General features: G+C 54.3%; 1 protein-coding gene across 1 annotated transcript; it reads right to left on the bottom strand.

Moving 5' to 3' along the window:
* Positions 1-330: 330 nt before the first annotated feature.
* On the bottom strand, positions 331-38,008 carry ARHGAP8 (Rho GTPase activating protein 8). Its single transcript, XM_068971559.1, has 12 exons — positions 37,906-38,008; positions 36,497-36,652; positions 32,332-32,419; positions 26,873-27,004; positions 22,709-22,795; positions 17,836-17,934; positions 16,439-16,549; positions 8,280-8,353; positions 5,443-5,520; positions 4,690-4,818; positions 1,300-1,403; positions 331-654 (listed from the first exon to the last, which is right to left on the bottom strand). Exons 1-12 carry the CDS (start codon positions 38,006-38,008, stop codon positions 331-333), a joined length of 1,485 nt encoding a protein of 494 aa, XP_068827660.1.
* Between the last annotated feature and the right edge of the window lie 22,940 nt (positions 38,009-60,948).

The raw sequence follows: 60,948 nt of genomic DNA, 5'->3' as shown, positions 1-60,948 counted from the left end.
CGACCAGAGCTGCCCGCTGACCCACCGACTCGCAGGCAGTGACCAGAGGCCGCTGCTCTAAGGCACTGGGTCTGCACAGTTTGTCACGTGGCATCGCGGCAGCAGGAGATGCCTGGTACCAGGCCCAGCCACCACATTCCCATATTCAGGGGGCCCAGCCGAGTCCTGATCCTAACAGATCCATCATCTTGCCTGCCATTACCCAACAAGAGGGGCTGACGAATCAGAACCACGGAATTTTCACTGGAGGGAGGGTCGGTTCCCTAGAAGATCGTTTAATGGCAAGTTTACAAAACACAGATGCAGAGACCACCACTGACATTTCCAGCCCTAGAGGGGTCTCCAGGCCGTGGTCAGGGGACGCGGAGGGAGCGGGGGTCTGGCGAGGCCGGAGGCGGGTCTGTCTCCTGCAGCGCCCCTAGCGGGGACGGAGCCTCTGGCGCGGGGACCGCCCTGCTCGCCCGCCTGGGCCCCGCGCTCCTCTCGGCCGCTGAAGACCTTATCGTAGTACTCAATCAGCAGCTCGGTGAACAGGTTCAGAGGCACGAGGGCACTCAGCGAGGAGGCCCCCTGGGACGGCCAGATCAGATTCAGCCCGAAGACGCAGGCCAGGTTGGAGCTGTTCATTTTGTTCGAGATGCTCTCCCGGGACACCTGGGGTGAGAACACGGCGGAGACGAGAAGAGGTGTGACCGGGCGTTCTGTGCGCCCGGAGGAGGGCTGGAGTCGCCCGTCCGTAAAACAGAAGGGATGGGCCTTGACGCCCCGGAGGCCCACTGGCTCTGGCCTCTTAATCTCCTTCCAGAATGTCCGCAGTATCCCCGCCACACTCCATCCCAGCCTCCTCCTCTATTCCCAGGACTCAGGGGGCGGGGCCCTGGCACCGTGGGTACAGAGTGGGGCCCTGGCATGCAGGTGCTCTTGGAGGGTTAACGAGAGAGTGTAGGGAATTTGCCTCCCCAAAGGGGCTGCCCCCTCATCTCGGCCAACACGTAGAGCAACCCCAGGGTGGGGAGAGGAGACATTTCTACTGTCTTAGGGCCCTCGGTGTGCGGCTCACGGTGCAGCAGGCCCAGGACACGTCCTGCTCAGGCCTCACACCGGCTGCAGACTCCAAGCCTCCTTGGTCTGGGCACACAACCCCCCTACCCCGTCCGCACCCCACCCCGTGACCTGCTGGGCAGAGGTGTGGCCCGGTCAGGCCTTGTAGGAGGCCCTTCGGGCCCAGACTGGGCTCCAGGGTCGAGGGAGGTGAGAACCCAGGCCTGGTCTGCCTGGGCACTGGCTCGGCCCCCTCACCTCGTGCAGGAAGCCCATGAGGTAGCTGAGGACGGCGTAGTTGTGTTCTGGAAGGTTCTGCAGGATTTGGCGGCAGCAGGTCACCCGCAGGCTGCTCTCCACACCTGCCATGGCCCAAGGATCCTTCCTGAGCGTCCCCTTCCTGCATCCCATCCCTCTGAGGACGGGCAGGGGTGCAGGGAGGTGGGTGCAGGGAGGAGGGGACAGGCTGCCCCACGCCTGGGCCTTGGGTCCCACTTCCCAAGGAAGCTCTGCTCCGAGCTCTGCCCACTTCTTCACCTCGGGCACCGCGACTGCTCCCCGCCATGACCCCTGGGAGCCAGATCACCTTATGGATGGGATGGTCGATACCGAGGGCCAGGAAAGCTTTATTGGCGCAGACCCACATCCGTTCATTCGCCCATGGCTGCTTTTGCACGGTGGCTGAGTCTGGTACACACAGCCTAAAATAGTTACTATCTGACTCTACAGAAGCACACGGACCCTGCTCTGGACTAACTCAACCTGTTTCCCATCCACAGCTCAGGGCCCCACACCCAGCGGGGTCTGGAAGCAGCCAAGCAACCAAGCGCCCCCAGTGGCCCCCCACCACATACCCCACTGAGCTCCATAAACTGCGAGTGCAGACGTGCTACTCAACACGCCTTCGCCCAGCTCCTGCTGCTGACACACACGTGCACACACGGACACACCTTGAGCTCCCAGCACCCTAAACCTCCTCCCACTAAGCCTTGGGCACGGTGACTGTGGACTAACACAGCCTCTGCTGAAAGACACAGAGTTCCCTGCTGTGAACGTTCTTGTTGGTTTTTCAGCAGAAGTCATTCTTCCATGAACTCAAGCGGTTGCCGGGTAATTTGAGCAGACTAGGAATTCCCTTAGAGTTATTATTTCCGAGGAACCAACAAATCTCGTTGCCCTGGATCTCTGCTTTCCAGACTCGACACCTTTCTAAGAGCTGTGGTCCCAGAACAGATACGGAGCACCGTCCACCCCTGGCCTTTACTATGGTTCCTTGAAGAAAGAAGGAAGCGAGCGGGAAGGGCAGCTCGCTGTCACAAAGCCAGCATGGACCGAGCGCTTACCGTGTGCCAGGAATCATGCCAAGCAGTGTGCGACCTCTCACTCTCAAAGCAACCCCGACTTTATGCAGACGAGGCAAGTGAGCTCAGAGAGGTTCAGTGACCTGCCCAAGGTCACACAGTTAATGTGTGCTGAAGCCCAGACTTGAGTCCCATGCTGTTCAGCTATGAGCTGGTGCTCTAAGCCTTGCTATACCTTGGCGACTATCCCTATGGCAGTTGGCTTTTTTTCCTGGACACCACAGGCCACCTGGGCAGTCCATTTCCTCCAGAGCATTCTCTGCAAGGACTACTTGCCTCACTCCAAGAAGACACACACCCCACCTGGGCAGGGTTGCCGATACAATAGAGGATATCCAGTTCAATGTGAATTGAAGATAAACAGCAAATTCTTTTTTAGTGCAGGTATATCCTGTTCAATATTTGGAACATACGTATTCTAAAGAGTTTAGTATACTTACTTACACATAGATACATGCTTATACTAAGAGTTCATTATTTACCTGAAATTCATATTTGACTGGACGTCCTGTGTTTTTTAAAAGCTGAATCTGGCAACCCTATGCCTGAGTCACAATTCAGTCAAGCTGAGTTGTTGAATGACAGCCGACAGGGTGCATAGCCTTCAGAATAGCTAAGCTGATAGAAAGATAGGCAGCTGTTAAAAAGAATGAGTAGAGGTGCAAAGGAAGAGGAAAGGAGTAGCTCATAATGGCGAACTTTCCACAATAACTGCTCTAAGATGGGGCCAGGCAGCTCTGTCTATCACCAGGTTTTGGCTGGAATGAGAAGTACTTTCTCGGGCAGGATTTTGTTTGGGTTGGAGTCACTGTCCTAGGGGTACAGCCTCGAGCCGCTAACTCTCATTGTTAGAAACGATCAGAGTGCCTGTTCAAATCTCTTCGTGTGTGTGTGTGTGGGGGGGGGTGGGGGTGGGGAGGGCGGGGCAGGGAGGAAGTTGGGGCTTGGCTGTGTCTATGGCTTGACACCCACCAGGAGCCGAATCCAGTTTTGGAGAACACTGGGGGCAGAGGTCATCCCACTGCAAGCATTGAAAGCAACAATGTTTGATTATGCTGCTTTCCCAGCATCCTCCAGCATCTCTGACATGCCCTCGTTGTTGTTTAGTTGCTAAGTTGTGTCTGAGTCTTTACGACCCCATGGACTGTAGCCCACCAGGCTCCTCTGTCCATGAGATTCTCCAGGCAAGAATACTGGGGTGGGTTGCCAATTCCTTCTCCAGGGGGAAGATCCTCCTAGCCTAGGGAAAGAACCACGTCTCCCGCATTTGCAGGAGGATTCTTTACCACTGAGCCACATAGGAAGCCCTGACGTGCCCTCACTGGCTGTTAGGAGTGATCAGCGCCACGGCCCTCAGTGCACCTGGTCCATTCCAGAATGCCGGCATCACCACGCCCGAGAGCTGCCGCTCACATCACGTCTCCCCAGCATTCTCCACCGATCTGGGGAGACTCTCTCCTCAAACTCTAGTCAGGCTTTGTTGAGTTCTTTTACTAACAAAGCCTCTGGTTTCAGGCTTCTTTTTGTCTCTGCACTGTCCAGCTTTACGAAGAGCCGTAAGTTAGTGTAACGGGAACCTTGATCACCCTTGCCATCTGATGGGTCCTCATCCGCCCCGTCCCCCACCCCCTAGGGGATGTTGGGCCACCTGGTCTGCTGGTAGCAAGAGTCCTGTTGGATCAGTGTAGTCAGAATCCGCCCCCCGCCTACCCCCATGCCTGTTTCCTCTGAGTAACCTTCCATCCACAGACCACCCGCCCGCCAGCTCCTCGGCTGTAAAGCTCCTCCTCCTGCTTGCAGTATTTGGGGTTGAGCCCAGTCTGTCTCCCCGCTGCAGTGGTCCCTACACCTCTCATAGTGCCCCCCTGCCCCACGACGGGTGCCTCACTGTGCTCTCTCAAGGGCCATGCATAGCTTTTTCTGTAACGGCAGGCGGGGGTGGCTACCCTCCTTTCTAGACGAGGAAGTTGAGGTGCTAGAAGTAGAGATCCTGTGGAACAGTGCAGGGGGGTGCACGCTGACCGGGGCGACGCACCCCAGATCTAGAGATGCCCTCCGAGACCGCGCCTCTGGGCCCAGGGGCATCTGATAACCCCTGACCCCGTGTCCCCCAACCATGGGCAGGGCTGGCCTGGCTGAGGCTGGCGGGGGTCCGGGAGGGACAGCCCCTCTCCTGGCCCGCAGCGCCGGAGGGAAACAGCAGGAGGCCGAGCAGCCCCGCCCCCACCCACCTGGCCTTCGGCTGGCACCCTGGGCACCCCTGGCCAACACCCCGGCGCGTACATACTGGTGATCTCGAGGATCTGCTCGTAGGCCTCGAAGGTCAGCAGCGGCTGGGGCAGCTCCCGCAGGAAGGTCTTCAGGATCACGGCTGGAAGGTGGATGTCCCCGTAGTCATCGAAGTTCACGGGCTTCCCTGGACACACAAGGGCGTGCGTCTGAGTTCTGACGCTGGGCTGGGGACTCCAGCTGCAGAGCGGGCTCGGGCTTGAAATGGCTTGAAACCTCCTGAGGGGAGGAGCCCGACGCCAGGACACAGCACTGTCCCGCCCTGCCCTCCCCTGCCTCTCACGGCACCCGGCGGAGGCTGGGGACACTGGGCTTTTAATGAATTAATTTGGCACCACCGGGTCTTCGTTGCAGCATGCAGGGTCTTTGATCTTAGTTGCAGCACGTGGGATCTCGCTCCCTGACCAGGGATTGAACCCAGGCCCCCATATGAGGAGTGCGGAGTCTTCGCCACTGGACCACCATGGAAATTTCAGGGGTACACTATTGATTCTCTGCCATATGACCCAGTCCCGCCTGGACAAGAGCATCCTGAGGTCAGGCCTGGCTTCCACTGTCCCCAGGCTTGAGAGGGGAGGCTTGGGGTACAGGCACAGACTCACCAGGGCAGCTGTCCCCCCAGTCTGGGCTATTCTGGAGTCAGGGGTGGGGGGAGCTCTGCTGGCTCGAGTGTGGGCTCTGTGGCCTCAGAGGCCCCTGTGAGGCTGGCCGGGCAGGAGACTGACAGGGAGGGTCTTGGGGAGCCACTCACCTTGGTTGTAGAGCCGCTGGATCTCGCGGACCGTCTGGACACTGGCTGATCTCCGGAACAGGCCCTCGGTGTGGAGTCCTGTGGGGAGAGTCTCCAGGCATTTCACAGGGCCCAGCATCTGAGGTTTCTGGAACGTTCCGTGACTCCCCCTTCCCACACATCCCCCCACCGCGGCTGGCAGGGAACACTCTCCAGCTTGACTCGTCTTCTCCCCGCTAGCCCCACACCCACCTTTGTTTATTCCTCTTAAATCAAACCTTTTCCGTACTCCCCAGTCCCCCCCAGTCCCCCCCAATTCCCCACCTCTGTGGACCCCAGAAAGGGAGAGTGGAAGAGGCTGATGCTTCAGGCAAACAGCTGGGGTCTGCCCAACAACGCTGCCTCGGGCCAGCTGTGTGACCTCAGAGAAAGCGCTCAGCCTCTCTGAGCCTCAGCTGCCTCCTCTGCCAAGTAAGCCAGGAGCGCCTGCCTCCAAGGGCTGTGGGAAGGATGAACGGGGGTAACGCATGGCCCCAGCGCAGCCCAGCCCCCAGGACACCCCCAAACATGCTGCTCCCCTTTCTTCCCAGTGTCTAGAGCCGACCTGGCCTATATGTCAGCCACTAGCTGCCCATGGTAGTTTACATTTGTGAAATTAAAATTAAATCAAGTAAAAAATCAAGTTACCCAGGCTCGGCACACGAGCCACACATGCAGTGCTCTGTTGGACGACGGCCACATATGGCCAGTGGCTACCGTCCTGGACAGTGCAGACAAAGAGCATGTCCACATTCACCAGGACAACACCGGGCCCCAGACCCCCATGCTCGCCGCTCACCCCCTCCCCAGTCTCTTTCCATGCTGAAGTTGGGTGAGCTATTTGACACCTACATCCACACCTCATCGGCTCTGGCACAGAGGTCTTCTGTCTCCATCAGTGATGGGAGAGCTGCCTGCGAACCCATACCACAGACCTACGGGTCTGCCTACTGCTGCCCAGCTCTCCTGCCCAGCGCCCCCCGCCCGCCCCTCTAAGCCCTCTGTCCAGCCCCCACTGGCTCCACGCTCCTTCCTACCTTCACCCTCTGTACCCGCTGTTCCCCTTGCCTAGGGGCCCCTGCTCTCTTCCTTGCTGAGTGACTATAATAGGCAGAATTCTGACATGGCCCCCAGGCTGCTGGGCCCTGGGGTCCCACGTACTCATTCAAACACTAATCCAGATGCTGGAGTGGAGGGGCTCTGCAGAGGGAATTCAGGTCCAACGTAGCTGAGCTGAAGGTACGGAAATTATCTAGGGTGGGTCTGGCCTAATCAGGTGAGCCTCATAAGAGGGACCCAGGTTCCTCTTGGCAACACAGACTCAAAGCATGTGGGGCAAGGATTTGAGGTGTGGGGGTTTCTCCAGGGGGAGGTCACACAGCAAAGAAAGCAGGCTGCCTCTAGGAACAGAAAGAGACCCCTGGCTGACAGCCAGCAAAGATGCAGGCAACTTGGATCTACAACCGCAAGAACTGAACTTGACTGACGTGCTGGATGAGCACGGACGTGGAGTCTTGCCCAGAGCCTCCAGAAAAGAGCACAGCCTGGCCGGCACCTTGAGTTGAGCCTGGTGAGACCCTGAGCAGAAAACCCACCCCCTGTGGCCAGACTTCTGACCTCAGACATTATAATACATTTTAAGCTCCTAAATTTGTGGCTATTTGCTACACAGCCGCCCGCGTGTCGGAGCTCAGGTTCCCCTGACCTCTATGACCGGCTCACCCCTGTCATGTCAGTCTGTAGATGTCATAGCTACAGCCCCTGGAAGGGACACAGGCTGTGTGTTGCGGTCACCACGACAACCTGAGAGCCTAGACCAGGGCTGACTGCAGCCGAGTGTTCAACAAATACACGTTTAATCCACATATTCTTCATCAAACGCAGAGTGAGTTCCTACTATGGGCTGTTTGTGTTGTTAAGTGTTTTTTTTTTTTTTTAATAAGGGAATTAATACATTTTTTAAAAAAGGAAAACTCCCTTCCAAAGTTTCTATGAAACTTTTTTATCCACAAGTTTTTTGTCCATTCCTGAAATACATAACGGAAAGGGCAGTATTGCTAATGACAGAGCAGAAGAAATGTCGAAGGAGACAGAGCGCCAAGTGGCCAACCACAGGCCCTCCAGCCCGAGAGCCGCGGTCTCAGAGAGCTTTGGGCGCCTTGAGCGGGCAGTTCCTGGGGCGTGCTGGGAGCCACCCCAGGGACCCCACTTCCCCTGTGATGCACGGACCCCCACAGCTGCTGCATCTGAGTCTGCTGGGGACCACCCCGTGCTGGCAGCCCTTTCTCTCGAGAATGGTCTTCCTCCCTTTAGGGTAAAAGACACCTCCATGCACCTTTCCTGTGGATCTGAGCTCTAGCCTCTGGAGTCTAGGAGGAGCCAAAAGGCTCACCCCCAAGTCACTGAGCACACCCACCCCACTGGCAATGTGTCTACAAACCAAGCGTGTCTCTCGTGATAAAGGACCAGAGGTGTGTGAAGCACCGCGCACGTCACCTCACTTAGGCTCCACGGCAACCCCGTGCACCAGGCACTGTTATTACCCCACCGGACAGATGAGGAAACAGAGGCCCAGAGAAGGAAGGTGACTCGCCTGAGGCCACACAGCTAGCATGCAGCGGAGCCAGGGTTCAAACCAGAGAGGCCAGGAGGCTGGAGCCACCGTGCCCTGGCCTGCCCATCCCGGTCACCCGCCCGGGCCCAGGTTCCAGCTCCTCCCATCCTCTGGCCTGTGCGGCGCTCAGGATCCCAGAGAGGCCTCCAGGAGAGGAGTCCCTGGCACCCCTCACCTCCCCTGGCTGGAGCCAGCTCTTACTCACCTTTCTCTCTCAGGTATGTCACTGTGTATCTCAGCACCGGGGGGATGAGTTCACCTTGATTTTTGTCTTTTAGGCTGAGGGGAGAGAAAGGAGGGCAACAGTTTTCACCTGGGTGTGGTAGGTGATCGTGATAAGCACAGGGTCCTCACCACACCTGAGAAAACATGGGCCCAAAGTGCCGTACAGGGAGAGAAAGAGGCAGCCTGGGCCCCAAGGAGGCAAGTGGTCTGGTGGCCAAGAGAGGCAGAAATAATAAAAATGACAGTGCATTATCCGAGTGCTCCCCCAGAAGGGTGCACGTTACGGAGGAGATCTGCGGTTGGTGAGGGCTCCACATGGGGCAACTTCTGCGCTGGGTTTTGAGGGACGAGTAGGAGCTTGCAGAGGACAAAAGAGGAAAGGGCATTCCAGGCAGAAGGAAACACACAGAAGAAGGCCCAGAGGTGTGAGAAGATCTGGCCGTGAAAGCAGGACCAGGAGACCGAATCAATTAAAAGAGATGCTTTGTGAAAACCAAGTATGTTGCCTCGGACAGGGTGTTAACAGTCTCTCAAGTAGTAATTTGATACAGAGATTCAGGAAACTTTAAATGCTTTAAAGACAGGGAAACTTTAAAACACAGGTACAATCATACGAATGGCCCTTCCAGCCCCATCTCCCCACACCCCTACTCAAGTGGCAGTCAGAAATTTGAAGCCAGAGCTACCTACACTGACCCATTCTACAGACCCCTGGGCTCCCTCTAAACATGTTTGTTTCTCTCTTTTCTCATCTGCTGGATTTTCTTGCTCAAAAGGCAGCATATTTGAGAGACTGGGCTACATTGGGCCAGGCTCCTCTGTCCATGGGTTCTCCAGGCAAGAAGACTGCAGTGGGTTGCCATTTCCTCCTCCAGGGGATCTTCCCAACCCAGGGATCAAACCCAGCCTCCTGCACTGCAGGCGGTTTCTTTACCATCTGAGCCACCAGGAAGCCCCAGCTAGACTGAGGGGCCAGGGCTCTTAAGTCAGACATTCCTGGCTGGAATCCTGCCCTGACACTTTTTAACAGAGCAGAATATGTTTTGCTGTTCCTAGGATGCCTGTTCTTTACATTTCAGTGGGATTAGTTGACTGATGTGCTGCTCAAGCTTGCTGTGGGCTTGTTCCATCACCTGTACAGAGCAGGGTACTGGGGTCTCCCACCAGGATTGTGTATCTGCTTCTTTGGTGCCCCCAGATTTTGTTGCGTGTATTTTAAAGCTGTTACTAGTGAATAAACTCTTGAGGTTAACTTCTTTATTATTACAAAACGTTCCTTGTTACCCCACAGAAATCAGGATACACCACAAAACGGTTGTTGTTTGAAGCTAGGTTCTGGGGGAACTTATGACGCAGCCACAGATTAGGGGAAAACATGGTCACAAGCGGACAGAGCCGGGACTCAGACCCACGAGTCTGAGCCTAGAGCCCTCGCTCTGAAATATTATCTACTTAGTTTCCATTGTACTTTTGTTGGCCCCAATCAGATGGGAGATGGACACTGGGAAAGTCCAGGTGACCAGCTCGAGGTCCCAAAGCCAAGAGATGGCAGAGCTGGAGGCAAGGCGGCCACGACCCAGACCCATGCTCCTTCAGTAGCAATTCACTGGGCAGATATGATATCCGTCCTGCTTTCCATTTCCCTCTGCGATTTACAGAGGACCGAAACATGAACACGTGGACTTTCCAGGTGGTGCTGGTGGTAAGGAATCCATCTGCCAATGTAGGAGATGCAACAGACGCGGGTTCAATCCCGGGTCGGGAAGATCCCCTGGAGGAGGAAATGGCACCCTACTCCAGTATTCTTGCCTGGAGAATTCCATGGGCAGAGGAGCCTCGTGGGCTACAGTCCATGCGGCTGCGAAGAGCTGGACACGACAGTGGCGGAGCACACTCACGGGCACAAGGAGGACCGTGTCACCAGCAGCGACAGGCCTCTGCAGGCCCTGATCGCCGCAGAAAGCTGGGTTTACTGCTGATTTCGCTTCTACTGAAGCTTGTCCCACCAGGACTCCAAACAATAGTCCAGTTGGCAAACGGGCCCGGGGGATGGTCTCTGCTTTCAAGAGGTCATGCTACCGCAGGAATGCAAGCTGGATACTCCCCACCCCTTCCCTAACTTGATTCCCTGTGTGTCCCCTGAGTGGGAGGACGAGGCTTGAGGCCCAAGTAGCGTCCAGGAGGTGTCCCCGCTGCACCCTGAGGAGGAGTGTGGTGGATGGGTCCTTTTCTCCCAGGACATTCCAAAGCTGCAGGCGCTCTTCCTCCTCCATTTACTTTGGGAACCACACAGATCTGCAGAAGTCCTAGGAAATGGGTCTGTCTCTGAGCCTCCCCAGCCTCCCCACATGAGAGAGACTTGCCGGCAACCTCCCTCCAGGGAGGGCTGCAAGTCATAAACAGTGAACGACGGGAAAGCTGTAAGCTATAAGTCAAAGACACTGATAATTAAAATCACTGCAATGCTGAGAGCTGGGTGACATCCCTGGCCAGACACAGAGGGCCCATTTCACAGATGGAGACCTGGATCCAGTGTGCTTATGAATAGACACAGAATCCTCAACAAAATATCCGCCATGCAAATTCAGCAACATATGAAAAGATTATACACCATGAACACCTGTGATCTATCCTCAGACTACAAGGTTTGTTCAACACACGCAAATCAATCAGTGTAACATCACATTAACAGAATAAAGGGCAGAAGTCATGCGATGCTCTCAACAGAGCAAAAAAAAAGGTCTGACAAAATCTAACACCCTTTCATGAAAGAAACAAAAAAAAACCAACATTCAACAGAGTAGCCACAGAAGGGATTTTCCTCAACCTGATTGAGGGAATCTATGAAAAACTAGCTTCCTACTTAATGATAAAGAGACTGAAAGCTCCCCTCTAAGATCAGGAACAAAACAGGGGTGACCGTGCTCGTCACTTCTATTCAACACTGTACTGGAGGCATAGCCAGTGCAATCAGGCAAGACAGGGAAATAGAAGGCACCCAAGTTGGAAAAGGATAAGTATAACTATCTCTATTTGCAGATGGTGTGATCTTAGACGTGGAAAATACTAAGAAAAAAATTCACCAAAAAAATCTATTAGAATAAATGAGTTCAACTAGATTGCAGGAGATAGAATCAGCATACAAAAATCAGTTGTATTTCTATACACTAGCAATGAACAATTAAAAATGAAATTAAGAAGCAATTTGATTTGCAATAGCATCACAAAGAATAAAAACTAAATAAATTTAATAAAAAAGTACAGAACTGCTGCATGGAAAACTATAAAACATTTTTGAAAGAAATTTAAAGATTCAAATAAATGGTAAGACATCCTTGCTTCTGAATTGGAAAGAACCTGCCTGTCAATGCAGGGGACATAAGAGATTCAGGTTGGATCCTTGGGTTGGGAAGATCCCCTGAAAGAGGGTGTGGCAACTCGCTCCAGTATTCTTACCTGGAGAATCCCATGGACAGAGGAGCCTGGTGGGCTACAGTCCATGCGGTCACATAGAGTTGGACACGACTGAAGCAACTTAGCATGTAGCACATTATTAAAATGGCAATAGCCCCCAAATTGGCCTACTGACACAGCACAGTCCCTATTGAAATTCCAATTGCTTTTTTTTTTTGCAGAAATTGACAAGCTGATTCTAAAATTAGTAAAGAAATTCAAGGGACTCAGAAGAGCTGAAATAATCTTGAAAAAGAAAAGCAAAACTGGAAGAATTACACTTCCCAACTGCAAAACTTACTATAAATCTACAATAAAGATCATGTAACACCAGCTTACAAATCAATGGAATAGAATCAAGAGTCCAGAAATATACCCTCATCTGTTCAGTTCAGTTCAGTCATTCAGTCGTGTCCAACTCTTTGCAACCCCATGAATCGCAGCACGCCAGGCCTCCCTGTCCATCACCAACTCCCAGAGTTCACCCAAACTCAGGTCCATTGAGTCGGTGATGCCATCCAGCCATCTCATCCTCGGTCGTCCCTTTTCCCTCCTGCCCCCAATCCCTCCCAGCATCAGGGTCTTTTCCAATGAGTCAGCTCTTTGCATGAGGCGGCCAAAGTACTGGAGTTTCAGCTTCAGCATCAGTCCTTCCAAAGAACACCCAGGAGTGATCTCCTTCAGAATGGACTGGTTGCATCTCCTTGCATTCCAAGGGACTCTCAAGAGTCTTCTCCAACATCACAGTTCAAAAGCATCAATTCTTCGGCGCTCAGCTTTCTTCGCAATCCAACTCTCACATCCATACATGACCACTGGAAAAACCATAGCCTTGACTAGGTGGACCTTTGCTGGCAAAGTGATGTCTCTGCTTTTCAATATGTAGTCTAGGTTGGTCACAACTTTCATGCTCAATTAGTTCCTTACAAGGGTGTCAAGGCAATTCCATGGGGGCAAGAATAGTCTTCTCAACAGATGCTTCTTGCCTGTGTGGAGTATCAGGGCAGGATTTCTGGAGGAGGGGATCAGAAGACGGAATAAGAGCAGGCGATGAACTGGGCAGCAGGAACTGCTCACATTGCCTGCATCCTATTAGGGCCCCATGGCCCCGGAGGGTACAGAGAGCAGGGTTTCACCTACGGTTAGAGGGGAAGAGGCGAGGGTGAGAAGTTACATCACGAGCTTGCCTTCCCAGAGCTGGAAAAGGCTAGAGCTGGGATGCGACCTGCCTCCCTCCCCCACCGCCCCAGAGGCCCCTCCCCTTTTCCATTGCTTCACAACTGCCCAGTTCAGGGCTGTTTCCATTGTCCCTCTTCAGGCATGGCAGGCAGGCAAAGACTTCTTGAATCTCTGACTTCCCCTTAATATATTAACTTAATTAGCTCGTGCTAAGGTGATAGCGTTCTGTTGTGTGTTTTTGAACGTAACTCAGCAAATTAACACTTGTGAATAGGATCTGCTTATGAATTTTAATGACTTTCATTCATTCACAGTCCAAACAAATTACATATTTGGTGCTTTATTTAATATGTTTATTGCCATTTTATTACAGTCATTTGCAATGAAACAGCATAAAATATTAATTTAAAGAGGCAATCGCATGGATTAGCTCTCAAAGTGGCACGTGCAGAATGGTTTTCAGAGGTTGCCCAATGATAGTCACCATTCCCTAAAGATGTAACGAACTGACAGGAAGAGCAACAACTGGTTCTGGAGCGGGGCTGGACCACAGCCTTTACACCAGGTATCCCCAGCATCTGCTGGCAGCTCCAGGCTGAAATGCTGCATCAGCACCTTCCAAAAGGCGCCTGCTCGAAACACAAGGCCAAGGTGCCCTGGTGAACTTCATAGGCTGAGCGGTACCCAAATCACAAAGACCTCACACACACACACACACACACACACACACACACACACACACTGTACTCAAGCAGGTGGCTTCAGAAGTCCACAAGTTGGGTGAGTTTTGCTTTTTGTTTTTCATTTTTAAAGCTTTGTTAGATGATAAGGAGACTTCCCTGGTAGCTCAGACAGTATAAAGAATCCGCGTGCAATGCAGGAGACCTGGGTTCAATCCCTGGGTCAGGAAGATCCCCTGAAGGAGGGCATGTACGACTCAGCTGTGTGTGACTCTTTATGATCTGATGGACTGTAGCCTGCCAGGCTCCTCCATCCGTGGAATTTTCCAGGCAAGAATACTGGAGTGGGTTGCCATTTCCATCTTCAGGGATCTTCCCAACCCAAGGATGAAACCCCGGTCTCCTGCATTGCAGGCAGACACTTTATCCTCTGAGCCACAAGGGAAGCCCAGATGATAAGGATACTTCCCTGGTAGCTTAGATGGTATAAAGAATCGGCCTGCAATGCAGGAGACCGGGGTTCAGTCCTGGGGTCAGGAAGATCCCCTGATGAAGGGCACGGCAACCCACTCCAGTATTCTTGCCTGGAGAATCCCATGGACAGAGGAGCCTGGTGGGCTACAGTCTGTGGGGTTGCAAAGAGTCGGACACGACTGAGTGATTGAGACTTTGACACTTGCACTTTTCAAGGAGTGATTCTGAACAACAAAACGGGCAACCCAGAAGGTGCTCCTGCTCCTCAGGCTAAGGCGCTGACGATGCCAAAGCCAGCAGCCCCGCACGCCCACCCTGGACCCCGGGTATCAGCTCACACCCAGCCAGGACTGGGCCAGCAAACTCAGGGTTGGGCTGAAAGCACAGAGCCCACAGCAGAAGCCTCGGTAAAGCAGTCACTAGGCTCTGCTCTGAGAGCCAAGTTCTCACCAGCGCTCCCCCAGAGCGGCCGGAGTCACAGCAGGCGTGTTCCAGGTCTTGCCTTCCTGAGGGCAGTTAGGGGGTGGTGGGGGCCACACCAGCACATCTTTACAATGTTTAAAAGCGGAAAAGGAAGTGCTGTTCGCTGAACTTTGCTCCAGATGTATTTATGGAGGTCATATATGAACATACGGTATATTCACTTCTGTTGTCTAGTTGCTGAGTCGTGTCCAGCACTTCGCGACCCACGGACTGCAGCACGCCAGGCTTCCCTGTGCTCCACTGTCTCCCGAATTGGCTCAGACTCACGTGCACTGAGTCGGTGACGCCACCTAACCGTCTCATTCTCTGCCGCCCTCTTCTCCTCTTGCCTTCAACCTTTCCTGGTCACTAAGTGCTCACAAAAACCTGAGTCAAGGGAGCGCTGCTGGGTGTGTGTCTGACTGAGGGGGCGCTGACACCCCGCCGTCTGGGGCCACCCTGTCCACCAGGCAGCGAGCGGCCGCCTGAGCTGAAAGCAGTTCAAGGCAAATGAGATGATAAATCCGGTGCCTCACCTGCCCTGCTCAACCGCCAGTGGACAGTACGGACCATGGCTGCGACTGTAGAAAGTTCTGGAAAACAACAGTCCCTTTCGGCTGCTGGGTCACACCGAAGGCGCCACTTCCGCCTCCTTACCCGGCCTGGGCCCTGCCCAGAGCCTCCTCAGCTCCTGACCTTTCAGTGTCTTAACATCCAGCACGGCTCTTAAAGATCACGGGATCTTTATACACAGACAGATCACACGGCATGTTTCTAACAAGAAACAACTAACAAATGAAACCAGGCAGACTGCTCCCCGGATCCACCACCCTCCAGGCCCTGGTTTTCCTACACGCCATGCGGCTCAGACCCAACTGCCCCACGGGGCTCAAACAGTTTAAACAGCCCGTTCATCTTCCATCATGTCAGCTGCCTCACATCTGGCCAGGTGCCGGAGACAGAGGCTAGGAGGAGAACAGAGAGCTCGCCTCTGAGCAGGGCAAAGAGCCTGAGGGGCTCCTCCCGGCGCCTGCTCAGATCGGGGCTGCAACGGAGGGAGGCCTTACACGCAGTCTAGAGCATCAGGGAGGGTTTCCTGCAAGAGGTACCACTATGATGAGTCTCAGAATGGACGAAGCTGGCCTGGGTGGGGGCCCAGAATCTTTTCCAAGGAGTGAAGATTGACGATTACATCATGCAAAAGCTCGCTGATTTTAGAGACAAGGAACCAAGCTGAGAGGGGCGTGAGCTCAAGGTTCACGCGGCCAACAAGGGTGAGACGAGGCAGGACGGGAAGGACACACCGCGGGAACAACAGTCCTTACAGCCAGATGGCTGAGCCCCACGGGGGTTCACTCCCCACTCGGGCAGCCCCACGCCCTGGGCGTCAGTGGCAGGGGCTCTGTGGTCACCCAAGAACGCGGGCCAGCCAGATGCCGTCTCCACCCCGCCTCTGTCACCACAAGAGACCAGCTATGAACCAGCCACTAAGGTTCCCTCCAGGACGTGACCTGCCCCATGGCCGCTCCTGTCTCCTTGGCCAGAGCAAAGCACGTGGCCAAGCCTCACGTGGAAAGTGATGGGAGGCGTCTGGGCCATGGTCTGGGGATACAGAACCAGAATTGCCCACTGAGCAGTGATGAGGAAAACTGAGGCGAGGACCCCACCACCCCCACCCCCAGCTCCCCCCTGGCTCATGGCTGGGTGCTCTGCACACAAGCACACAGACACACACAGTGGCGGGCACTCTGGCCTCGTGACAAGCTCACAGGTCAGTTTCCCTGAAGGCTTAAGCTCGGCTGCAGAGGCCGAGGACTGGGGAAAACCCCACCACCACTGGCACACGGATGCATCCCAGGAAACAAGGCAGACCCCATCCCCGCTCACTTACTATTGCAGACTGACGCCGAATTGCTGGGTGGGCAGAGGGGGCCGTGGCGGGGGCGTCTTGGTGGGAGGGGGCAGCCTGCCGGCGTGCAGGTTCCGAAGTTCCTCGTCGTATCTGTGGCCACAACAGAAGCTCAGCTGTCAGCTGGCAGGGGTGCAGCCTTAGGCCCCAAGGCACTGTCGGGTCACACATCCCACAAGCATCTTCATCCCTTTTAAGACTCATCATAGCGGTACCTCCTCCAGGAAGCCTTCCCTAATGCTCTAGGGAGCATCTCGGGTCACACGCCCCTCAAGCATCTGCAAGATGGGACCCTGGGCGTCCCATCCTTCCAGGCCCATATCTCAGTCTTGCACACTCATACACACACACACGCACTCTCACAAGCCCCTGTAGCCATGGGCATTCACACAAAAGCCAGCAAGAGAAATCTAACCTCTGGCAAACAGCCATCCTCTCCTGCCAACCCCTAGCCAACACTTTACCCACGTGTCTAACCGAGAGCTTCCCTCTGCTGGAAAGGACTCTTCCCTGGGCTCTCGATCTAGACAATGGTCCCTTTAAAACTCACTTTAGGAGTCACCTCCTCCTGGAAGCCTCCTCTGATATTCCCTCCTCACAAGTCTCCCCAGCTTGGTTCAGCACCTCTTTCGGGGACTCATGGCCTCGTTACCTGAGAGTGTCCTGAGGGTGGACACACTCTCCACGGAGCTCTATATCCCCAGCGCCTGCCACGGGACTTGGGGCCCAGAGGGAGGGAGCTACCTCCACTCCCCCTGCAGGGCTTCCTCAAAGGAGCCCCCCCAGAGAGCGGGATGCAAAGGGAAGAAGGGCGTGGGGCAGGGCTCAGAGACTGGGCTCCATCTGAGCTGACAGAGGGGCCCGGGGCTGACCACGCACCTTCCTGGGCTCCCTCCCGCAACCAGAGCCCCTGTCGGAGGAGGGGACCGCTGCCTAGAAAACAAAGCAGCAGACCCATCAGCTAGGCTTCCAGCCAGAAGCACCGGGCCGGCAGTTCTGAGGACACCTGCTCCAGGCCTGGGAGTGTTTCACGCCACACACGTGTCATCCACACACCCCAAAAGTCCCCCTCATCCTCCGCTCCAAAGCGAAACTGGCCGACACCACGGCAGCAAACAGCAGTTACCAGCGCAGCTTATTTGTTTAATCAGTTTTGGAGCGGCGGGTGAGAGAAACATCTCTTCTGCGTGTGTACACAGTCATCCCCGCCTCGCCTCTCTGAGTCAGCAGTCAGCATCTTTTACCGCGTGCATCCTTGTGGAGGCAGCGGATTCAGGAACCGGATGTGGCCGAGCACACGAATGGAAATGGAAATGAAGCTTTCAACGTGAGGGGAGGCTGGGGCGGGCGGATGTGGAGGGCATAGCGGTCTCACTCACCGCAGAACCTCCCGGGGGATGCTCAGCTGGTCGTATTTGAGGTGTTCACGGAGCTCGCTCAGATAGTTGAAATAGGTGACTTTTTTCCCAAACTTGTGACTAAAAAAGAAAAAAGACAGAAGAAAATTAAAAAAAAAAAAAAAAAAAAGATTAGGAGGCAGGAAAGAGGCCGGGCGGCCTGCAAGAGCGGGGTGGCGCCGGGAGCCCTGGAGCAAACAGCGTTGGCGTGTTTCATGTTGAAGAAGCGTAAACGCTGACACCACCTAAACGCAGAGCAGAGCGGAAGCAGCGCACATCCGGCAGATGCTCTGCTTTCATCAGACCTCAGATGCACCCGGCCCGCTGGAGAGCCTCAGCAGCATAAAGACCAGCATCTGCCTCCAGGGTGAGTGGCCGGGAACCTGCGGGCTACACGCAGAGGGGGTCCCAGCGCCTGGCTTCTGGGGTCGGCGGTGGCTTCGGCTTCGAACATCCCACCGGGCTTCTCTCTATGAAGCGGGAGTCATATCCCCGCGACTGTGGGACCAAAGCGGGAGTCACATCCCTGAGACTGTGGAACCAAGCAAGACACCCTCCGATTTCCGTTCAGGACGGTCACTCTTGGGGCGCACGATAGCCTGAGCACGATGACGCAGACAAGCCCTGACCGGAGCCACTCGCCTCCCCTCGAAGTGGGGTTCCCTGCTGCGAAGAGTGGGGATGTCTACATGAACCAGCCCACTGTCTGATGCCTAGTGGACGTCGCGGCCTGGGACCATTACTAATAACAAGATTCAGGACTTCCCTGGGCGGTTCAGGGTTAAGACGTTGAGCTTCCACTGCAGGGGGCCCCGGTTCGATCCCTGGGTCAGGAACTAAGATCCCACACACCTCGTGGCTTGGGGGGAAAAAAAGTTTTAAAATTAAAAAAAATATATATTGGACTTCTCTGGTGGCTCTGTGGTAAAGAATCCACCTGCTGATGCGGGAGACATGGGTTCAGTCCCTAATCTGGGAGGAACCCACATGCCTTAGAGCGACTAGGCCCGGCACCACAACTATTGAGTCTGTGCCCTAAAGCCCGGGAGCTGCAACTACTACTGAAGCCCACGCACCCTACAGCCTGCGCAGCAAGAGGAGCCGCAGCAACGAGAAACCGAACATCGCAACAGAGAGCAGCTCCCCGGGCCACAGCTAGAGAGCCAGAGCAGGAGGGAGGCCCGGCACGGCCGAAAACACGTAGCGGATTGAGAAAAGCGAGCCTGTTTCCCCAGCCGCGAAGTGAGGAGAAGCACAGGGGGCTGGGCTGGGTGAGAAGGTCACTGCTGGGCCCAGCCGACCCCCTGTGCGACCACCCGCCTGCTCCGCTGTTTACAGCCTCACTGCCGTGTCACCGACGCCTGCACGGCTGGCCGGATTCCACGTGCACGAGTCGATGAGCCTGGACACGCCGTGCACGGCAAAACCCTCCCACAATCAGCGAACAAGGTGACCATCGCCCCGGAGGTGCGCCCCTTGGCTGCGTGTGCACGTGCGCGTGCGTGTGCTCGCCCCGAGGTGTGCCCTCTCCAGGACTTCTCCAGTAGATGACACCACGCCATCAGCCCAGAATATCACCTCCGATAACCCAGGCAGCTGTCTTATCCCAGACCCGCTGGAGCCCGGAGCCCACAGGAGGCTGAGCCGCGGGCACCGCGCGCCCCCTAGTGGAGGAGGACGAGGAGGCCGGCCAGGTGCCAGGCCCTCAGCCGTACCCATGGACAGGGCCTCTCGGGAATGGCCTGCAGGACAAAGGTGTTGGCCTCACGGCTGCAGGGAGTCCCCCTCGTGCTAACTTCAGCCCACCCAGGAGCCCCCTCGGCTTTCTCCCAGTGTTTCTGCCTGTCCCCCTCCGGCCGCCAGGTACTGGCTGGACACCAGGCTCCACCGATGCAAGCAGGACTCCTTCCTGCCTCTCATTCCCAGGAAAGGCCTCTCAGGGGCCCATCCAGGGGACCCCAAAGCAGGGGTGCAGTGGAATTGCCAGGCCCTGCCTCTAGAAGGTCTGAGTCAGGCAGTGCGTGGGCCCTGGAGAGCCACTGGGCTTGTCCACTTTGTCCATTGGCAGCTGAGGACTCCAGGGCTCAGATGGCTCCCCAGCCCTGACCCCTGCAGTCCGCTCAAGACACCCGCTTACGTCCATGCCTGAGGCAGGACCGGGACAGAACCACACAGGCTTGAGCTGGAATCCCAGCCAAGCCCTGACATGCTGTGTGACCTTAGACAAACTCTATAACCTCTCTGAGCACCAAACTCCTCCTCTTTGGAATAGAAGAGAGACAGCTGACTTCATAGGATTGTTCTGAGGAGCCTGGCACATAAGGTACATAACATATTACAATTAAGTAATCAAAAAAGGATAATAGAAAGTTTTTTAAATCGCACTAGCAGCTAACAGTTGGTACTGACTAGTGCCAGCAGGCCCTGCTCTAAACACTCCACACGTATTACGTCGCTGATTCGTTACGGCAACAGGGTGACTTAAGGGGCATCGTCAGCCTCAAGGGAAACCGAGGCAGAGACAGGTGGCGTCCACTGCCCAGGGTGACGATGGTCAAGGGGAAGCCCGGGAGGCCTGGCTCGTACCCACATCACCTAGGCTGCCCCACTGCAACACAGCAAGAGCAGGTGGGCTTTTTCCAAGAACTTTAGAGGCTTCTGGAACTCTGAGAGCTTTTCTAAGGTGAAGGACAGCACCAGGAAGCAAGGCATCTGACCGGTCTTCTTGGGCAGGAGGGTAACTAGGACTGGTTTCTTCGCTTTGAAGCACCTACAGCACCAGTCGGCTGGCGGGAAACTTCAGTGAAATGAAAGGAGCTCTCTGGCCACAAAAATCGCTCCCCTGCTTTTTAAATGGGTGCTGCCTTGAGTCCACTGTTTCAGGAATTGTCCCAAGCGGAGCTGTAGGTCCGAAAATGCGTGACCCTCTCTTGGGGTTTCCCTGGTGGCTCAGATGGTAAAGAATCTGCCTGCAACGGAGGAGGCCCATGTTCGATCCCTGAGTCAGGAAGATCCTCTGGAGAAGGGAATGGCAACCCACTCCAGTATTCTTGCCAAGAGAATTCCATGGGCAGAGGAGCCTGCCGGAGGGGGCAACATTCCATGGGGGATCACAAAGAGTTGGACACAACTCGGCGATTAACACTACTCCTCTCCGGGCCAGGCTCTCTGGGGTGAGGTTGGCAGCTAATGGGAAGGAAGGGCTCAGACCCATGGCAGGGCAGCCCCCAGACCTCGACTGCACCACCTCCTAAGAAGCTTCAGTTCCAAAGGAGATCAGACTCAAACCTTTCACGGCTTCTCGATCTGGTCTGAGGGGTGGCACAGTTTATTACCAGGAAGAGGATCTCAGAGCTCCCCAGAAGCCCCTCCTCCAGGTGGTGATTCTGCACAGCCTGGAAAACACACAGCTGCTCGCCTGGGAGGGCCCAGGACTCTGCATGCTGAGGGTGAGGGTTGTGTGGTGGGGGCCAGGCACAGAGTTCCCCTCAGAGCAGCCTCTCACCACCAGTCGCACTGGGAAGTCCTCGTTCAAGTCCCAGAGCTGACTGGAAAGTGGAGGGGGCCTCAGACAGCGACCTGGGGTCACAGAAGGGTTTGTGCACACAGGTGAGCACTTGTGCACGTGTATTCACTCGCCAAGTGAGAAGCGAGCGGGCTGGAGGGACCCTGAGAGGTGCCACAGTACAAATGCTGTGAGAGCGACTCACCGCGAGGCCAGGCGGCCGCTGTGTAACAAACGATCACAGAACTAAGGGCTTAAAACGACATTAGCTTATCCTGCAGGTCTGGGGTTCAGAAGTCCAACACAGGTCTCACCCGAGGGTCCCAATCTCCCTCGTCCCACCCAGGGCCCCTTGCACTGGGAGCCCCTCTGTCCGGCAGGCATGGGGCTGGGGCTGCTGCATGAAACCCATGTCTAGGGGCCTTCGCCCTGTCCACCCCGTCACGTGGCCCTGTGCACACAGTGTGTGCTGAGTGCTTGCAGTCCACATGGGGGCAAAGCAGAGGGGCCGTGTGGCCCTGGCAGAGCCCCTCCACCCTCGCCACCCCTGGCCTCTGCTTCCCAGCACTGAGGCAGAAATCATCCCACAGGGAGAGCCTGGATGCGGAGGAGGAGGGCTGAAGTCACGGCTCTTTTGTTGAAGAGTCAGGCCTTTGGCTGGACATGCCAGGCCAGGAAGGGCTCACCAGGCACGGGCTGCCCAAACCCGCTGGTCCCAAAGAGAGGACGACCCCTGACCGGCTCCTGGGAGGTGACCTCCATGGCTTGGGCGGTCCCGCTGATGACAGCATCTTTGCACCGGGGCCAACGATGTGATTTACAGCGAGGTCTTGCACCATACTGGGTCTGTCTAAGTGGACACCAAGCTCAGGTGAGCTCCTGGGGTGAGTGACACTCATCTTGAGCGGCACTCCGAGGCCAGGGGACCGAGCTGATCTGCACAAACCCTCCCTGCCCTGAAGAAGGCAGCAGGGAGCTGGGCTTGGGCTGCCGGCACGCCTCTGCCTTTTCCAGATCCTATCCACATCCTTCCCCTGTAAAGACTGGAACCATGAGTATAGCAGCTTTCCCGAGTTCTGGGAGTCCTCCTGGGGAGTCCCTGACCTGAGGCGGTCTCAGGACCCCGACACGTGTGTGTATACACAATGTGGGTGCTCAGGAAAAGGGGGCTATAAAACGCTGGAGCCGACCTCACTGGGGGCGCGAGCCAAGGCTCCTGTTCATGACTGTCAGCCCTGTGATCCGACAGAGCCGGGGGGCGGGCAGGTACCCCAGAGCAGGACTGCCTGGGTTTCCAGACGGGCCGGGCTGTCTGACCCCAGCAAGGCCCTCGTGGAGAACGGCTCATACCTGACAAGGGGCTTCAGGACGGTCCACAGGATTCTGATGAAGTTGGTGGGGTGCACGACATACAGGGCCTTCAGGTTCTTCTTGTACCTGAGGAGGGAGACGGAGGGGGTCTCAGAGCATGCACACAGAGACAGCCTGGGCTGGAAAGAGCTGCAGCGTGGTGGCCTCGATGGTGAGCCTCAGAGTCCTCCGTTCCTGTTCTTTTCTTTTTAATATTTTATTTATCTACTTATTTGGCTGCCTTGGGTCTTCACGGCAGCGTGCAGGCTGGGTTGCTCCATGGCACGTGGGATCTTAGTTCCCCAACCAGGAATCACACCCGAGACCTTCAGCTTGGAAGGCAGACTCTTAAACCCTGGACCACCAGGATAGTCCCGACCTTCTGTTTCTGGACAGTCGATTTAAGGACATAGAAGGAGAGGATGAGGTCCCCAGGCTCATCACTGGCAGTGTGCCCACAGCACTTTACAGTTTGCAAGATCAGAGCCCCCACTTAGAGGCGCTCACACTGGGGCTGGGGGCGGGGACACACTGGCAACTTGGCAGCAACCCCCGCTCTGCAGGGAACTGACCTGGGCGAGGGTGGAGCTGTGACCCCTCCAATCCACACCATACGACAGCTCTAGGCACCCCCTTCAACGAGATGTTTCTTAGCCGACTTCCCTTCCTCTTTCGTGATTAATTCAGTCCAGAGCCATCGGGCTGAGCCAAGAAGGCTGGCGTCCACCCAGGGCTGGAGGAAGGGGGTGGGCCCGCTGGGGTCTGTGACGCCAGCAAGGGGCTGGCAGCCTGGTGGGGAGGGGGTGTCCCAGAGAGAGAAGGGCATCCATACTCAGGTCAGCCAGGGACACCCTCAAGCCAGCTCTTTGCCCTTCAAAGAGCCGACTGCCAGAATTTCAGCCATTCAGGGAGTCAGCTGTGAAAAACAGCCATTATTCAACAGTATCAACTCACAATGAAGTAAATCATATTAAACACAAAGGCCATGAATGGTCTGACCTCACCGACTCCTGATCACCCCATGACTTGCACTATTTGCTGCACCCCTGGGCTCCTTCGCCTGTTACATCCCAGGGTGGGAGAACCCACAAGAAGGGATGGCCATCATTTCCTCCCAGGTCCGTGCCCAGTGGGGCCACGTGGGCCACTTGGAACTGGCCACAGTTGCAGGGCCGACAGCACAGGAATCTGCAAACATTTCCCATCAGCCTCCCCAGGCCTGCGAGCCGATTAGCAAGGCAGACACGGCAGGGGGGTGGACAGGAAGTCCAGCATGAGGTGTCTGGGACCAGGCAGGCAGAGGACGGTGGGGGCTGAGAAGGGACCCGACATTTGCAACCAACTGTGGGAGCAAGAAGGGGGCAGCCATGGCAGCCTGGTGCGGGCATCAGCCCAGGGGACACTGGCAGGGGCTCTGTGGGGGTGGGGCAGCCTCATGGTAACAGCGCCTCAGCGAGTGAGAGGTGGCCACGCGATTAGTCAGAGGCAGGCCAAGTAACAGCGGTGGATTCCCAGGTGGCTCAGTGGCAAAGAATCTTCCTGCCAATGCATAAGACACAAGAGACGTGGGTTTGATCCCTGGGTCGGGAAGATCCCCTGGAGGAGGAAATGGCAACACACTCCAGTATTCTTTCTGGGAAATCCCATGGACAGAGGAGCCTGGCGGGCTATAGTCCATGGGGTCACAAAGAGTCAGATCGCACTGAGCGCCTGAGCATGTACAAAGGCAGTGGGAGCCAGGCTCTTACTGTTGGAGGAGAGATGTCACGAATGCAGAAAGGGAGAAAGCCAGAATGAGCCCTGGTGGGGAAGGACGGGACCTAGCATAGATGTCGGTGTGAACACACAGGTACCAGGAGCAACAGGCAAGTGCAAGCACGAAGACCCACGTCGACGTGTGTGTGTACGTGTGTCTACATATATGTACACACACACCCCGCAACAGTCATACACACATACACACCGCAACAGTCCGCTGACTCACCTGCGAGCCGTAACAGCCCCGCAGCAACTAACACGCTGCTTCCAGGCCCGGGTTCCCAGGAGCATCCTCCCTTAAGAGGAACCAGGGGCCAGAGAAACGGCGGATTCCTGGGCTGGGCGTGCGTGCGTGTGTGCTAAGCTGCTGTTAGCCGTGTCCGACTCTTTGCGACCCCATGGACTGTAGCCCGCCAGGCTCCTCTGTCCACGGGATTCTCCAGGCAAGAACACTGGAGTGGGTTGCCATGCCCTCCTCCAGCAAATCTCCCCGACCCAGAGATCAAACCTGCATCTCTGACATCCCCTGCAGTGGCAAGCGGGTTCTTTACCGCTAGTGCCACCTGGGATGTGCCCGGAGCATCTCATTGTCCTAGAAAGTAAAGGAAGCGCTCGGAGGGAAAGGGACGTGTCTGTGGGACATAGGAGCCAGGCTGAAGCTCACCTGGCCAAATTTCAACAATTTGAGCATTAGGATAAATATTTTCATGGATTATAAACTATTGAATAAAATGGGAGATCCCAAGCCCGTACGAATACAAATAAACTGAAAAAGGAAGCTCTTCGGCATAGTAAAATGCCAACTAAGAGCCCCAATCACCATTTGTCATCCATCTTAATAATAATTAACCAAGAAATGGCAAGGGAGGCAAAAGCTAGCACATGAAACTGATATTTATACAGTCTCAGAGTATCTCCCGAAGGAATATTAATCAATTACCAGAAAAAAACAAACAAACAGTCTTGCGATTCGAAAAGAGGATGTTGCAGTGACTTTCAGGTGGTCCAAGGACCCAGAACACAGCTGTTACTGTAAGGCGGGACCCCGGGGGCCATGATGGGCCGCCCGTCCTCTCCCTCCCGCAGGCGGGAGAAGTTCTAACGGAAGGAGCCTCCCAGATCCCGGGGACCAATGACAGCACACTTCACCAGCTAAAGCCGCCCCACCCCAGCCACGTAGAAGGACCTGTCAGCGCTCGACGCCTCGGCCTGGCGACCTATCCAAACCCCCGTCCATCTAGCCTGACCATCCCTTGCAATAAACGTACAAAAACCACCCCCAACACGGTCCCCAACGTGGACTTCCTCGACCTGCCTCGTTCGGGTCTGGGAACCCCGCCCGGGAGCGCTTCACCATTAAAAAGCCTATTAGACACTCTTTTGGCGTCCTGGTCGTCTTTACCTAACAGTTACAGAGTCCATCGCTATAGGAAGGTGGATTCTCCATGGCAGGAGCACCGGCGCTCCTAGAAGGGGGTCAGGTACATTCCTGGGTGGATGGTTCTTGCTTAAGGGAGAAACCTGGCAGAACAGTTTGGAAGATGAGAAGTAAAAGCAGAGGGAACAGAAAAAGACGCAGGAAACCCACTGCACCTTTGTAGTGGTGTTGGTAACGGTGGACGGAAAAGTCTTTGCTGTATAAGTTGCATCCAATTCGACTTGGAGCTCTGCTTACATACCTCCACCGACAGAGGACTCACTGCCTCTAGCAGGCACTCCACTATCAGGTGGCTTTGAGGCCTAGAATGTCCCTCCTTTTGGCTTCCATCAAGCCAAGATCTATAATCTTACTCTTGCCCCCAGTCCACCTTTGAGAGAAGTGGGAGAAACAAAAGAAGTTCACTACCTTCCATTTGAAAATGTATCTGTTTTAGCTCAAGACAGGCATACATACATATCCTTCCACTGTCAGCCTGAGCTTCTGGAAAAGATCGCTTTGAACATGTCATTTGCTTCTTCTCAAGAATCATGGGGCTTCCCAGGTGGCGCTAGTCATAAAGACCCTACCTGCCAATGCAGGAGATGCAAGAGACATGGGTTTGACCCCTGGGTTAGGAAGATCCCCTGGAGAAGGAAAATGGCTACCCGCTCCAGTGTTCCTGCCTGGGAAATTCCATGGACCGAAGAGTCTGGCCAGCTCCAGGCCATGGGGTCACAAAGAGTCGGACACGGCTAAGCAGGCATGCACCAACAGTCTTGCATGGCTGTGCACCCAGCCCTAAATGACAGTGCTGGACAGAGGCCCCCGGCCCTGAGGGGTGCTCACCCTAATGCCCCACCTGGCCCTCGGGGTCCCGCCCTCGCCTACTGCACAGCCGGGACCCCCCCCGTCACCCGAGCTTCCCCCTCACTCAGCCGGGAACCTGAGGTTCCCCTTCACCCCACCCAAGGCTGGAGGGCACCCACCTCCTGTCAAACTCCTTGTAGGCGCTCTGGAGCCAGCGTAGGGACGGCTTGTTCTGGCTGTTCAGCCCATAGTGGAAGTAGACGATGGTGTAGTCACTCTCCACGTACTGGTCCAGCGTGTACTTCAAATACCTGGGCACAGAGCGCAGGACACAGTTATGAGCATCTCACGTTGATCAAAACCAAATATGCCTTCCCCGTAACGGAGCTGTGGTCACCCAGCGGGTGCCAATACCGGGCCACGGGGGACACTTCCAGGTCACCGCTGAGAATCCAGCTGCAGGCGGCCTGGTCCTCATTCCTTCCTCTTTCTTGTCTGGCTGTGCTGTGCAGCTTGCGGGCTCTTGTGTGACATATGGGAGCGTAGTTCCCTAACCAGGGATCGAACACAAGCCCCCTGCATTGGGAGCACGGAGTTTTAACCACTGGACTGCCTGGGAAGTCCCCTATTCTCATTTCTTAGATGATAACTGAGGCTTAGAGACATTAACTAACTTACCTAACTTCTCCCTCCCTCCACAGCCAGGAAGTGGATATGATGGCTTGAAAGTGGCCCCCAGAAGCTGTCCAGGGTCAAATCCCCAGAACCCACGAACGTGGCCTTACTTGGAAAAGGCTCTTAGTAGACGTGATTAAGGAAAGGCTCTTCAGAGCAGTTAATCCTGGATTATCCAGTTCAGTTCACTTCAGTTCAGTCGCTCAGTCATGTCCGACACTTTGCGAACCTATGGACTTCAGCACGCCAGGCCTCCCTGTCCGTCACCAACTCCAGGAGCTTGCTCAAACTCATGTGCATTGAGTCGGTGATGCCATCCAACCATCTCATCCTCTGTTGTCCCTTTCTTTTCCTGCCCTCAATCTTTCCCAGCATCAGGGTCTTTTCCAATGAGTCTGCTCTTCGCATCAGGTAGCCAAAGTACTGGAGTTTCAGCTTCAACATCAGTCCTTCCAATGTACATTCAGGACTGATTTCCTTTAGGATGGACTGGTTGGATCTCCTTGCAGTCCAAGGGACTCTCAAGAGTCTTCTCCAACACCACAGTTTAAAAGCATCAAATTTTTGGTGCTCAGCTTTCTTTATAGTCCAACTCTCACATCCATACATGACCACTGGAAAAACCACAGCCTTAACAAGTCAGACCTTTGTTGGCAAAGTAATGTCTCTGCTTTTTAATATATTGTCTAGGTTGGTCATAACTTTCCTTCCAAGGAGTAAGTGTCTTTTAATTTCATGGCTGCAGTTACCATCTGCAGTGATTTTGGAGCCCCCCAAAATAAAGTCTGACACTGCTTCCACTGTTTCCCTGTCTATTTGCCATGAAATGATGGGACCAGATGCCATGATCTTACCTTTCTAAATGTTGAGCTTTAAGCTAACTTTTTTGCTCTCCTCTTTCACTTTCATCAAGAGGATTTTTAGCTCCTCTTCACTTTCTGCCATAATCTGCATATCTGAGGTTATTGATATTTCTCCCAACAATCTTGATTCCAGCTTGTACTTCGTCCAGCCCGGCATTTCTCATGATGTACTCTGCATATTAGTTAAATAAGCAGGGTGCCTTGATGTACTCCTTTTCCTATTTGGAACCAGTCTGTTGTTCCATGTCCAGTTCTAACTGTTGTTTCCTGACCTCCATACAGATTTCTCAAGAGGCAGGTCAGGTGGTCTGGTATTCCCATCTCTTTCAGAATTTTCCACAGTTTATTGTGTTCCACACAATCAAAGCAAGAATCCCTTAGAAGAAATGGAGTAGCCATCATGGTCAACAAAAGAGTCTGAAATGCAATACTTGGATGCAGTCTCAAAAACGACAGAATGATCTGTTTGTCTCCAAGACAAAACATTCAATATCACGGTAATCCAAGTCTATGCCCCAACCAGTAATGCTGAAGAAGCTGAAGTTGAATGGTTCTATGAAGACCTACAAGACTTTCTAGAATTAACACCCAGAAAAGATGTCCTTTTCATTATAGGGGACTGGAATGCAAAAGTAGGAAGTCAAGAAACACCTGGAGCAACAGCAAATGTGGCCTTGGAATGTGGAATGAAGCAGGGCAAAGGATAACAGAGTTCTGCCAAGAGAATGCACTGGTCATAGCAAACACCCTGTTCCAACAACACAAGAGAAGACTCTACACATGGACATCACCAGATGGTCAACACCGAAATCAGATTGATTATATTCTTTGCAGCCAAAATGGAGAAGCTCTATACAGTCAGCAAAAAAAAAAAAAAAAAAAGACCAGAAGCTGACTGTGGCTTAGGTCATGAACTCTTTATTGCCAAATTCAGACTTAAATTGAAGAAAGTGGGGAAAACCACCAGACCATTCACGTATGACCTAAATCAAATCCCTAATGATTATCCAGTAGAAGTGAGAAATAGATTTAAGGGACTAGATGTGATAGACAGAGTTCCTGGTGAACTATGGACAGAGGTTCGTGACACTGTACAGGAGACAGGGATCAAGACCATCCCATGGAAAAGAAATGCAAAAAAGCAAAATGGCTGTCTGGGGAGACCTTACAAATAGCTGTGGAAAGAAGAGAAGCAAAAAGCAAGGAGAAAAGGAAAGATATAAGCATCTGAATGCAGAGTTCCAAAGAATAGCAAGAAGAGATAAGAAAGCCTTCCTCAGTGATCAGTGCAAAGCAATAGAGGAAAAGAACAGAATGGGAAAGATTAGAGATCTCTTCAAGAAAATTAGAGATACCAAGGGAACATTTCATGCAAAGATGGGCTCCATAAAGGACAGAAATGGTATGGACCTAACAGAAGCAGAAGATATTAAGAAGAGGTGGCAAGAATACACAGAAGAACTGTACAAAAAAGATCTTCATGACCCAGATAATCACGATGGTGTGATCACTCACCTAGAGCCAGACATCCTAGAATGTGAAGTCTAGTGGGCCTTAGAAAGCATCACTACAAACAAAGCTAGTGGAGGTGATGGAATTCCAGTTGAGCTGTTTCAAATCCTGAGAGATGATGCTGTGAAAGTGCTGCACTCCATATGCCAGCAAATTTGGAAAACTCAGCAGTGGCCACAGGACTGGAAAATGTCAGTTTTCATTCCAATCCCGAAGAAAAGAATGCCAAAGAATGCTCAAACTACCGCACAATTGCACTCATCTCACACGCTAGTCAAGTAATGCTCAAAATTCTCCAAGCCAGGCTTCAACAATACGTGAATTGTGAACTTCCAGATGTTCAAGCTGGTTTTTGAAAAGGCAGAGGAACCAGAGATCAACTTGCCAAGATCCGCTGGATCATGGAAAAAGCAAGAGAGTTCCAGGAAAACATTTCTTTCTGCTTTATTGGCGATGCCAAAGCCTTTGACTGTGTGGAATATCTGGGGTGAGGGGGGACACTAAATGCAGCCTCTCACATCCTGGTAAGAAGGCTCGAAAGAGGAAAGTCACAGAGCGGAGTTGGCCTCATGAAGACAGAGGCAGAGCAGAGAGCAATGCGGCCACCAGGCCAGGAGGGTGTGAAATCGCCGACAGCCACCCCACCAGAAGCTGCAAGAGGCAAGAAATGTTCCTCTGCTGGAGGCGAAGCTTCCTCTGGGGGGACTGTGGCCCCACTGACACGACTCCGGGCCCCCCACGCCTGGGGGAGAATCAGTGTGCTGCTTTACACCACTCAGAGTTTGGTGATTCAGTGATTTGTTGCAATGTTGCCACAGGAAACTGACACCGAGGATGGACTGGGATTCAAACCCGGGACTAACTCAGCCCCTCCACTTCAGACGCCTTGCTGTCCGGCTGTCTGTCTAGAAGCAAGCGATTCCTCCTTTTCAGATCTGCTCCTAACGTGCTTTCTCTTGGGCTTCCCAGGTGGTGCTAGAGGTAAAGAATCCACTTGCCAGTGCAAGAGACGTGGGTTCGATCCCCTGGGTCGGGAACGTCCCTTGGAGGAGGAAGTGGCCACCCACTCCAGTGTTCTTGCCTGGAGAATCCCATGGACAGAGGAGCCTGGCGCACTACAGTCCTTGGGACCAGAGTTGGACACTACTGAGCGTGCACTTGCATGTCTTCGTCTTCCTGGAAAGTAGACCCGCTTCTGTCATGTGCCCACACTCCATGGGACAAACTACAAATCCCGTGGTCAGTCTCGGGCTGCAGCGCGTGCTCCTTCCTGGCCACGTGCACGTGACCTGCCTGAGAGGCCCTTGTCCAGCCACCTGCGCTTGAGCTGCAGCTGGAGCTCTCCTGATCCCGTCAGCAATCTGGCTCCCGACGTACAGCTGGTTCGGCCAGGTTCTTGCACCTCAGGTGGGCTGAGCCATTCGTCATCTAGAAAGCGCAGCTCGTGATTAATCCGGCCCGGCGCTCCAGGAATGCAGGCACGGCTTCTCTGAGTTGGTGGTGGGACCGCAGCCGCCTTCCCTGGGAGCCTGGCAAACACAGCCCACCAGAGCCCAGGGGCTGTTCTGTCTTCAGCAGCTGGTGGAGGACCCAGCAAACTAGTCGGATGCCTGGGGTCCCAGGAATTCTCACAAAGCAAGCAGCACGAAGGCTTCCGGATGCTTCTACGATCCACCTGTGCCTTCGTCCACTTGGCAGTGTGGGGCTCCAGGCCACAGTCGCGGCATCGAGCTGTGGCTGGGCTTTTGTAGTCGAGGGAAAAGCGGTGGGTCTAGAAGCAGTGACAGCAGAGCTCAGGCCCCCGAGCCGTCCCAGCAGCGGGTGAGTCTGCCCTGGGCCAGGCTTCGCTCCTCTGTCCCTCACAAGGGGACACAGACATTCCCAGGGACGCCCAGCACTGGGCTGGGGCTTGACCAAGTGAGTGAAGAGCAGAATCCAATGGCTGAGCAGGAAATGCCCGGGACATGGTGTCCAGGTAAGTCACACGGGCCCGGCAGGCAACCTGGGCAGGGACAGTCCAGCAGGACCTGCTGGGTGGGACGGCACTTCACTTGATTTCAAGCAGCCTCGGTGGCCTCGGCACGCAGCTTTCTCCTCCCCGGGCCGAGCCTCTCACCAGACCCGAGGCCGCCTACTCACCGGGGTGACGCCGGGCGGGAGCTTTGCAATGGGGACCGTGCCAGCTCTCCTGATGCTCTCAGGGTCTGGCCGGGGAGGGGGGCCTGGGGTCAGCTCGGCCACACAGAGCAAACGGACAGCCCCCAGGGACAGGGCGGAGGACGAGGCCACTGAGGGTCAGGGGCAGTGGGGAGGGCTGCCTCCTGAGCAGACGCAGAGGGCGGCCTGCGTGGCTTGGAGGGGCGCAGGCATCGGTCCTGCGGTGGGACTGTCACCTGGCACTGATGACACTCCCTCGGGGACCCGAGCATCCATCAGTGTCTGTTAACCTTTGACCCCGAACATCCTCTCTGTGCTGAGAGTGATGGAGAGGCACCTGCCAGGGAGAGGGACACACATGGGTGGGGGGGTGCCTACGGAGGAAGGACGGTGGGGCGGGGGGGCATGGAGGGGGCACAGGACAGACTTACTCCAGCAGCCGCCTGTGGTTGAGCTCGTGGGAGGGGGGCATCCGGCAGCAGCAGAACGTGATGACGCGTCTTCCAAAGCGGTCCTCCCCTGCGGGGCAGACGGGTGTGAGCCCCAGTCCCGGCCTGACACCGGAGGTGGCCGTCTCCCCCCACACCCTCCGGCCATCACCAAAGACGGCCTCTGTCCAGCCCACCTGAGCCAAGAGGCGCAGGCAGCCGGGGTGAGCACCTGCCAGATGGGTGCTGCTACCTGAGGCTCTGGGTGCCTCGGCCAAGGTCGCCGTCACCACCCCCTGCGCCCCAGAGCCCACTGCGGAGCGCGGGGCTCAGACGAGGTCCCACAGTCACTTCCTGACTGGTTACAGGAAGGCTGTGCATGTGCGCTCAGCCGTGTCCGACTCCGTGGACTGTAGCCCGCCTGGCTCCTCTGTCCACTGGATCCTCCAGGCAAGAGTACGGGGGGTGGAGTGCCATTTCCTCCTCCAGGGGATCTTCCCAACTTGGGGATCGAACCCACATCTCCTGCACAGACAGGTGGATTCTTTACCACTGAGCCCCCGGGAAGCCCGACAGGAAGTGTATCAGGAAACAGAAAGGCGCCCTTGCAGAAGTGCTCGTGACTCGGAACTCACCGTAACTCACCATAAACAAGCATTTACAGCTGTTGTCAGATGCTTACTTAGAATAAGAAGAAACGACAGCAGAGCACCTTCATTCCTCCACCCACCCCACCCCAGCTCTGAAAGGCAAGGCGTCAAGCTCTCACGCCCGGCCAGGACGGCTGTTTGTTACTTAAGGCACATCCGCTTCTCCCGGGAGCCGCGAGCCACGCCGACCTTCAGAATGCGAGAGTCATTTTGGTTTCCAAAGACAGCGGCCTTTTCAAAGGTTCCTTGAGAATTCTGGTCATGGTTTCTGTTTGTTTAGAAGGCGCTTGTTGAAAGGACTGCCGGGGGCCCAGGCGTTTATCTGCTTCCCTTGCCAGCTGGGCATTTCCGTCTGGGCACAAAACCTTCGATGGCTGTGCCTCCAGGCACAAAGTGTTTATCCTGAACGATGTTTCTAGCATTGAGGCGGCCAGGCTCCACGGCTCACCTGAGCCTATGCCCGCCTGCGAGAGGGAGGGAAAGGGACGACTTTGCTTCTGAAGGTGTGAACTGTTTTGTGCGGCGACTGGAGGAATAGGGAATTAAATGCCCCTGGCACTGAAAGAGAAGGTCGACCTCCACACTGAGATGTCAGCATAGGAACCAGACCAAGTGGAGAGTCTTGGGGATGTGCTGAGTGGTTGGTCAACGGAAGGCCAGGCCAACACACACTCATTGTGGGCTCACCGTGCACCCAGCTCTGGAGAGAAAAGGCCAGACATGGTCCCCACTGACCCACGGTCCACGGTCGAGGGGAAAGGACAGTGATAGGGTGCTGGGGGTCTTGGCTCAGCTCTGCAATCCCCTCTCTGAAAACCTTCAAGGGCTCCAGCAGCCACGTCCACCTCCGCAGGGACTTCCCAGATCCGGGGGTGCTATCCTCCACAGGCCGGCCCTCACTTCAGACACCAGCTATGCGTCAAGGGTCTCCAGGCCTCCCTATTTTTGTCCAGCTGCCTATAGATTCCGAGGTTCCCACTACCCGCTTCACAACTGATCGCTCATTGGCTCACAGAACTCTGGAAAGCACTAGACATCCAATCACCTTTATTATAAAGGATACAAGTCAGAACCAGGCAAGAGGGGAGACGCACCGGGGAGTCGGGCAGCCCTGGGCCGGCCTCTCTGCAACGTGGGGATAAGAGACCTGACTTTGGAGGGAACAGGAAGGCCTGCACTCGTAGTTGGAATAAAGCCTTGCCAAGCTGGCACACAGCAGGCGCTCCATAAAGGAGGCCTATTAGTCACCACCTGCCGGAAGGATGGTGGGTGCGTGCACGTGTGCTGTTTCATCGGGGGTGAGAAAAACCGAGGTCCAGAGACGCCAGGTGAGCATCAGAGCTGGGCTCCTGCTCACGGCTGGCTGGCTTCCGGGGCAGCGCCCCCAGGCCAGCCTCCTCTGCTCCCAATGTTCCCAACAAGGAGGCCGTCACAGCCCCAAAGCCCCCGCAGCCCTGAGGAACCCCCGGGACCCCGAGGCTCCTGCCCACTGAGCAGTTATGGGGCATTTGCGTTAACCATCCCCGTCAGGATGAGTCACTGCCCTCCCGCTCTCCAGTGACACAGGCCAGTGTATGGAAAACGGGCTTCGAAATTGTCATATGGGAGGAAATGAAAACTATCAATAAAATGCAAACTCTACAAGGCACCGGTTTAATTCACGACCCCATCTTCTCCCCTCGCTGGTTCACAACACAACATCACTCACAGTCTCCAAGACAGAGAAGCCCCGTTTCTGCAGAAAGAAATGAGTCCCGTGCCGTGACCCGTGACATGCCTGCCACCATCCATCACCAGCTCCAAGAGAGAAGGATGGTTAAAATGCACCATAAAGGCACAGAGACCTCCCCAGGACCAACGAGGGAGCGTGTCTGGGTTTTAAGGCTGCTAACCTTTTACTGCGGGAGTGAAAGGGGATTCGCAGGCTCATTTTGTCTGTGTCCTGCAGGAAAAGCCCAGCCAGGGTCTGAAGGGCTGTGAGGAGTGCTCCAGCCGTGAGGATGCAGACTGGACGCCAGCAGGACCAGGTCTGGCGTCTGCCTCTCCTATACCCACTCTGCCGCTCGCCTCTGGCCCTCGGGTGGAACCTCCGCTCTGCCCACCCTGCGTTCCAACTTCTAATCTCACCCCTGAGCTCACAGCCCCAGACCCAGACTGCAGTTTCAGAAAGTGACCACTCCGTAGTCATTTCTTATTTCTTATTTTTGGCTTGCGGGATTTGTCAGTTCCCTGACCAGGGACGGAACCTGGGCCCTCGGCCGTGAGAGCGTGGAATCCTAGCCACGGAACTGCCAGGGAATTTCCTAAGATATTTATGTATGCATGTATGTAGTCTTGGCCGTGCTGTGCAGCACATACGATCTTAGGGGAGGATCCTGACCAGGGATCTAACCTGTGCCCCTGCATTGGAAGTGCGGTTTTGCCCACTGGACCACCAGGGAAGTCCCTCCCTAAAATATTTAAATCAGTGCTATCTTGAGACTTGAAAAGTCTTCAAAGCTCCCATTTGGCCAAATACATAGTTCTTTAAGTAATAATGAAAGATCATTCAACAATTACTTTTGACAAGACGCTCTGGTTCTGGGCATGGTCCTGACATTCAGCAGGTGGGGGAGGCAGCCCCTGGGAGAAGAATTAGGAGGCAGCTTGGTGGGGGGATGTCTGGTATACCTGAGGTGGGCCCCTGGTGGGTGGCAGGCCTGAACTGTCACATGCCACCTGCTGGAGGAGCAGGAGAAGCGTCCACGTCCTGAGCTCTGTCCCCCGGGTCCTCTGGCTGCAGAGGAGAGTGGACCTGAGATGGGGCGAGGGGACACAGCTGGACGCCAAGGTGAGGCCTGGGAGGAGGGGGCAGAGGGCTGGTCCTCAGGGAGGGAACCCCGAGGTCTGCTCTCCCTGGGCGCCCCAACTGGAAAAGCCACGGGCTCACCCAGACTCAGACCAGGACTTAACAGCAGGTACAGCCTGGTCTCGGCTTGCAGAGGGCAGGTCATGGGACTTCTCAGCATCCCTCACTGCGTGAGAGCCGGTTCCTACGAGAAATGTCCTCGGATGCGTATCTCCATACAGCCTGTCGGCTGTGTCTCTGGGGACCCTGACCAACACGCTGCCGGTGTGAGACGTGCATGTGAGTGGCATGGCCCTGATTCCTCAGGGAAAATAAACGTCACGCAGGAGACTCCCTTCTGGCCAGCTGCTGGGCGTGGGGCCGCTCGCTCCTGCGTTTGGCAGAGGTTTGCTGCGTTTGCTGAGCGGCAGCATAATCGTATCGTCGGTTGGTAAAGCAATCCACTTCATTCCGGCCTGTGCTCTCTACAGACGCTGCCTGGTGGCTACTCAGAGCACTTGGATGATGAGCTCTCAGCTGCGCCATGTGCATTCGCGAAACACTGGTGGGTCCCTTCTGCTGCAGTTTCCACGCTGTGAGCACAGCCCTGCCGAGCCCGCCACACACCGCAGCCCTCAGGAAGGCCGGCGCAGCAGCGCTCCCGGGGACCAACCACCCCGCAGGGACTCACCTGCCACCTGCAGGATGCCGTGTCGGGCCACGTCATAGAAGGGGTGGTTCGTGCTCAGCTCGGGGTCCGGGCCAGCCGGGGGCGCCACAGAGGGTGCAGCTGAGGGCCTTCTCGCAGCACCCAGGGCAGCGGCCTCCTCCTCATCTCTCTGCAGCTCTGCGGCAGACGGCAGGGTCAGGGGAGGGTCACTGCATTCCTCAGGAAGGAGGACAGCGAGGGAGCTCCCTGAGGCCTTTTAACAGGACACACACCTCGCCTTGCTGTGCACCCACTAAGCGCCCACTCTGTGCGCCCACCACATGCCTACCTCTGCTGTGCACCCACTAAGCGCCCACTGGGTGTGTACCCACTACACGCCCATCTCTGCTGTACACCCGCTACCTGCCCGCTCGCTGTGCACCCACTATGTGCCCATCTCTGCTGTGCACCCACTATGCACCTGCTCAGTGTACACCCCACGGAAAGAGTAAAATGGGTAAAACAAACCCGGGGGCTGGATACTGTCCCTCCGCACTGACAGCAGGGGTAACTGAGGCTCAGAGGAGAGAATGACCCTGGGGTCACAAGGTGTGGCCTGAACCCGATTTCCCAGTTCCGAATTCTGACTTGGGCCCTTCCTGAGAGATGCTGACACCGGTGGGCGACAGGAGGCCGTGGCTGGGATGAAGGGCAGTAGCTGGGGTCCCTGTACTACAAGGCAGAAAGAAAGGGCTGCCTGCTGAAATTTAGTTTTAGTACAGAAGGTTCCTTCATACAGAACAAATCCAGGTTCCTTCAGAAATGTTTTCAGTTGGAAAAGGAGTGGGAACTTCACATTTCGGGTGAGGGTTAGACTTCAGTTTCCAGATACACTGGATGAATAGTGCGACCACGAACTTTAAGTCTACCCAGAAACCCACGGTGGGACCTCGTTTGGGAACAGTGTCTTTAGAGACGAAGTGAATTAAGGTGAGGTCACATTGGATCAGGGTGGACCTTAAATCCAATGCCATGTCCTTACAAGAAGGGGAAAAGGGCTCCCCTGGCGGTGCAGCAGTTAAGAACCCTCCTGCCAGTGCAGAGGACACAGGTCCAATCCCTGCTCCAGGAAGGTCCCCTGTGCCTCCAGGCAATTAAGCCCATGCCCCACAGCTGCTGAGCCCCTGCACCGCACCTGCCGAGGCCCACGTGCCTAAGCTTGTGCCCCACACGAGAGCAGCCACCCCAACGAGCGGCCCACACACCCTAACGAGGAGTGGCCCCTGCTTGCGGCAAGCAGAGTAAGCCTGGGAGCAGCAGTGAAGACCCAGCACAGCCGAGACTCAAAACAAATCGATCTTTAAAAAAAGAAGAAGAGGAAAGGACACAGAGCCCCGGAGAGAAGACCGCCAGTCTCCTCGGGGATGGGGCTGGAAGAGAGCATACTGTACCTATTTCGGCCAGCTCCTCCAGGTCCAGCCCAGACATGCTCTGCTGGGGCGTAGGGCGGCCCGGAGGCACCGTCCGGACGCCGCCTCCCGAGGATCCAGGCATGGGGTCCTTCCGACACCCTGAGGGAGAAGCACATTGAATCGGCGAACGTTTAACGTGAGGAATAAAGGAGCGCCCTTCACGTGGCCTGCTTGCTCTTCAATTTCCCTCCTTGACAAAGAAAAAGCAGCCACCTCCGATTCGCCTGGACCTCAGGTCACTTTCGTGTTTGGCTTCCAACCTGCCCAGCGCACCCCCTTTACCCCCGACCCGTGGGAAACTTGCCCCTCGAGGAACCACGTGAGGTCCTGGGAGCTGGACCCCTGGAGGGTGGCATCCACCCCATGTTTGGGCTCCTATATCTGACCTCATCCTCTGCAGGCCCTGCCCACTGATGAGTGCACGTGGACGGGGCACCCCCTGCCCAACAGCCCCCTGTCCCAGGAGAGCAGGGCAGAGGGGCAGTGGAGCGGGGACGGGATGTGGAGAGAGAACAGCGCCTCCAGGGCCAACACACTTTGAGGACAGCATCTTTGCTTCTTCACCACCGTCTCACAGATTCACACACTCACTCCTGTACCCGCTTTACGGAGAGGGCAACTGAGGCCGGCAAAGATCACTTAGAGCGGCGCATGGCTGCACAGCAGGTAATCACCACCAGCTGAGAGTTTGCCACCTGGTTATTCTGGGCCCTGGAGGCTGACGCAAAGCCTGTGCAGATCTTTACTATCCAAACGGCGGAATATTGTGGTACATAAAAAGCAATGAAGTATGGACACCTGGTACGACATGGATGACCCTTGAAAATATTGTGCTAAGTGAAAGGAGGGCATGGAACCCACTCCAGAATTCTCACCTGGAGAATCCCCATGGACAGAGGAGCCTGGCCAGCGACAGTCTGTAGGCTCACATAGAGTCGGACACGACTGAAGCAACTTTGCACGCATGAAGGAAGCCAGACCACAAAAGATGACGAGTCCACAGAATGAGTCCATTCTAGAAAAGTCTGGAGCAGGCAGGCCCACAGAGACAGAGGGTAGCCACTGGGTACTAGGAAGTTGGGCGGGGGGCAGAGATTAGGGAGGTGACAGCAGAGCAGAGCGGACCCTTTCTGAGGTGAAGAAAATGCCCTAAAATTGACTATGGCGATGGCTGCCCATGTCTGCAATTACACTAAAAACCGCAGAGCTATAAACGTAAATTACATATTGTGTGAATTATATCTTAGTAAAGGTGTTTTTTAAAATGAACAGTGGTAGGTGCAAATGGCACATACAGTTTGGTCTAGCTTTTGAGTAGTGAAAAGAGACACAGGACATTGCTTTTATTTATTTGTTTATATTTTGTCCTAACCGCTGGACTGCCAGGGAAGTCTTCAGAGCATTGGTTTTAAAATGCTGGCTTCTATGAGTTCTAGAATTAGGGTTTATAAATCCATTTATTTTCCCATGTTTGTCCCTTTTTCATTTTTTCAGAAGCCTGTATTACACTTAATATAAGGTTAAGTCATATAAACTAAATTAATAAAGTTTTATGAATACAAAAACATTTTAAACCTTGACGTCTTTTAAAAAAAAAACGCACTTAGTAGCTAAGTGCCATTTTCCATCTTATTTTACAGATGGGAGAACTGAGGCAGAGATCAGGGAGCCAGCCCCTGAAGGGCAGTGCTGTGGGACTCCAGGACAATGGCCACAGATACAAAGAGCAGAGGGTCCGGGTGGGGGGCAAGGAGGGAGAGGCCAGCCTCCGCTCCAGGGGGACCCCTCAGAGCCAGCTCAGTGAGGCTGCACCTGCCCACTTTGGGGGAGAAGTCAGAGTCCGTGCTGGTCTGCCACAGCTGCCAATGTTCAAACACTGAAATCTAATCTAAAATGAAAAAAAAAAAATCTGTGTGCCCCAAACTCCACAGTTCCACACGCCCAGCAGAATGTGTACATCTGTGTGGCAAAGGGCGTGGGCTGGAGTGTTCTGAGCTGAAGCACTGAAACAGCCCCAGACTGGAAGCGACCCGTGTCCGCAGACGGTGAGGGGGCTGCTGGTGTGGACGGTGCGCCTCAGGGGTGAGGGTGGTGTCGGGTTATGTGGGAGAACGTCTTTATGCTCAGATGCTGAAACAGTCAGCAGAGGAGGCAGGAGGGCTGTACCACCTTCTAGGAGTTCAGCTAAGAGAGAGAGAAAGACAGAGGAAGCCCATAACGGATGGCACCCATTTCCAAATCAAGGGGGAAAGCAGGTGTTTTCTTACGTTTCTGCACTCGGAACAATTTTCTTAAAAACAGCTGGAGATGGAAGGAAGGCAGGAGGGGGAAGCCCTTGCCTGATTCCATCACCCTGTTTATCAAAGAACAAAGCTGAGGCCCGTGAGGTGCAGACAGTGGCTCAAGGTCACACAGCGTCATCCTCAGGGCGCCTCCCAGGACTCCTGACTCAGAGTTTCTCTCTCCTGACACCAGTGAGCCTGGGGTTTTGGCGTTTCCCCTCTGAGAGTTCTCCACGATCTGGGGGCCACATCACCAGGGCCTGTTTCCTGGCGTCCAGTTTCAACCAGCCTCCTCCCTGCCCCCTGCCGCTGTGAACCCTGCCAGCTGCTCCCCTGGGGGCGGGGGGGGGGGGGCACTCTGCCGTCCCAGATGGCTGTGTGGCTTTGCCAAGGGTTGCGCCCTGTCTGGGCTGAGGTGTTGCAAGAGCCTGGCTGGCTGCAGGTGGAAGACCCTGGGCAGGGCACAGGGAGGGAGCCCACGAGAGGGGGAGGGGTGGGAAAGAGGGGCAGAGAACCCAGGATCAGGGGGGTGAGGGTTCATGGGTCACTGGCACACCCTTCTACAAGTCCCGCCCCCCGACACGTCCTGGCTCCTCTGCGCCTGCAGTTCTGGGGGGCAGGGGGGCCTCACTGTGACGCCCCTTTTAACACCAGCAGTCCAGATGCTAGATCAGCCCCACCAACAGCCCAACTTGAACCAGTGACTGGGCCTGCCTCCACCTCTGCTTGTAGACCCCCGCTGCACCCCTGCCCAGGGCCTGCCTTGCCTGCCTTCTTCAGATGCCACAGCTCCGGAGGTGGGGTGGGCTGGGGGTGCAGTGTGCATACAGGATGGGGTTTTCTCCTGGCATCATGCAGGGCACGGAGTACCAGGCAGGGGAAGCCTCACCTGGGCCCCCCGCCCACCCTCTCCATGTCAGGAACACAGGGCTGCCTTCCAAATCCTGCGTTCCCCAAGCTGTGGGGGGAGGGGCTGGGAGGGCAGCAGGGGTGAGCCCACGCCTGAGCCCCTGTACCCAGGCCGGGCAGGGGCCCCCCGCCCCGCCAGCTGCAGTGAAAGTGAGAAAAGAAACTCAATCGTCTACACCCACAGCTCTGGGCCCGCCAGGGCGCTCCGTCTGCTGGGAGCCCTGGCGGGGAGAACCTAGTCACCAGAGAGCCCGGCTGCCTGGCACAGGGGCCTGGGGGGCTGCAGCCCGTCCTGTGGGGGACTCGGGGCCACTCATTCTACCGACAGCTCATGACAAGTGGGAGGGGCTCCCGAGGTTTGAAGATGGGAGGGGGGCATCCTGTTGGCAGCCCACACTGAGCGCCCGAGCTCCCAGCCCTGCATGTCCGCCTTGGCAGGCCAGCCTGTTACAAACAGCTTGAGAGCAAGCAGCTGAGGGCACCGGGAGGAAGCCGGGCACAGGGGTGCCTGATTGGAAACACAGGGGCTGCTTCTTGGGGGCCTGCCCACCAGGGGAGGAAAACACATCCAGAATATTCTTGCTTCAAAGCCTCGTGGGAGGCAGACACCAGGGTGAGCCACCAAGGGGCCCCAGGCCTCCCCCTCGGCCGCCCGAGCGGTGGGGTAGGGGAGCTCTGACCAACCCAGGAGCACAGCCTGAAGCCCCCGACCCTCCGAGGTGAAGAAGCCTTTGTTTTAACTCCAGACTCTGCCGCAACACCCAGAGTGCTTGTCACTCCTGTTTTTGCCTTTGCAAGCTCAAAACTTTCACCTGGCTGCCTATCTCAAACAGCACAGGCAGCGTTATCTGTTTTGAAGTTTGTGCACCAGGGCCTGAGCATGTCACACACAATCCGTGCTTTGTTGTGGTGACGGAGGGCTGGGGGGAGGGTAACTGTCGGGCTGAGCAGGCCCCGCAGGCCCATAGTTGAGGGAAATAGAAGGCTTACCTGCCATCGTGGGCTGCTCCCTGGGCTTGGATCAGGGCCCGGGGGCCCACCTTGGCCCCCTGCTGCATGTGCTCAGGGGGACCCCACCCGGTGTGGGACGGACACACGGCCAGGACAGGGGAAGGAAGACCCTCCCCCAACCCCGCCCCATGCTGCCCAGGCGATCCTCAGGGAGGCCAGTGTCCTGCTCCCATCAGGCCCCGCAAAGCTGCTCTCCAGGCCCAGGAGCCCCACGTGGCTCTGATGGGTCAGGAAGGCCCTTGGAGCTGAGGGTTCTGCACCAGCCTTGTGATGGTTGGTTTTATACGTCAACTTGGCTGGGCTACAGTGCCCAGCTGTTTGGTCAAACACCAGCCTAGATGTTGCTGTGAAGGTGTTTGTGGATACGATTAACATTGACAATCAGAATCGGAAAAGGAGTACGCCAAGCCTGTATACTGTCACCCTGCTTATTTAACTTCTACGTAGAGCATGTCATGCGAAATGCCGGGGTGGGTGAATCACAAGCTGGAATCAAGACTGCTGGGAGAAGCACTGACCACCTCAGATATGCAGATGAGACCAGTAATGGCAGAAAGTGAGGGGAAGCTAAAGAGCCTCCTGATGGAGGCAAGAGGAGAGTGAAAAAGCTGGCTTGAGACTCAACACTCAAAAACTAGGATCACAGCATCCAGTCCCATCACTTCATGGCAAATAGATGGGGAGAAAGTGGGAACAGTGACAGATTTTATTTTCTTAGGCTGTAAAATCACTATGAATGGTGACTGCAGCCACGAAATTACAAGATGTTTGCTCCTTGGAAGAAAAGCTGTGACAAACCTAGACAGCTTAATAAAAAGCAGAGACATCACTTTGCTCACAAAAGTCCGTCTGGTCAAAGCAATAGTTTTTCCAGTAGTCATGTACGGATGTGAGAGTTGGACCGTAAAGAAGGCTGAGGGCTGAAGAATTGATGCTTCTGAACTGTGGTGTTGGAGAAAACTTGAGAGTCCCTTGGACTGCAAGGAGATTAAACCAATCCATCCTAAAGGAAATCAGTCCTGAAAATTCATTGGAAGGACTGATGCTGAAACTGAAGCTCCAATACTTTGGCCACCTGATGCGAAGAGCTGACTCATTGGAAAAGCCCCTGATGCTGGGAAAGACTGAAGGTAGGAGAAGAAGGGGATGACAGAGGACGAGATGGCTGGATGGCATCACTGACTCAACAGACATGAGTTTAAACAGACTCTGAGAAATACTGAAGGACAGGGGAGCCTACTGTGCTGCAGTTCAAAGGGTCAGAAAGAACTGGACATGACTTGGTGACAACAACAAACCTCACAAATGGACCCTTTCTCCTCAGTGGCAGGTGCCAGAGCACCCTCCCTCACCCTCCACCTGGGTCCACACGTCTCCACCTGGGTCCACACATGTCTCATCTCCTCCCTGGGCCTCTCACTGCCAGGCCCTTTCCCTCTGAGCCAGGAATCACAGCCCCAGGTTGGGGAACATGGGTGCCAAGGTGCTGCCAGCATCATGAGGCTGTGCCAGCTGGAGCTGCAGACCAGGGGCACCAGCATGCAAAAGAGGCTTCTGACCACCTGACGGCTCTAATTATAATTCATAGCAAAGTGGTTTGTTGCTATAAAAATATATTTGCACATTACACAAATAGACCCTCGCAGCAATTACCCTAATGCTGTAGTTACAAATTATCACCTACTTAGCTCGGGCAAATCAGCACCAGACCTAATTTGAGTGGCGCAGGCGATTTGTGGGGCACACAGAGTGAGAGCCTACCCCCACATTTGCCCAGCCCCGCCCCCCGCTCAGGACGGGGCCGCTGATGAGAGGCTCTGTGCAGAGGGCTGGGTGAGCTCGAGGCCATCCAGCACTGACCCCGTATCGACAGGGAGGGCACCCAGGGAGAAAGGGGCTGGCAGGGTCCCATCAGGGCAGGGGTGCAAGTCCAGGCGTGAGGGGAGGGGCTGAGAAGGGGGCCATCACTAAGCTGGGACCCCAAGGTCTCGGGGTACACCCCATCAAGAGCAACTGTCACCCTTTGGTCTCAGCGACGTCACAGATTTACAGACACAGATCCCCACTACCCACTCTTCATCACAAACACCACCCGGACGCTGGCGAGAAGGCAGATGTAGACTGTTCTCACAAGCAGCAGGGCCCGAAGCCGCTGGAACCGGGCATGACAGCTGGATGAAACACCCAAAGGTGGCAACAGTAAGGTCCAAACGAGCTCCGACCTGCTGCACGGCGCTTCAGAGGCCTGCCTGCAGGTGCCCAGGTGCTGGGCTGGAAAGACGAGCTGGGGTCGGGTGGGGGTCTGCTGAGCACTGCTGGGGCCGCCCATCCCCTCCCGTGGTTCTTGCAGACACCAACCTCAAGACTGGGGGCCACTCCCCTCCCCAGCATCCCTGTGGCCCTGCCCTTGGTGCCCAGGTGCTTGCTCAGGTGTGCACCTCTCACCTGCACGGCCCTCAGGAGCGCATCTCATACCTCTGCACTCCAGCCCCGCTGTCTCTGCTCCAGCCTCCCAGGCCTCAGGCCTGGGCCTCAAACAGACCAGGCTGTTCTTGCGTCAGGGCCTTGGCACTTGCTGTCCCCTCTCCCTGCAACACACGGCGACCGCAGGGAGTGAGCGACCCATATGGTTCCTGTTATGACCATTGGCTCAAGTCCAAGTCAGTAATTCAGGCTGAATTCAAATCTGCCTCCTCACTGGTCCCCTTGGAGGTGGGATCCACAGGGAGAAACCTCCCCTCCACCTTCAGATCCTTCTGTATGGGAAGATCTGGCTACAGTTTAGCCAGGTCAAATAAAGACTTTCCCTTTGGAAGAGAAGCTATGACAAATGTAGACAGCATATTAAAAAGCAGAGGCATCACTTTGCTGACAAAGGTCCATATAGTCAAATCTATGGTTTTTCCAGTAGTCATGCACAGATGTGAGAGTCGGACCAAAAAGAAGGATGAGTATGGAAGAACTGATGCTTTCAAATTGTGGTGCTGGAGAAGACTGCTGACAGCCCCTTGGACAACAAGATCAAACCAGTCAGTCCTAAAGGAAATCAACCCTGAATATTCACTGGAAGGACTGATGCTGAAGCTGAGGCTCCAATACTTTGGCCACCTGATGCGGAGAGCCGACTCATTAGAACAGACCCTGATGTTGGGAAATTTTGAGGGCAGGAGAAGAAGGGGAAGACAGAGGATGAGATGGTTGGATGGTATCACCGACTTAATGGACATGAGTTTGAACAAACTCTGGGAGACGGCGAATTTCAGGGAAGCCTGGAGTGCTGCAGTCCACGGGGTCACAAAGAATTGGACACAACTGAGCAACTGAACGACAACAATGAAGCCAGAGAGAAAAGCACCCCAAGTCCCGGGGGATGATCAGCCCACCCGTACTTTCCAGATCCAGGGACCTGGTTCTGCCCTCTCTATGTCCGGTCCAGAGACCCCTCTGTACCCTGAAGTGTTGACCCCCAGCCCCTGCGCTGGCACTGTGAGCAAGCAGAACGGAGGAAGTCAGGGGGATGGGTTCCAGCTCGGGTCATTCCTCCTCAGTGAGGCCAGTCTGCCCCCTCAGACCCTACTTCCCTATCTGTGAAATGGGCACAAACCCTGCCCTCCACCAGTGCCACAGTGAGGACCATATAAAGCCCAGATGCGCCATCACTCTGAAAGGTTGGGCACTCCAGAGGCAGGTGTAAAGTAATGGTTAGCAGGGCTGTGCAAGCCAGGCAGTGATCAGAAGACAAGATTAATCTTATTCAGATCCTGACTAAAAAAGAACTTATGTACGGTCCAACTCTCACATCCATACTGGAAAAGCCATAGCTTTGACTCTGGACCTTTGACTATGAATATGGTCCATGACTACGGACCTTTCAGCAAAGTAATGTCTCTGCTTTTTAACATGCTGTCGAGGTTGGTCATTCTAGGAATCAGCGAACTAAAATGGACTGGAATGGGTGAATTTAACTCAGATGACCATTACATCTACTACTGTGGGCAGGAATTCCTCAGAAGAAATGGAGTAGCCATCATGGTCAACAAAAGAGTCCGAAATGCAGTACTTGGATGCAATCTCAAAAACGACAGAATGATCTCTGTTCATTTCCAAGGCAAACCATTCAGTATTACAGTAATCCAAGTCTATGCCCCAACGAGTAAAGCTGAAGAAGCTGAAGTTGAACGGTTCTAAAAAAAGATGTCCTTTTCATTACAGGGGACTGGAATGCAAAAGTAGGAAGTCAAGAAACACCTGGAGTAACAGGCAAATTTGGCCTTGGAGTACGGAATGAAGCAGGCCAAAGGCTAATAGAGTTTTGCCAAGAAAATGCACTGGTCATAGCAAACACCCTCTTCCAACAACACAAGAGAAGACTCTACACATGGACATCACCAGATGGTCAACACCGAAATCAGATTGATTATATTCTCTGCAGCCAAAGATGGAGAAGCTCTATACAGTCAACAAAAACAAAACCAGGAGCTGACTGTGGCTCAGATCATGAACTCTTTATTACCAAATTCAGACTTAAAATGAAGAAAGTAGGGAAAACTGCTAGACCATTCAGGTATGACCTCAATCAAATCCCTTATGATTATACACTGGAAGTGAGAAATAGATTTAAGGGCCTAGATCTGATAGATAGAGTGCCTGATGAACTATGGAATGAGGTTTGGGACATTGTACAGGAGACAGGGAGCAAGACCATCCCCATGGAAAAGAAATGCAAAAAAGCAAAATGGCTGTCTGGGGAGGGCTTACAAATAGCTGTGAAAAGAAGAGAAGCGAAAAGCAAAGGAGAAAAGGAAAGATATAAGCATCTGAATGCAGAGTTCCAAAGAATAGCAAGAAGAGATAAGAAAGCTTTTTTCAGTGATCAATGCAAAGAAATAGACGAAAAGAACAGAATGGAAAAGACTAGAGATTTCTTCAAGAAAATCAGAGATACCAAGGGAACATTTCATGCAAAGATGGGCTCAATAAAGGACAGAAATGGTATGGACCTAATAGAAGCAGAAGATATTAAGAAGAGGTGGCAAGAATACGCAGAAGAACTGTACAAAAAAGATCTTCATGACCCAGATAATCACGATGGTGTGATCACTCACCTAGAGCCAGACATCCTAGAATGTGAAGTCAAGTGGGCCTTAGAAAGCATCACTACAAACAAAGCTAGTGGAGGTGATGGAATTCCAGTTGAGCTGTTTCAAATCCTGAGAGATGATGCTGTGAAAGCGCTGCACTCAATATGGGAAATTGGGAAATTGGGAAATTTCACTGCAGCAAATTGGGAAAACTTACAGGACTGGAAAAAGTCAGTTTTCATTCCAATCCCAAAGAAAGGCAATGCCAAAGAATGCTCAAACTACTGCACAATTGCACTCATCTCACATGCTAGTGAAGTAATACTCAAAATTCTCCAAACCAGGCTTCAGCAATACGTGAACCGTGAAGTCCCTGATGTTCAAGCTGGTTTTAGAAAAGGCAGAGGAACCAGAGATTAAATTGCCAACATCCACTGGATCATGGAAAAAGCAAGAGAGTTCCAGAAAAATATCTATTTCTGCTTTATTGACTATGGGAAAGCCTTTGACTGTGTGGATCACAATAAACTGTGGAAAATTCTTGAAGAGATGGGAATACCAGACCACCTGACCTGCCTCTTGAGAAATCTGTATGCAGGCCAGGAAGCAACAGTTAGAACTGGACATGGAACAACAGACTGGTTCCAAATAGGAAAAGGAGTACATCAAGGCTGTATATTGTCACCCTGCTTATTTAACTTATACGCAGAGTACATCATGAGAAATGCTGAACTGGAAGAAGCACAAGCTGGAATCAAGATTGCCGGGAGAAATATCGATAACCTCAGATTTGCAGATGACACCACCCATATGGCAGAAAGTGAAGAGGAGCTAAAAAGCCTCTTGATGAAAGTGAAAGTGGAGAGTGAAAAAGTTAGCTTAAAGCTCAACATTCAGAAAACAAAGATCATGGCATCCGATCTCATCATTTCATGGGAAATAGACGGGGAAACAGTGGAAACAGTGTCAGATTTTATTTTTTTGGGCTCCAAAATCACTGCAGATGGTGATTGCAGCCATGAAATTAAAAGACGCTTACTCCTTGGAAGAAAAGTTATGACCAACCTAGATAGTATATTCAAAAGCAGAGACATTACTTTGCCGACTAAGGTCCATCTAGTCAAGGCTGTGATTTTTCCTGTGGTCATGTATGGATGTGAGAGTTGGACTGTGAAGAAGGCTGAGCGCCGAAGAATTGATGCTTTTGAACTGTGGTGTTGGAGAAGACTCTTGAGAGTCCCTTGGACTGCAAGGAGATCCAACCAATCCATTCTGAAGGAGATCAGTCCTGGGTGTTCTTTGGAAAGACTGATGCTGAAGCTGAAGCTCCAGTACTTTGGCCACCTCATGCTAAGAGTTGACTCATTGGAAAAGACTCTGATGCTGGGAGGGATTGGGGGCAGGAGGAGAAGGGGACGACAAAGGATGAGATGGCTGGATGGCATCACCGACTCGATGGGCGTGAGTCTGAGTGAACTCCGGGAGTTGGTGATGGACAGGGAGGCCTGGCGTGCTGCGATTCATGGGGTCTCAAAGAGTTAGATGTGACTGAGCGATTGAACTGAACTGAACTGAGGTTGGTCATAGCTTTTCTTCCAAGGACCAAGCATCTTTTAATTTCATGGCTGCAGTCACCATCTGCAGTGATTTTGGAGCCCCAAAAGTAAAGTCTCTCACCATTTCCATTGTTTCACCATCTATTTGCCATGAAGTGATGGGACCAGATGCAATGATCTTAGTTTTCTGAATGTTGAATTTTAAGCCAGCTTTTTCCCTCTCCTCTTCACTTTCATTAAGAGGTTCTTCAGTTCCTCTTTGCTTTCTGACATAAGAGTGGTGTCATCTGCGTAGCTGAGGTTATTGATATTTCTCCCGGCAATCTTGATTCCAGTCTGTGCTTCATCCAGCCCGGCATTTCGCATGATGTACTCTGCATATAAGTTAAATAAACAGGGCGACAATATACAGCCTTGATGTACTCCTTTCCCAATTTGGAACTAGTCCATTGTTCCACGTCCAGTTCTAACTGTTGCTTCTTGACCTGCATACAAATTTCTCAAGAAGCAGGTCAGGTGGTCTGGTATCCACATCTCTTGAAGAATTTTTCACAGTTTATTGTGATCTACACAGTCAAAGGCTTTGATGTAAAGATGTTTTTCTCTCTTCCCTTTTCAATGATCCAGCAGATGTTGGTAATTTGATCTCTGGTTCTTCTGCCTTTTCTAAATCCAGTTTGAACATTTGGAAGTTCTCAGTTCATGTACTGTTGAAGCCTTACTTCGAGAAATTTGAGCATTACTTTGCTAGCGTGTGAGATGAGTGCAATTGTGTGGTGATTGAACATTCTTCGGCATTGTCTTTCTTGGGGATTAGAATGAAAACTGACCTTTTCCAGTCCTGTGGCCACTGCTGAGTTTTCCAAATTTGCTGGCATATTGAGTGCAGCACTTTCACAGCATCATCTTTCAGGATTTGAAATAGCTCAACTGGAATTCCATCACCTCCTCTAGCTTTGTTGGTAGTGATGCTTCCTAAGGCCCACTTGACTTCGCATTCCAGGATGTCTGGCTCTAGGTGGGTGATCACACCATCATGTTATCTGGGTCATGAAGATCTTTTTTGTACAATTCTTCTGTGTATTCTTACCTCTTAATATCTTATGCTTCTGTTAGGTCCCTACCATTTCTGTCCTTTATTGAGCCCATCTTTGCATGAAATGTTCCCTTGCTAATTTTTGAAAAGATCTCTAATCTTTCCCATTCTATTGTTTTCCTCTATTTCTTTGCATTGATCACTGAGGAAGGCTTTCTTATCTCTCCTTGCTATTCCATGAAAGTGAAAGGGAGAGTGGCTCAGTCTTGTCCCATTGATCACTGAGGAAGGCTTTCTTATCTCTCCTTGCTATTCCATGAAAGTGAAAGTGAGAGTCACTCAGACTTGTCCGACTCTTTGCGACTCCATGGACTATACAGTCCATGGAATCCCCCCAAGCCAGGGATTGCACATAGGTCTCCCGCATTGCAGGTGAATTCTTTATCAGCGGAGCCACAAGGGAAGCCCAAAAATACTGGAGTGGGTAGCCTATCCCTTCTCCAGCAGATCTTCCTGACCCAGGAATCAAACCCGGGTCTCCTACATTACAGACAGCTTCTTTACCAACAGAACTATCAGGGAACATCACAAATTCTTAAGTAATCCATCAGCCCTTCCACCGACAATGCAAGCTGTTACACAGCTCCCTGACCTGGGAGCTCTGACAAGGATGGGAGCAGAGCCCCTCCCAGAGGCCAGGGCCTGCAGAGGCCCCTAGAACTTGACCCCAGGGGGTCACGGCCCCGGGAGGAGGTGCTTTCTGCAAGCCCCACACATGCCCCGCAGGTTCAAATCTTCAGCCCTCTGGCTTCAACCACCCGCAGCTTTTCTGTGGATGATAAATGCCCTGACCCAGTCCCCAGGAGGCTTCCTTTGTTTGTTTTCATTTTATAACCAGGTAGGGGGAGAGAGTGGGCAGGTTCCCAGAAGGTTCTGGACTCCTGACCTGCCAAACCAGTTCCTTCTATGGAACAACCACTGGCTCCAGCCATCCAACTTCTTGTGCCCTGCTTTGACCAGGGTCACTGCAGAAAGAAGGGCTGGGGAACAGGTTCCAACCAAGCTTGGTCCCCACAGTCTTCCCTGGGTGTGGGTGGAGACTAAGAGGGGTAAAGCTGCCACACCCTGTTTTTGGCACTCCATACAAATTACATTTGTTTCTTCCTCCCAGAAACCCCCTGAGTAAGTGACAGCACTGCCCGTATTTTATGGGGAAACCAGGGCGCGGGGTGACCAGCTCCTGGCGAGCAACTCTCGGTCACTTCGCCGGGGTGAGGGCTCAGGGAGGCAGGCACCAGCGGCAACTGTTGACCAGAGCGCAGCCCGCCTGCTCCGAGGCTCAGGACACCCTGTCCGCCTGGGAGTGGTGGAAATGGACCTGACTCAGCCGGGTCTCCTGCCTGGTGGGGACCCAGGAAACTGGACAGAGGCCAGATCCCTGGGAGCCTTCAGGATGACGGCTGGGGCGGTGCCCTCCCCCGGGCATCTCCGAGGGCACCCCTGCCCAGAGGGAAACCCGCCGATGTGCCCTGGGTGGCCAGGGAAGCCCCTGGATACACTTTCACATCTTCCTTGAGCATCAGTTTCAGTCAAAGGATTGAAGGAAAAGTTAATTTACCTGAAAGGAAACTGAAAGCATTTCTTTTATCCCCAAGCTACACTCACACAGACTTGAAGAGAAGTCACTGGAAGGCTTGGAATGTCGTCCCCCAGGAGGCAGACCTCAGAGCCCTGGGACTGCCCCTCCCTCTCCCTTCCCACCCCCTTGCTGCTGGGGAGGGTGTGGACTCTGCTGTCACCACAGGGTAGGTCTGGCTCTCCACTTTCTGGCTGGCCATGTGACCTCAGAAAGTCATCTAAACCTCCCTGCCTCAGTTTCCTTATCTGTAAAAGGGGACAGTAACAGCCCCTGCCTCGTGAGGCATGTGTGAGTGAAGAATAAGGCAATTAAGTGTGCAGTTAGGGGACTTCCCTGGTGGTCCAGGGGTTAAGAATCTGCCTTGTAGTTCAGAGGACGTGGATTCAATCCCTGGTTGAGAACCTAAGATCCTGCAAGTTGTGAAGCAACTAAGTCCGCGCACCACACCTGCAGAGTCCGTGCACTGCAACGAGATCCTTCCTGCGGGCCGAAAGTAAGACCCGAGGCAGCCAAAAAAAAAAAAAAAAAGGCATGCAGGTAGGGCCTGAGAGCCGCAGCAAAGGTGAGTGTGACTTTCTGGGGGAAGATGGTCAAGGGCGTCACTTTACAGGTCAAAAGGCTGAGTCCCCAGGAGGGAAAGTGACCTGCTCAAAACCTAGGTCCCTGACTCCGCCTGGGGCTCCCTGTCCCCATCCTGTGCCTCGGCGTCCCCACTGGTGAAAGAGGGTGAGATCAGGAAGCGGGTGTGCCTGCCAGGCGCCTCCAGGGTGGCGGAGCTCTCGCTTCCTCTCTGTAACCATCCCTGAAAGCCTCTCTGAAAGCCATCATCCATGGTGTGCCCAGGACAGCCTCAGATGGCACTGGCTTGTCAGGGAGATGCCAAGATCCATGGGATGTTTAGTCAAGTTTCCAGACCTCAAAACGTCTCATTACGGCGCTCACTGGTGGAGTGGCTAAAGCTGTGGCATGGAACACCACCCAGCCATAAAAAGGATGAAATAATGCCATCTGCAACATCGCATGGACCAGGAGGGCATTCTGCTTTGTGAAGTACGTCAGAACAAAAGACAAATTCTTTGTTTTCACTTACTTGCGGAATCTAAATAGCAAACGAATACAACAAATGAACAAGCATCTCTCGGAGGTTGCATTTCAGTGACTCAGTGATATCATCCAAGTGCATTCCTACCGCCTGCACCTGACCACCTGTCAGGTACTGCCCAGGTATGTCTACCCCCACCTATGACTTATCCCCAGACAACCACAGCCCCCTAGCTTCTGTGTGCGCACTCTTTCCTGCCTACCTCTCACCCATTTCCCAACTTAATGGTCACCTCCTCCAGGAAGCCCTCCGAGACCTCCCACAAACCTCTGGCTTCCCTATGTCACACAGAGGCTTGACTCTGAGTTCCCCTTGGGCAGGGACTGCAGAGGCGGCCTTCCACAAGGACTAGACAGGTTCAGGCCTGTGCACTGTATCCATCTTCACCCCTCGGCCCTTGCTCAGCCGCTGGCTTGAGAAATGGCTTAAAGTCACCGAGTTAAAGCAGAAACTCACAAACAAGAGCCTAAAACCGCCGACACAGACCGACCGAAAGATACCTGGTGGTCTTAGATTTTGAGTTCTCACCAAGACAAACCGCATTTCACCAACAAGCAGCACCGTGCTCTTTGGAATCCACACAGCCCTCTGTCACAGCCCTCAAGTCTGTGAGCTCCAGGCAGTCAAAGCCAGGTTCCACCCCGCCCAAGACTCAGGAATTCCTCCCCGCCCACCCTGCTTCCTTCTCCCCGGGAGCTCTCCACACAACTGGCCTGGCCTGGGGAACCCCTAAGCCAGCGCTGTGGACAGTGGCCCTGGGCCAGGGTTTGCGAAAAGGGAAGGTAACCCGGGGCTCTCTCCGAAACTGGCAGTTTGGGAGGCTGATTTAACTTCGGGGCATATTAAGTCGTGTTGTTGCGGGGGGCGGGGCGGGGGGGGGGCGTCCATCCCCTGTGACCAGCGGGCAGTAACCTCCAGCTGGAGCCCCTGAGTCTGAAGAGACTCAGCACATGCCCTGCCTCAGTTTTCTCATCTGTGAAGCAGGTCGATGCCTCCCAAGTTCGGGATGAGGGAGCTGCTGTGCGGGCGATCCGGGACCCCGAATGAGGGGAGGAAAAACAGGGAGGTCGGCGAAAGTTTGGGCTGAGATGGCCCAACCAGAACAACCCCAAACAAGAAAAGGCGGGAGAAGCGACGGGGCTGGGAGGGAGGTGGGGGACGGGGTGTAGGGAGGGGGCTGGGAGGAGAGGCGGGGTCCGGAGGGGAGAAGGGCGGGAGCGAGGATGCGCGCGCGTGGAAAACGGGAGGGGGGGTGTGCGGGAGCGGGCGAGGGGCCCGGCCGGGTTGGGGCGATCGCGACTCTCCGGGTACCGCGCCCCGCCTCGGCGTGCCCGCCCGAGCAATGGGCCGGGCCTCAGAGCCCGCGCCGCCTGCCCGCCCAGGCCCAAGCGGGCTCCCTCCCGCGGACACCCCGCCGCCTTACCTGACGCAGCCCCACGGGCGCCTCACCTGGGCTCCGCGAGGCCCGGCGACTCACCTGGCCCCGCCCCGGACGTGGCTCCCGCGAGGCCGCGCCCCTCGCGCCGCCCCTCCGGCGCCGTCTCCCTGGAGCTCAGGACTGGAGTGACCCTGGGTCACCGCGAGCTACCATTTCTGCGCATGGGCAGAGCGTCTGCCCCAGCCCTTTGCCGTCGTTCGGTCGCTCAGGCGCGTCCGACTCTTTGCGACCCCGTGGACTGCAAGCTCGCCAGGCTTCCCAGTCTATCACCAACTCCCGGAGTTTGCTCAAACCCATGTCCTTTGTGTAGATGACGCCATGATCCCCTTAAAGTGAAAGTGAAGTCGCTCAGTCGCGTCCGACTCTTTGCGACCTCATGGACTGTAGCCTACCAGGCTCCTCCGTCCATGGGATTTTCCAGGCAAGAGTACTGGAGTGGGGTGCCATTTCTTCAGGGGATCTTCCCGACCCAGGGATGGAACCTAGGCCTCCTGCATCGCAGGCAGACGCTTTGCCGTCTGAGCCACCAGGGAAGCCCTCAGTTCAGTTCAGTTCAGTCGCTCAGTTGTGTCCGACTCTTTGCGACCCCGTGGACTGCAAGCTCGCCAGATCACCAACTCCCGGAGATTCCTCAAACTCATGTCCATCGAGTCGGTGATGCCATCCAGCCACCTCATCCTCTGTTGTCCCCTTCTCCTCCTGCCCCCAATCCCTCCCAGCATCAGAGTCTTTTCCAATGAGTCAACTCTTCTCATGAGGTGGCCAAAGTACTGGAGTTTCAGCTTCAGCATCAGTTCTTCCAAAGAACACCCAGGACTGATCTCCTTTAGAAGGGACTGGTTGGATCTCCTTGCAATCCAAGGGACTCTCAAGAGTCTTCTCCAACACCACAGTTCAAAAGCATCAGTTCTTTGGCTCTCAGCTTTCTTCACAGTCCAACTCTCACATCCATACATGACTACTGGAAAAACCATAGCCTTGACTAGACGAAACTTTGTTGGCAAAGTAATGTCTCTGCTTTTGAATATGCTATCTAGGTTGGTCATAACTTTCCTTCCAAGAAGTAAGCGTCTTTTAATTTCATGGCTGGAGTCACCATCTGCAGTGATTTTGGAGCCCAAAAAAATAAAGTCTGACACTGTTTCCACTGTTTCCCCGTCTATTTCCCATGAAATGATGGGACCGGATGCCATGATATTTGTTTTCTGAATGTTGAGTTTTAAGCCAGCTTTTTCACTCTCCTCTTTCACTTTCATCAAGAGGCTTTTTAGTTCCTCTTCACTTTCTGCCATATGGGTGGTGTCATCTGCATATCTGAGGTTATTGATATTTCTCTCAGCAATCTTGATTCCAGCTTGTGCTTCCTCCAGCCCAGAATTTCTCATGATGTACTCTGCGTATAAGTTAAATAAGCAGGGTGACAATATACAGCCTTGATGTACTCCTTTTCCTATTTGGAACCAGTCTGTTGTTCCATGTCCAGTTCTAACTGTTGCTTCCTGACCTGCATATAGGTTTCTCAAGAGGCAGGTTAGTGTAAGGTCGGACCCCGGGGGCCATGACGGGCCGCCCCTCCTCTCCCTCCCGCCGGCGAGAAAGTCCCTAACGGAGGATCCTCCCAGATCCCAGGGACCAATGACAGCACACTCCGCCAGCCCAGCCATCCCTCGCAACGTGCATATATAAACAAACTTCCAATGCTGTCTGGGCGCGCGGATTTCCTCGACCTGCCCGGATCTGGGAACCCCACCCGGGAGTGCTTCACCATTAAAGCCCGTTAAACATTTTTTGGGTGTACCTGGTCGTCTTTTACCTAACATTTGGCACCCAACGTGGGGCTCGAGGCGAGGGCCCATCCCGCTGAGAGCGGGGTTTGCGGCCCCCCTGGGGTCTGGCCTGCGCCAAACCAGGTCACCCCGTCACCCTTCCAGAACCATTCAACCGTCTGGCAGGATACGGGGTAAGTTCCATCGGTCAGGCTCTGGGGGTTTTTGCTTCCATGGCGATTATTCCCTAGGGTGTCCAGGTTCCGGTAAATCGCGGCCGCGTCCGGACCCCTCCTCCGCAAGCCAGGCTTGCTTCCTCGCCGCCTGTCAGTTTGGAGCCGTCCATCTTGGCTGAGTGGCCTTCTCCTCGCTGGGTTGACGGCCCGTTCGGGGACGCCTGACCGGACCACTCCCAGCCCCGTTAACGGCTGGTCCAGGACCTTCGTTTCACAGTCGCCATGGGGGCAGCTCCCTCCAAGCCCGACCGGCCCTGGTCTACACCACTAGAATGTTTACTTGCCAACCTCAGAACTCTGCATATCTCCGGAGAAATTCGTTCCAATAACGCTTAACCTTCCTTGTTCTGAGGCATGGCCCCAATATTCTTTAGATAACTGCTCACAATGGCCGCCAACCGGTACTTTGGATTTTGACATCCTCCGTGACTTAGATAATTACTGCCAAAAGACGGGAAAATGGTCTGAGGTACCCTACAAACGGGCTTTCTGGCTGTTGCGCTGCCGTCCCACCCTATATACCCACTGTTCCCCTTCTGAAATTATTCTAATTATCGCCCTTGCCAACTTCTCCCATGTCTTCCCCTCCTCCACCGCCCTCACAGCCCAGCCCTCCTGTGACAAAGCCGCCTCTATATCCACCCCTCCCTTCATGCCCGGCTTCACCAACCTCCCCCACACCATCCTCCCCTCTGTCGCCCTCACCCACTCCCTCCACATCCAGCTCTTCTGTGACTGTGCCTCCCGCCGCTCCCTCGGCTCCGTCCTTGGCTCCATCCTTGGCTCCGTCTCTCCATCCACCCCTTCCCCCTTATCGTCTCCCCGCCACTGTCCTCACAGCCCAGCTCTTCTGTGACTATGCCTCCCGCCGCTCCCGTGGCTCCACCTCAATATCCACCCCTTCCTCCATGGCCCCCCTTTTTTGACTCACCAGTCAGCTCACACACAAGGCCGCAGACCCCTGCCAATCTGCCGCCAACTCCCCTGCTTCCTCTGCACCAGGTGGCCAGCCCAGAGGGTCTCACCCATGTCCACGTGTCCTTTTTTACTCCAACATCTTACCCATATTTAACAACAGCTAGGCTCCTACTTGGCCAACCCCTCCAACTACTTCAAAAACTTCACCCAGCTATCTCGATCTTACGCCCTCACCTGGCAAGACATATTTGTCAGCCTGGGGTCCACTACTACCCCAGAAAAAGAGAAAGGCCATTTGGGCCACAGCAAGAGAGATAGCAGACCGGAGGCATCTAGCCAACCCAGCTGACCCTGCTCGGCCACCTGGAGCGGCTGCTATTGCAGACGCAGACCCAGACTGGGACTATCAGGAGGGACAGAGAGGGAAGGCCAACATTCAGTACATGATAGAACGCCTATTGGAGGGAATGGAGACCACCTCCCTTAAGGCAGTAAACCTACTTAGACTAGATGAAGTGCCCCAGGGCCCCGATGAAAACCCAGCAGCCTTTCTTAACAGGCTGACAGAGGCTCTCACCACCTATACCCGGATTGCCCCAGATTCTCCGGCGGGGGTTACTACCCCAGCCAATCGTTTTATATCCCAATCAGCTCCAGACATCAGAAAAAACTTTTCCAAGGCTGAGGATGGGCCTCAGACCCCTCTCCGAGACCTGGTAAAAATGGCCTTTAAGGTTTACAACGCCCGGGAAGAAGGCACCGAAGCCAGCCGCAAGGCAAGGCTTAAACAAAAAGCCAAACTCCAGGCTAACCTCCTTGAGAGACACACCCAGGCACTGGTAGCAGCCCTGCGGCTAGCCATGGGACAAAAGATGGGTCCCCAGAAGCCACCACCAGGAGCCTGCTTCAGATGACCACTGGGCCTACCAATGCCCAAACCCCCGGCCCCCGACAAAGCCGTGCCCTCATTGCAAACAACAGGGACATTGGGCGAGTGATTGTCCCCAGGCGACTCAGACCCCAACCTTACCGGGCCGAGGTCTGGGCCCCCAAAAGGACATTTCCTCTCCACACCCCGCCTTGGAACTTCTCTCCTTTGATCAAGATTGATGGTGCCCAGACTCGGGGACCCCCATAACCCAAGCCGAGCCCAGGGTAATGCTTCAAGTGGCAGGTAAGTCTATCATTTTTTTGATAGATAGGGGGGCTACTTATTCGGTTCTTCCCTCCTTCGGGGGCACCTTACATCCTTCCCAGGTCTTGGTGGTGGGTATAGATGGCAGGTCTTCACGACCCTTGCAGACTGGGCCACAGCCCTGTCAGCTTGACCACTTCTTGTTCACTCACTCTTTTCTAATAATCCCTTCTTGCCCCACTCCCCTGCTAGGGCAAAACATTTTAGCTAAACTTAGGCCACCATTCAGTTACCTCTTCCACTTTCCCAGGCTCTCACCTTGCCCCTACTCCTCCTCTGCTCCCCTGAGGCTCCAATTGTCGACCCTACCATCCGGGACACTGAAATCCCTCCGGTAGCAACCCATCACACCCCCATCCTGATCAAACTATGTGATCCTTCCCACTTCCCAAGCCGCCCTCAATTCCCCATCTCTCACATTCACCTACGCGGTCTTAAGCCAATCATAGACCGCCACTTAGGCCAGGGCCTCCTGGTCCCCATGGCCTCGCCCTGCAATGCCCCCATTTTCCCAATACAGAAACCTGCTGCTGGCTACCGACTGGTCCAGGACCTTCGACTGATAAACGAGGCCATGACCCCTGCCCATCTGATTGTCCCCAATCCCTATAACTTGCTTTCTGACATCCCTAGCAGTACGACTCACTTTACTGTCATAGACCTCAAAGATGCCTTTTTCACTGTTCCCTTACACCCAGACTGCCAATTCCTCTTTGCTTTCACATGGACCGACCCAGAAACCCGACAGTCCTCCCAGCTAACGTGGACAGTCCTCCCCCAAGGGTTTAGAGGCAGCCCCCATTTTTGGCAGGCTCTGGCCCGGGATCTGGCTACATGCCCGCTGGCCCCTAGTGTCCTCTTACAGTATGTGGATGACCTTCTGCTCTGCAGCCCCTCACAAGCTCTCTCTCGGACACATACCACTATTCTTCTTAACTTCCTTAGCTCTAAAGGACACCGAGCATCTCAACTAAAGGCCAACTCACCCAGACCTCTGAAACTTACCTAGGTCTAAAAATTACCCCAACAACTAAAGCTCTAACTACTGACAGACTCAGTCTTCTCCGAGACCTCTGCCCCCCTTCCACTGGGGAACAAATCTTATCCTTTTTGGGGTTAACGCGATTCTTCCAGCACTGGGTCCCCAACTATGCTTCACTGGCTAAACCCCTCTACACAGCCACAAAAGACACCCCTACTGGACCACTCTCTTCAGAAACAGAGGTCAAAAAGGCTTTCTACAACCTCCGCTCAGCTCTGCTGTCCTCTTCCCCACTCTTCCTGCCCAATTCCAATCTCCCCTATCACTTGTATGCTGATAAAAAAGGGGCATAGCCTTTGGAGCCCTCATACAGCCTGCAGGCCCTGAAATGCTGCCAGAGGCATTTATCTCCAAACAGTTAGACCCCACCGCCCAGGGATGGTTCCCCTGCCTACGTGCCCTGGCAGCAGCAGCTTCTCTATACGCAGATGCAAAAAGCTAATTCTAGATCGACCCCTAACTATATTCTCACCACACCGCCTGGCTGACCTCCTGGTTTCCACATTCCTGTCAGACCTTAGAGACTCTCAGCTCCAGCAATTCACCATTACTAAGACACCCCTGCCTCCTGCCAGTGAGTGACACGCCCTGTCCAATGCTTGACTGGCCTCATCCGCTGTGGCTGTTGCCAATCACAACTTTGGCTATACTCTTCACCATTGGACTGGCTGTTGCGAAAACAAATCCAACATAAGGTCCAACAAGACCTCATAAAGCTAGCAACTGAAGCCTCTAATCCACACCATGAGCCCAACAAACTCCTAGACCAGGTTCATCAGGCGCTCAAACCCTTAGATTTTTCATCCCAAATTTTCACCAGCATCAATGACACCTATCAGACCCTAACTGAAACCTCACCAAACCTCTCATGTTGGCTCTGTCTTCCCTCGAGACTCCGACCATGCCTTGCCCAACCGATTCCCAGCAAAGGGATAGAGGCCCAAAATCTCACTCGAAATGCCACAAAAGTAACCTGGCCAATGGGGCCCATGACCACCGAGGTATTGTATCTACCAGCCAATGCCTCTTGCGTTCTGGCCAACGACACCTCATTGACCACAGTGGCCTATGATGGCTCGAGACGAGGCCCGCTATCCCCAAACCCTCCAATATGCAGAAAACCCGGGATATTCTTTCTCTGTAATCAGACCACCTTACTACGTTTTCCACCCAACTGGACTCAGCCTTGCACCCCAGTCTTCCTTACGCCCTATCTGACCATTCTGACACCACAGGCGATGGAAGACCAGATCCGACCAACCCACCGCCCACGAAGGGCATTGGCTGCAGCTCTCCTGCTCCTCGGAGGAGGTTTATTCACAACCTTAGGACTGGGGGCAGGGGGATTGGGATCAGCCACACACTTTTACTATAAGCTCTCCGCAGACCTCAATCGAGACCTGGACAAGGTGGCAGACTCCTTGATGGCATTACAGACTCAGATAACTTCTCTGGCAGGAGTAGCTCTCCAAAATCAAAGGGCCCTAGACCTGCTAACGGCCAAAAAAGAGGGAACCTGTCAGTTCTTGGGGGAAGACTCTTGTTTTTTCATTAATGCCTTGGGGACAATTCAGAACAAGGTCCAAGAGTTGAGAGTCTGTTGTTCCATGTCCAGTTCTAACTGTTGCTTCCTGACCTGCATATAGGTTTCTCAAGAGGCAGGTTAGTGTAAGGTCCGACCCCAGGGACCATGATGGGCCGCCCCTCCTCTCCCTCCCGCCTGCGAGAAAGTCCCTAAAGGAGGATCCTCCCAGATCCCAGGGACCAATGACAGCACACTTCGCCGGTTGCCATGACGATCCGCCCCCTCC

The sequence above is a fragment of the Capricornis sumatraensis genome, chromosome 4 (assembly GCF_032405125.1).
Source record: "Capricornis sumatraensis isolate serow.1 chromosome 4, serow.2, whole genome shotgun sequence".
NCBI lineage: Eukaryota > Metazoa > Chordata > Mammalia > Artiodactyla > Bovidae > Capricornis > Capricornis sumatraensis.
The sequence above is the reverse complement of the archived record's forward strand: the minus strand, read 5'-3'. Positions and strand labels throughout refer to the sequence as shown.

Excerpts from the sequence above, each read along its gene's own strand:
- ARHGAP8 (XM_068971559.1), bottom strand. The coding sequence starts at position 38,008 with ATGCCTGGATCCTCGGGAGGCGGCGTCCGGACGGTGCCTCCGGGCCGC. Across the intron at positions 16,550-17,835 it reads ATCCCCCGGGAGGTTCTGCG|ATACGACGAGGAACTTCGGA; the intron begins GTGAGTGAGACC and ends TTGTGGCCACAG. Across the intron at positions 655-1,299 it reads TCATGGGCTTCCTGCACGAG|GTGTCCCGGGAGAGCATCTC; the intron begins GTGAGGGGGCCG and ends TTCTCACCCCAG.